Source organism: Cantharellus anzutake (assembly GCF_015039405.1).
Source record: "Cantharellus anzutake strain C23 chromosome Unknown EI90scaffold_10, whole genome shotgun sequence".
Lineage (NCBI taxonomy): Eukaryota > Fungi > Basidiomycota > Agaricomycetes > Cantharellales > Hydnaceae > Cantharellus > Cantharellus anzutake.
The window spans coordinates 1,378,931-1,449,576 of NW_024066960.1; the positions used below are offsets into that span (position 1 = coordinate 1,378,931).

General features: G+C 49.6%; 7 protein-coding genes across 7 annotated transcripts in view; 4 read left to right on the forward strand and 3 right to left on the reverse strand.

Moving 5' to 3' along the window:
• Positions 1–23,288: 23,288 nt before the first annotated feature.
• Positions 23,289–23,513, reverse strand: EI90DRAFT_2817447 (uncharacterized protein; the record flags this gene model as incomplete). Its single annotated transcript, XM_039053557.1, has 1 exon — positions 23,289–23,513. A coding segment is annotated over one exon (225 nt), but the record flags the coding sequence as incomplete, so codon positions are not given.
• A 328-nt stretch (positions 23,514–23,841) lies between these two features.
• On the reverse strand, positions 23,842–24,644 carry EI90DRAFT_3014034 (uncharacterized protein; the record flags this gene model as incomplete). The annotated part of the gene is made up of 3 exons (XM_039056731.1): positions 23,842–24,147; positions 24,194–24,492; positions 24,542–24,644. 3 exons carry the CDS (start codon positions 24,642–24,644, stop codon positions 23,842–23,844), a joined length of 708 nt encoding a protein of 235 aa, XP_038919760.1.
• A 2,723-nt stretch (positions 24,645–27,367) lies between these two features.
• EI90DRAFT_2821974 (uncharacterized protein) lies at positions 27,368–27,580 on the forward strand (the record flags this gene model as incomplete). Its single annotated transcript, XM_039053576.1, has 1 exon — positions 27,368–27,580. A coding segment is annotated over one exon (213 nt), but the record flags the coding sequence as incomplete, so codon positions are not given.
• Positions 27,581–28,022: 442 nt separating this feature from the next.
• Positions 28,023–28,970, forward strand: EI90DRAFT_3119457 (uncharacterized protein; the record flags this gene model as incomplete). The annotated part of the gene is made up of 2 exons (XM_039063213.1): positions 28,023–28,278; positions 28,342–28,970. 2 exons carry the CDS (start codon positions 28,023–28,025, stop codon positions 28,968–28,970), a joined length of 885 nt encoding a protein of 294 aa, XP_038919762.1.
• Positions 28,971–29,086: 116 nt separating this feature from the next.
• EI90DRAFT_3014036 (uncharacterized protein) lies at positions 29,087–32,438 on the reverse strand (the record flags this gene model as incomplete). Its single annotated transcript, XM_039056732.1, has 6 exons — positions 29,087–29,148; positions 29,252–29,378; positions 29,469–29,531; positions 29,582–30,122; positions 30,240–31,285; positions 31,335–32,438. The coding sequence occupies 6 exons, from the start codon at positions 32,436–32,438 to the stop codon at positions 29,087–29,089; spliced, it is 2,943 nt and encodes a 980-aa protein (XP_038919763.1).
• Positions 32,439–34,802: 2,364 nt separating this feature from the next.
• EI90DRAFT_3044876 (uncharacterized protein) lies at positions 34,803–36,665 on the forward strand. Its single transcript, XM_039059367.1, has 3 exons — positions 34,803–35,532; positions 35,592–36,163; positions 36,223–36,665. The coding sequence occupies exons 1-3, from the start codon at positions 34,956–34,958 to the stop codon at positions 36,613–36,615; spliced, it is 1,542 nt and encodes a 513-aa protein (XP_038919764.1). The 5' UTR covers positions 34,803–34,955; the 3' UTR covers positions 36,616–36,665.
• Positions 36,666–69,189: 32,524 nt separating this feature from the next.
• Positions 69,190–70,646, forward strand: part of EI90DRAFT_3044891 (heme peroxidase) — a 4,808-nt gene continuing 3,351 nt past the window's right edge. The window contains exons 1-6 of the mRNA XM_039059368.1: positions 69,190–69,451; positions 69,522–69,593; positions 69,660–70,004; positions 70,078–70,281; positions 70,346–70,375; positions 70,430–70,646. The exon at positions 70,430–70,646 is cut by the window's right edge and continues 126 nt beyond it. Coding sequence (XP_038919765.1) covers positions 69,209–69,451; positions 69,522–69,593; positions 69,660–70,004; positions 70,078–70,281; positions 70,346–70,375; positions 70,430–70,646 — 1,111 coding nt within the window. The 5' untranslated portion in view covers positions 69,190–69,208. The remainder of the gene's footprint in view (positions 69,452–69,521; positions 69,594–69,659; positions 70,005–70,077; positions 70,282–70,345; positions 70,376–70,429) is intronic.

Here is a 70,646-nt window from a genome sequence, read left to right on the forward strand (position 1 = left end):
GTCTGCTAGCGCACTCCCACCTCTGCTGGGCAATACGCTCGCTTTCCCTGCAAGCCCACCTTTGGGCCTATCCCTCCTTTCCGTTTCTGGGTTAACGCCTACCATTCCATTAAACCCGTAACCCGACTCGTTGGTAATATTCAATCGGCTAATGTCTAACCCCGTTAGCTCCACTCCACTCGGCTCTGCCATTTGCGGGCCCACCCTCGTTGTAACTATATATATACTCAACTTGTACATAGGTTACACCCCAGTTGTTATGGAAATGGGAAATTTCCCAATTTAGACTCTTATGGGCCCTGCACACACCCAAATCACATGATATGTAAATAATTAGAGTTTATCCAATTATTAACCACCAAAATCGCCACTTGTGAATTATTTGTTAAACCACATGTTACACCAACTGTGAGACCATTGTAACCTCTAATGAACCCTCTCCCTTCCTCTCCCTTCTCTCCTGCGCTCAGAACGGACGAAAATGGGTGCCTCCGGCCCCATTTTTGTAACACCAGTAATAAAATCGACTAGACTTTACCCCCTTCAGTTCTGGTTGCCAGTTTAGTAAGTTAGGGCATGGATGTGTTACTTGGCACAGCGCTCCTGGCATAAGTTGCTGAGGCCGAAGCCCTCTGCCACAGAGACATTCCCTCATCTCAACCTGGTCTCTGACAACTCCGGAGCATCAAGCTTCAAAGTAGAGGACCTATATGAGGGACCTCAATACTCACCCAATTCAGAGGGTGAGGAAGTTAATGTTGGGACCATAAGTGTCAGAGACCAGATTGAGACAAAGGAATGTCTCTGTGGTGGAGGGCTTCGGCCTCAGCAACTTATGCCAGGAGCGCTGTGCCAAGTTACATGTCTGTGCCCTAATACTGGCAACGAGAACTAAAGGGGGTCAACTCTAGTCGATTTTATTACTGGGGTGTAACCTATGTACAAGTTGAGTATATATAGTTACAATGAGGGCAGGCTTGTAAATGGTGGGGCTGAGCGGAGCGGAGCTAATGGAGTTAAACATTAGCCAATTGAATATTACTGACAAGTCGGGTTATGGGGTTAGCGGAATGGTAGGCGATAACCCAGAAATGGCAAGGAGGGACAGGCCCAAAGGTGGGCTTGCAGGGCAAGCGAGTGTATTGCCCAGCAGAGGTGGGAGTGCGCTAGCAAACGTTGGAGCTGTCCAGAAGCCTTCAGGGCTCCATACTTAGGGAGGCATAGGTAATATATTGAAAAGAGGGGGTGGTGACCATCAAGGGAAGTGGAGGTGATTGTGGAATACAGGAGCTCCGAGGTTGTGAACAAGGAGCGGAGATAGTCTGGAGGGATCGGAGGCAGTGGAAGTTGATGGCCATGGATGGATATGACAATAAGGATGGGCCCAATGTCAGTCGTTGACCATGATGACATAAATTACAAAATCAAACTGGCTGTGGCATGCCAGTTAGAAAACATGGCAGATGAGAAAGTTGCTGAAGCCTTGGTGGAAGCACCAAGAAAAGATGCCTTCAGGAAATACACCAAAGTGCCCAAGGAAAACAAGGAGAAGGGAAGAAGGACCAAAAGTCCATCGAAACCCAGACCCCAATGCCGATGGCTCACATAAAAATAGCAGGCATAAAATCCTATGTGCTATTTGACAGTGGAGCCAAAACGAATGCAATATCGCTGGACTTCGTTCATGCAGTCCACATCCCAATCCTCCAATTGGAGAACCCAGCCGTCCTCCAAATGGGGACAAAAGGAACAAGATCACAGATCCTGTTTGGAATGAATGTGGACATTGAGATCAACGGCCATGCAGAAAAACACTATTTCAATGTGATCAACATCGACAGATACAATGCCATATTTGGTGCCCCCTGGTTAAATAAAAACCAGGTAAGCTCAGACTTCTGATCTCATAAAGTGAGAACAGCAAACAAGGGTAACATGGACACCCTTGGAGTCAGTGAAGACTGTGCAATGAGATCACACAGGTGGAAAACTCGAGCAAGGGCTTGAGAACAGCCAAAAAAGAAGCCTCCCTGACAGGGAGGCGAGACCAAAACACACCTCAGGGTAATCGGAAGGAAGTACCCTGAAGGTTGGCCCAATCCTAGTCCAGAAGGACTAGAACTTCCAGATGTACCACACCTGGAAGGCCTCTCCATGAACAGCCCTGAGTTCGAAATACTCAGGGAGTGGTGGAGAGAGAAATTCGAAATCATAATGGTGCCAGCACCATGAGAAATACCTCCCTTGAGGGAGGTGAACCATCAAATCCCATTAAAGGATCCAAACAAGAAAATTTGGGAAAACACCCTGAGATATCCTGCAGCACTGCTGTCATATCCATCCCCGGCCATCGACTTCCGGTTCCTCCGATCCCTCCAGTCCAACTCCGCTCCTCCCTCACTAACCTCGGAGCCCCCGTATTCCGCAATCCTCTCGGTACCCCTCGATGGTCACCACCCCCTCATTCCAATTTATTACCTACGCCTCCCTAAGTACGGAGCCCCGAGGACTTCCGGACAGCTCCGACGTCCGCTAGCGCACCCCCGCCTCCGCTGGGCAATACACTCGCCTGCCCTGCAGAGCCCACCTTCGGGCCTATCCCTCCTTTCCGTTTCTGGGTTAATGCCTGCCTTTCCGCTAACCCCGTGAACCGACTCGTCGGTAATATTCAGTCGGCTAATGTTTAAACCCCGTTAGCTCCGCTCCGTTCGGCTCCGCCAATTGCGGACCCGTCCCCGCTGTAACCATATATATATATCTCCCCTGTACATAGGTTACGCCCCAGTAGTAAAATCAACTAGAGTTACCCCCCTAGGTTCTAATTGCCAGTCAGTAAGTTAGGGCACGGATGTGTCACTAGGCACAGCGCTCTTGGCAGAAGTCGCTGAGGCCGAAGCCCTCCGTTACGGAGACATTCCCTCGTCTCGAATCTGGTCTCTGACAACTGCAGGGAGCACTAGCAACCAAAATAGATCACTACATGAAAGCAGGATGGTGGTATCCCACAAGCAGCAAGCAAGCATGCCCACTACTGTGCATCCACAAAGCAGATGGATCTTTGTGCATGGTAATTGACGTGAGAAATCGTAACTCAAACATGATTCTTGACATCACACCAATGCCAGACATGCAACTGATCCAAGAATCAGTGTCAGGGATTGGCAACGACCCTGGACCCTATGCCAGCTGTGCATATGTGCATGGGAAGTATGCCAGTAATTCCTGTCTACTCCGCTTACCTAAGCCCCAATGGCCCGGATCATCTCCGGCATTGTTCTGGAACATTCTATGATCATGTGATTCTATCAGCAATCCATTTGGTTTCCTTATTGCCGGACTCTACATGTATATAGCTGACCCTAAGATGGGGACATCCCTTTCCCCTGGCTTTAATCACAACTTGGTTATCAGAGCAACCTGCACGAGCATGCACGTCCCCTGACAATCAGTCACCAGAGCAAGATACCGATCCACGATTGATATGTTGGATGCATATGAACAAATACATGTGGATCCAGACAACCTTCTCTATGCCCCATGGGACATACAACTCAAACATGGTGCAGCAAGGAGACTGCAATGCTCCTTGTACTTTCCAGCACATGTTGACCTGGGAACTATGAGGAGAAGCAGGCAGATGTCTACATGTCTGGTTCAATGACATCTTCACCAGCACAAGCTTGGTGGAGAACCACAATAAAGTATTATTGTGGTTGTTTGTTAGAACCGGGCAGATGCAGACGACTCCGGAGTGGAATCGGAGACTTAGCGTGGAGGGACCTTGGCCTCAGCGACTCAAGCGGAGCGCTGTGCCATTGCTGTTTGTCCATTTGGTCCTTAATTTCACAGTAGGTGAGCAGGAAGTCTCTAGGGGGCATTTCAGATCGATTTCGGACTGAACCAAAACGAGTATGTACAAGCGCCGATATATATAATGGAGGGGGCAAAAGCACAAGGAAACAAAGTGTCATATCCATACAACCCCGACCTCCGCTCCGGGCTCCCGGAACTCCGAACCTGACTTCCGGAGTCCTACTTCCCTTCCGTCACCTTCTCCTTGCCGACTCCCAAGAGGTTATCCCACCTCCGGCTCTGACACCACCTTCGGTCCGACTCCGGGACATTCCGGGTCCGACCCCAACCTCGACACCTTCCAGACGAGTACGCAAAACCTGTGCTCCCGACTCCGGACCTCCACTCTGGAATCCCGTTCGCATCTCCGTCTCCGGAACCTCCGGTCTTAGCTCCGACCTCGGACTTTGACCCCACCTCCGCTTATACCCATTGTATTGGTTAGCTCATTCCATTTAATTACATTTGCCAATATTCCGGAGTTTAACTTCCGAGTTCGGACTTTCCGGACTTACCTCGGACCTTGCAACTATTGCATTGTCCTATTCAATTCCGCTATTCTCCCTCATTCCTATTTGGGCTGCTGCTTCCTTTCTATTCAGTCAGCTAGCCATTCCCCACTCCCAACCTCCTTCCTTCCTCCTTGGGCCATGGCCCTTCATTCCCCCTTTGAGAAACACCATTGAGTCAAACCCTTGACCCTCGGTGTTGTTCCTCTTTCCATCTCCCTTTGTCTCCTTTTGTCCTACCCTTGTTCCTTTTGATTCCGGACCCCTCCTTATATACAATGTACCTAGTAACTTGTAACCTCAGTCCGCAATCGACATGAATTCCCCCCAAGAGACTTTCCCTCTGCTAGATCCAAAATTAGGGACCCCTAGGACAACCAGCAATGGCACAGCGCTCCGCCTGAGTCGCTGAGGCCGAGGTCCTTCCACGCTAAGTCTCCGATTCCACTCCGGAGTTGTCCGAATCCACCCGGTTCTAACACAAAGGGAAACTGAATCGGAACGAAGATGTCCGAACGGGAACAAAGGGTAGAAGAAGCGGAGCGGTACCGAAGGTCATAAGGCAGGACCTGTGATACGTCCGAAAGGGGGTAGGGAGGGCAAGGCCCAGAGGGGCAGGAGGATGAGGAGAAGTGGGGATGATGACTAACTGGCTAGAATGGGAAGAAGCAGTAGTCCAAATAGGGATGAGGGGTAAATGCGAGAGATACATTACAAGCGGCGAAAGTGCTGAAGGCGATCCGCAAAGCTCGGGGGTTGCGGAGGTTACGGAGGTTATGGAGGTGGGGTTGAAAGTCCGAGGGATATTGGCAATGGTGTTTACGTAGTATGAGGTCACCAATGCAATGGACTAAGACCGAGGTGGAGTCAAAGTCCGAGGTAGGGACTATGACGGAGGCTCGGAGCAAAGGTACGAGCGGTGTCTGAGTATGAAGTACAGGACAGCGGGGGAAGGTCGTAACTTGGCGGGAGGGCGGCGGAGGAGTACCAGAGGGAGGAGAGAGGGGAAAGGTAAGGAAGAAGGAGTGGCGGAAAGGAGAGTTATCAGGTCCGAAGGTAAGTATCGGAGTGGACGGGGGAAGCGTAGGAGGGTGATGGGAGGGTGGAGGTGTTGTGAAGGGGGAGCGGAGTAGGAGGAGGAGGAGGAGTAGGAGGGTGGTGAGAGGGGCGGTGTTCGGTCTGAGGTGAGTATCGGAGCGGACGGAGATAGGGTCGGAGAGGAAAGGAGGAGTAGAGGTGGTGTGGGGGGTAGAAGGAGGTGTGTTGCCAGGACCGAAGGTGAGTATCGGGACAGCAGCGGTAGGTTATAACTCCGGAGGTGAAGAGGGTGGAGGTCCGGAAGTCGGGTCGGGGTCGGGTATGCACAGATATGACATTGTTCACTGGCCTCAAGGAGGTGAAGTTCTATATAAGCTGGAAAAAATTCCAGCCATTTGCCCTCCGAGAGCTCTGGTAGTGAACCAAAGCTTCTCCAGGAAGCCTGGGTCTGCTGGGTGGTACAAGAGGCTCTAAGAAGGACGTGGCCTCAGCGACTTGGAGGGAGCGCTGTGCCTCCATTACATCTCAGTTAGTCCTTATATTTCATGTGTCTGAGGTATCTTGTAGGAAGGGGTCGGGATTCACTCATAGAGGGATTTGGGGTAACTTTTAGTCGAGATTAGAACTGGGGTACAACAGGTTCTAATCTACGAGTATTTATATATGGAGGAAGGGGAAGGACTTTAGTCAAAGTCCAAGTGATAATGGAAAACACCGAAAGGTCCCAAATGATATCCTTAATGGGGAACTGAGGTGTCGGGTCAAGAAGGGTGGAGTAAAAGGCCGGAGAATGAATGGGAACAAGAAATGGGTAAGAGGGAGTTTGTCATGACTGACAAATCCCAGGGCTCCATCAGTGGCAAATCAATGCCGATAGGTGAATCTGCTGACCCAAAACCCGATCCAACCAGCCCTCAATCCGATGTCTGGCCCCCTGCCCTACCAAGTGAGACTTTGCCAACAATCAGACCCTAGACCCTGGTTTAGTTTGACAAGTCCCTGCTCATTTCCGCTTATTTCCACACCAGACTGACCGGTCCCTCTTTTGATTTCTCTTACATACTTATACCTTGTAAATACTTTTGGGGACCTCAGTCTGAAATCAACTAGAGTACCCCCCCTGTCTGGTCTGAGTCTCTCCTTCTGCAAAGGGGGCTTCCCCCCCTCTGAGTCCATGCTCACGGAGTCTGCGCTCCTCCTACAGGTCCGCTCCACCCACAAGTCTTGTTTGAGGTCCACTGTGGGTGTCAATCTGTAAATATTGGATCTCCCCCAAATGTCAAGCCCAGGGCACAGCACTCCACCTGAGTCGCTGAGGCCATGATCCCACTCTGCTAACCTTGAACAGCGCTTCCGGACACACTTTCTGCCTGCATATCCGCATGCGCACTCCAACAGACCTCTGCATCACCTCTGACCTCAACTCAGACAGAAACCATCCGTCTTCAGTCTGTCTTCTGACAGTCTGCCTTACTTCTGACTCTGACAGTACTTCCGACTCCGACAATATTCCCGACTCTGACAGAGTTAGCCAACTGAATGGAAAGAAGATGACAGTCATACTATAAATGGAAGGTGACTAATTTGTCATGACGTGAGTGGGATCACCAGAGGATGTGGGTAGCTCCAAAGGCGGAGTTACATATCCAAAGGATGTTGGGTGACTCCAATAAATGAAATGGGAGGGGGAATGGGTTAGAGGTATATCACAGGATGTCAGAGATCCATCAGGAGGTCGGAGCAAACCCGGAGTCTCCGAATGTTCCGTCTTGGGACTGAGCTTCCGGGATGGGAGTGGCCAAGGTAAAGTGTGCTGCAAACCAGGCCGGAGCTGAGACAGTTGGGAAGAAAGATGACTTGGGGAGTGGGGAGTTATGGTGTAGGGGACAATGAAGTTGTTAGGAAGGTGTGATGAGGTGGGAGAGCGCGGGGTTGGGATTCTGGGATATGACAGCTCTTTTGTTCTGGCTGGCCACCCAAATAGGTACATAAGGGTCCATGACTTGGCCAGAGCACAATATCTAAATATCGACTTGATATCGTGCTCAGACACCTGCCAGCTGATAACACATTGTAGGGTGGGGTCTGAATGTGACCACTTCACTGGGTCTGCAAACGGTGAATCTTTCAGGCTAGTCAGCTGTCATATCCATCCCTGGCCATCGACTTCCGGTCCCTCCAATCTCTCCGGTCTACCTCCACTCCTTCTTCACTAACCTCAGAGCTCCCATATTCTGCAATCCCCTCAGTACCCCTTGATGGTCACCACCCCCTCCTTTCAATTTATTACCTACGCCTCCCTAAGTACGGAGCCCTGAAGACTTCCGGACAGCTCCGACGTCCGCTAGCGCACTCCCGCCTCCGTTGGGCAATACACTCGCCTGCCCTGCAGAGCCCACCTTCAGGCCTATCCCTCCTTTCTGTTTCTGGGCTATCGCCTGCCTTTCCGTTAACCCTGTAACCCGACTCGTCGGTAATATTCAGTTGGCTAATGTTTAACCCTGTTAGCTCCGCACGCTCGGCTCCGCCATTTGCAGACCTGTCTTCGCTGTAACTATATATACCCCACTTGTACATAGGTTACACTTCAGTAATAAAATCGACTAGAGTTTACCCCCTTCAGTTCTGGTTGCCAGTTAGTAAGTTAGGGCACGGGCGTGTGGCACAGCGCTCTTGGCATAAGTCGCTGAGGCCAAAGCCCTCTGCCATGGAGACTTTCCTTCGTCTCAACCTGGTCTCTGACATCAGCCAATTAACCTACCCTATCAAGGGGTGTTTTTTATGCTTCAAATAGGGCCTAAATGGCCTATTTCAATGTGGATGTCCTGGGATGTTGTCAGAACCGTGCGAAGGTTCGCCGAGGGTAGCCGTAGGCGACCGAGCGTTGCCCGCTAGTGATAAAGGCGTCCTACACCCGACCGAGCTTTAGCGAGGGATAAACCCCACCGATCTCGAGGCCGAGGCTACTTAGGCGAGTGAGCCGGGATTTCGGCTTCAATGACTCTAGGAGGAGCGTTGCGCCTCATTCTCGACGCGGTCCCGATACTTAGAAGGTCAGAGGTCTCGCGGGGACAGAGGTAAGCTCTAGGGGGTAATTCTAGTTGATTTCGAACTACAGTACAAGCATTAGTTACAAGCTGTATATAAGCGCTAGGAAACTGAATAGGGAACAAGTCGCCAGATCTCGCGGAGATTGCGGGCGGAGAAAAGAAGGAGGAAAACAAACAAAGAGCACGTGTTCAAGACAACGAAGGTCAAGCGTGACCTTCGCCGCGAGGTAACAAGGTGCGGCGAAACATGAGACAACAGGTCGCGGCGCTCTGCGCCGCTAGGTCGTTCAACGACAATCAAGAGAGGGGTTGGAGAGGTGGCGGGAAGTGGTTAGACGGCGACGGGCGGCGAGCGGAGTGTGCGGGGAGTGTTCGGGCGTGAGAGAGGGTCAGGGAGGAGGTCGTCTGGCCCCGGGGAACGCCGGGTCGTGACAGATGTCCTAGTGATGCAGCTTGCTGCCAAAATGGACTGTGGGAAAATATGAGGATGTCCTGATAACTATGTGCCTGTCAGGGATGCATCCGGGGTAGAAGGGGTCCAGATGTACCACCTGGCAGAAGGGCCCTCGCAGGGTGTGAACCGGGCATGCATGCTGGCAGGTCCGGGAAGGGACAGCAGTCCCTGGCCACTCAGACTGAAGTGGAGAATGTGAGAAGAAGGTTACTTCTTCGGTTCCCACTTCAGGTACATTTATGTACATGTGGCTTGAGTCACATGACAAGTGCCACATCATCCTCGGAGACAGTTGTGGCCATCCGGGTGTCCCCATGGGAGATCCTGAGAGCATCTGCTGCATGCGCATGTGCTGGGCACAGCGGGAAGCTGTCTGGGGTGTGTGGGCCGGACGGGTCAATGGTACATTGATACAAAGGAAGGTGGTCCATGTAGATAGAAGGAATAAACAGGAAGAGAAAGATGAGAAGAATGAAATAAAGAAAGGAGAAGAAAGAGAGAAAAGAGAGAGGGAGAGAGGGAGGAAGGAGGAGAGAGAGGGAGGAAGGAGGAGAGAGAGGGAGGAAGGAGGAGAGAGAGGGATGGACAGTGGGGAGCGGGTGTGGTGTGGCCAGGTGGGTCCAGGTGGACCCAGGTCAGGCGGTGTGCCCTGACAGTGCCCCACAATGTTGTACATATGGCTATTTACATAAATAGTAGACAGGAAAATGGAAAAGATAATTGAATATTAAGGGAATTAGGGCTGAGGTGGGGGAATGGCCAATGTTTCTCAATGATTTCGAGCATTATACTCTGCCATGGTGCTTTCAAGGGGATTTTTAATGCTTATAAAGATTTTGGAGATTTTACAAGCCATTGTAGATAACCATATCCGGTATGCACCTACTATGGGTAGCTTGAGAGGCTGACATCTCTGTCAAATCTCCACCGATTTGGAAAATCCATCACTTACAAGTACATACAAGCTCTGGCTAACATTCTGTAAGGAAATGCATAACCTTATAGCTAGGTATCAGAATGAAGAACACACATGTTATGTTGCATGTAAGCATATATATTACCACATTCAAGTTCTAACATGTGTTGTCATGAATATTCACCAAACATGGATTGTGTAGGAAAAGGGAAAAAGTCGACATTCAGAGTCTCTCAGGAGCCTTAAAAATATGAAAAAATATTTTGAGTGCCCGTGGAGAATATTCTTCCTATAGTACCAAGTTTGAGAGAAATCGATGGCATTGTTGTCAATATATTTTCAAGTTATGCTGATTGATGGCAACACAATGAATAAAGTTGACGATCTTCACAACGGCTGAACCAAATCTCTCCGCTACAGACTAGTTCGACTCACTTTGATAACAGCTTTCCAATGATACAAAATATGTGTAAATAGATGAAGGAATGGGGGAGAAATGGGGGAAATACTGCTGGAGCAGCCTGATATGAAAGAAGGTCAACACGAAACCAAACCGTCCCTTTCCATGCCTTTTTTTGAGCCACAATAACTTCTCCTCTCCTCCAGCTTTCCAACAAGCTTAATTTTATTCAAATTGGCCCTGTGGTTCTTGAGGTACCACCATTGACAGGTGCTGTCAAGTCCCCATGAGATTCAGCATGGTGTTGAATCAGAATCTCTACTAATATTTGTCCATTCAGCACGAAAATTGGCATGGTAGGAGAGATAATCGTGCTCTATCGATTGAGCATAAGAACGTTGGGTGTAAACGCATAGTTGTGGAGACTGTTGAGTAAGAAGTTGAAAGTTATGCTGTGCATGAGAATCCTGCTTAGGAACTGAAAATGATTTCAGAAAAATTGAAAAAAAATTAGAAAGAGCGAGTAATGTGGGTCTTAAATGGATGTGCAAATGGAGGCAAGACTGGGCCTGTGCACTGTGTGGCTACATGTCAGGGCACACCCACCTGACCCGGGCCCACCCAGGTCCACCCAGCCACACCTCACCCACTGCCCCACTGCCCATCCTTTCCCTCCCTCCTTCCCTCTTCTTTCTTTCTTTCTTCTCTCTCTTCTCCCTTTTCTTTATTTCATTCTTCCCATCATTCCCCTCCTGTTTATTCTTTCTATTTACATGGACCACTTTCCTTTGCATCAATGTACTATTGACCCACCTGACCCAGACTCCCCGGATGGCTCCCTGCTGTGCCCAGCACACGTGCCTGCACTGGATGCCCTTGGGATCCCCCATGGGGACACCTGGATGGCTGTGGTTGTCTCCGAGGATGATGTGGCATCCGTCATGTGACTCAAGCCACATTGTAGGGAATGGATGTGTGGTGATGCATGCTGTGCACGCTTTCTTTATTCATTGTTTATTACTCTTTATTTCTCAATGTAAACAATGTATATAAATTGCGGGGAAGGGTGAAACAGGTTTTCACTCTTCTCCTCCCCTGTCGAAATAAAGCTCTATACTGCCTAATTTCTGACAGCTTGAGGATAGCAGGAGTCACAACTAAGGTCAGAACTTCAACCGACCTTACACACATGTACATAAATGTACCTGAAGTGGGAACTGAAGAAGTAACCTTCTTCTCACCTTTTCCACTTCAGTCTGAGTGGCCAGGGACAGCTGTCCCATATCGGGCCTGCCAGTACACATGCCTGATCTACCCCCTGTGAGGTCCTCTGCACCAGGTGCTATACCCGGACCCCCTCAACCCCGGATGCGTCCCTGACACTACAGTGTAAAATCCATAAAATAGTTATTTTGTGGTGTATGAACCTTTCTGTAGGGAATGGATGTGTGGTGATGCGTGCTGTGCACGCTTTCTTTATTCATTGTTTATTACTCTTTATTTCTCGATGTAAACAATGTATATAAATTGTGGGGAAGGGTGAAACAGGTTTTCACTCTTCTCCTCCCCTGTCGAAATTACAGCTCTATACTCCCTAAGAGGATAGCAGGAGTCACAACTAAGGTTGGAACCTACCTTACACTTTCCCTGTAGAAACAAACAGAAATAATATGCTATGGTAGCTTCAAGAACATTCCGACTGGGTTTATGTCAGGGCCCAGGGGATCCTCCTAGTCGCTGGGGTATCTAGTCCCAGTCTGAGATCTTCAAACTCACTGAGGGGGCTAGCCCCAGCCTTCACAGGAAATGAGTTGAGAAGAAGGGTAACCTTCTCAACCTCCTGTGAAGCTGCTACAAATGGGAGCTGGGAACTATACAGTTTTCAGCTCTTTGCCGACTTTCCATAATTGGCACCCCCCTGTGGGAAGATTCTGGGTGAGCAGCCCCACGGTTGTGGCTGTGATGGTTTCTGGGCAAGTAACTCACCCAGAACGTTCCCACAGTCTGTATGCATGTGGGATTGTGGAACAGTGAAGGGAAAAATAGGAGAAAATGGGGGAAGGGTACCTGAGGGTGTGTGGGGTCAGGGGCTGTGCCCTGACATCACCCCCCCTCTATGCCACTTCGCCTTGAAGTGGCTGTGGTTCTTGGTTGGCAGGGTTCTTTTGTCCTTGCCGGTTTGGGGGCTTCCAGGTGGGTCTGGTGGAATTCCTTTATGAGGTCTGGGGAGTTCTCCAGGTTTTCCCTGGGGAGCCATTCATTTTCTGAGTAAGAAATTTCAATAAAGGAACAGCTCCACAGGGCTCGGTTTATCTGTAATTCAATTCCCAGAAAACTGTATTCGAGGTGATCGTGGGAAGTGGAGTGGAGTACAGCGGCATGAGTGGTCACTTAGCTAATGAGCTACTCCGTTGCAAGGCATCGTGGGGGTTGGGACTTCAGCTTCAATGACTTGGCTAGAGCGTTGTGCCACGCGTTCTAGGCTGTCCCGTATTTCACGTTAGCGGGAGAGACCTTGTGGCGACGTTGACTTAAGCGGGGATGAAGTTGAGAGGCGAACTTAGGATGAGAGTACTGGGGGGGGAATTCTAGTTGATATTCGAACTAAGGTACATCGACAGTAAACTACAAGTATAAATACAAAAGGAGAACAGAGAAGGGGCCGGTCGGTCCGGCGCAGGATGGGAGCGGGATGATAAGTACGACAGAACTAAAAGAGCGATGAGGACCAGGGAAATGGAACAGAAGAAATGAATGGAACAGAGGATGGCGAAGTTGGGAGGCAGAATGAATAGGCCGATAATCTAGATGCCAATATGGTGGCGGATCAGAATGTCAATATACAAATAAATCAAATGTCAATAAAGGAATAACCAATTGTCAATAAAGGAATAAACCAAATGTCAATAAGGAGCAGATCAGCGGTGACCATATCGCCTGCTAGTTAGTTACGAATGAGTAAGAATAGAACGGTATCGGCCGAATGGCTGAGGAACTCAAGTGGTGGCGGGGGAATGAAGGAGGCGCTGCTACGGGGCCATAGAACGGGAACCATTATCGGCGCCACTAAGTGATGGGCAATGGCGAGATTAACGGGCACGAGTAACGGGCACGAGAATGGGGGTGCAGAAAGTGGTAGAAGGGCAGAGACTTTGTGGGGCCGTGACAAAACTTTAGACTAACCCATAAAAATAGAATTAGCCAAAACACTCGGATTGGTACCATAATTACAACAAATAATACTAGTACACTTCCCCATCCTAACTAAAGAACCAGGGAACAGCTTGGTGGTGGTCTCGTTTGAACCTCCCAACTGACCTTCCTTTGTTATCTCCTTCAAAATTGGTGGTCCTTACAGGGGTAGTGTATAAAACCTAGCTAACTCTACAGGAATTCTTATAACAAATAAACAAACATTGCTGAGATAAACACAACTAACGGAACTGATTCTGAATTTGGATCGGTAGGAACAATACCCGAATCGGAAATCACTAATTCAGAAATGAATGGAACTCGGATGCCAAGAAAATGGTCCCGGGATGCACCCGCATTCTGGGGAAGTGATATAGAAGATTTCTTATCAGATTTTGAAGCTCTAGCTGAATTGGCACAATTAATGGAAGAAGAGAAATGTAGATGGATAATTAGATACTCAAGAGGACCAGCAGAAGAGGTTATAAGCTCATTACTGCAGATCAGGGACAATGACTGGGCAGGAGCTAAGGCGGTATTGTTAAACCTCTATAGAGCCATGGACAATAGGAAGAAATATACGATGAAGACATTAGTTGATTTCTCTCATCGAAAGCGCAACATTAATAATCGCTCAGAGTTTGATGCATATCATATATCTTTCATCATAATCGCCCAATCATGATTATTAAGACAAGATTTAATCACAGAAAAGATTATTAACCATATATTCTTCTGAGGACTTCTGCCAACCTTGTGGGGGTGTTAGAGATGTGTTGTGGATTCAGATGACTCCGGAGTGGAATCAGAGACTTAGCATGGAGGGACCTTGGCCTCAGCGACTCAAGCAGAGCGCTGTGCCATTGCTGTTTGTCCATTTGGTCCTTAATTTCACAGTAGGCGAGCAGGAAGTCTCTAGGGGGCATTTCAGGTCGATTTCGGACTGAGCCCAAAATGAGTATGTACAAGCGCCGATATATATAATGGAGGGGGCAAAAGCACAAGGAGACAAAGGGGATCTGAATCGGAACGAAGACGTCCGAACGGGAACAAAGGGTAGACAGAAGCGGAGCGGTACCGAAGGTCATAAGGCAGGACCTGTGATACGTCCAAAAGGAGGTAGGGAGGGTGAGGCCCAGAGGGGCAGGAGGATGAGGAGAAGTGGGGATGATGACTAACTGGCTATAATGGGAAGAAGCAGCAGTCCAAATAGGGATGAGGGGAAAACGTGAGAGATACATTACAAGCGGCGAAAGTGCCGAAGGTGATCCACAAAGCTCGGAGTTTGCGGAGCTTATGGAGGCAGGGTTGAAAGTCCGAGGAATATTGGCAACGGTGTTTACGTAGTATGAGGTCACCAATACAATGGACTAAGACCGAGGTGGAGTCAAAGTCCGAGGTAGGGACTATGACGGAGGCTCGGAGCAAAGGTATGAGCGGTGCCCAAGTACAAAGTACGGGACAGCGGTGGAAGGTCATAACTTGGCAGGAGGTCGACAGAAGAGTACCAGAGGGAGGAGAGAGGAGAAAGGGAAGAGGGAAGGAGTGGTGGGAAAGAGAGTTGTCAGGTCTGAAGGTGAGTATCAGAGCAGACGGGAGAAGCATAGGAGGATGACGGAAGGGTGGAGGTGTTGTGAGGGAGGAGTGGGGGAGTAGGAGGAGGAGTAGTAGGAGGGTGGCGAGAGGGGTGGTGTTCGGTCCGAGGTGAGTATCGGAGCAGACGGAGATAGGGGAGGAGAGGGAAGGAGGAGTGGAGGTGGCATTGGAGGTAAGAAGGAGGAGTGTTGCCAGGACCGAAGATGAGTATCGGAACGGACAGCGGTAGGTTAGGACTCCGGAGGTGGGGAAGGAGGAGGTCCGGAAGTCGGGTCGGGGTCAGGTATGCATGGATATGACAGGGGGCTCGTTAAAGAAGATCTAAAGGTTACACAGCACTGGGTATATACAGCACCCCCCAGTCTAGATAGAGTAGTATCTATAGTACGAACTCTATTAGAAGATGATGCTTACCAGGAAGAATATTCCGAGGATGAAGAGGAAGTTGGGTCAGATGATGGGTATGATTCGGACCAAAGTGACGCAGATTTATATCCTGAACTGGATCCCCCAGTATTGAGAGTACGAAAGAATAAATGTAAGAGTACAGAAAATGTATGTGAAAGCAGACCCAAAGAGAAAGAAGCTGCACCTAAGGTCCCAGACATAGAAAGGGGGAAATTTTCTAATAAAGAGTATTGAGGAATAATCCCGTCGACACCATCCTCTTCCATCCAAAGCAATGTAGACAGCCTCACCGAACAATTAAAGCAATTAGAAATTCAGCTGGCTACTTTCACAAATATTAACCAGAGACCGTCATTTGGACCGCCTAAGGCATGCTGGATGTGTGGTCAAACAAATACTCATAGATTCGTACTCAAGAATTGTCCGGAGACATCATTATTGCTACGGAACGGCAAGATATGTTACACCGAAGATGGACAGATAATTAGAATGAATGGGTTAGAAATGCCCAACAGGGATATAGAAGGAGGAATGGCAAATGTGATCTTGAAAGCCAATAAAGGAAAGGGAAAAGAGCCATCCGGCTCAGTAGCCCATTTAGAATTAATGACAGGAGGAGAACCCATATTCAAATTCAGCCAATCCAATTCATTAATGGAAGTGACAGATGAGGCTAATGCATACAAAGTGACTAAGACAAATAAAGCTGTCAAAAAGCAGAGATTTGATCCAATCAAGAGACCCATCAAAGCGCAGATGGACCTGCTGTGCCTAACTTCTCCAACACGGAACTCCGTCAAATCTCCACTGATTGGGACGTTCTTGGTATCGTCAGAACCGTACGAATTAGGACTATTTTTAGATACCAAATCTGTACCGAGTCGTCATGTGAATGAAAGTCATTTCCCAATTGTAGAATCGGGTATCCGAGCTGAGTCTGTGCATGGGTGATTATCCCACCTACAGCACCCACTTTGTCAAGCCCACAGCTCGACAATGTAGCCCAGGCTACATCATCGCATCTGACACAGCAATCGGATGTCCAGATGAACAACCTGGAAGAAAACCCTCCTCTGGGGCAATAACTCTACCCTTGAGGAAAGGGAAAGTGACACAGTGATACACCATTGAGGTGCCCATGAAAACACCTTCCCCCAACTTGAGGCCCAGCACACAATATTGTATGTGAGGAACCACAAGTAACAATTGCGGAAATCTCTACTTCATCAAAAAAAAAAACCCACATCCACCACCACTCGTGTGTAAACACCATTTACACATGAACCCTCACAGAACAAGTGAGGAACACCAAAGACATACAACCTTTGGGTTGAAATTCATTTTCAACAAACTCCATTACTTTCCTCTCTGCGATACCCATGTATCGCCATTCACTTCAAAGTGATGGCCCACACTCACTTATTCCCTAAACCTTTTTCTCTCTCCTTCACTGACATGTACAAATCACCCATGTTAGAACTGGGCAAGGGCAGACGATTCTGGAGGGGAACCGGAGACTTAGCAAGGAGGGACCTTGGCCTCAGCGACTCAAGCAGAGCGCTGTGCCATTGCTGTTTGTCCATTTGGTCCTTAATTTCATAGGAGGCAAGCAGGAAGTCTCTAGGGGGCATTTCAGGTCGATTTTAGACTAAGGCCTAAAACGAGTATGTACAAGCGCCGATATATATAATGGAGAGGGCGAAAGCACAGGGAAACAAAGGGGGTCCGAATCAGAATGAAGATGTGTGAACGGGAACAAAGGGATGACAGAAGCGGAGCAGTACCGATGGTCATAGGGCAGAACCTGTGGTACATCCGAAAGGAGGTAAGGAGGGTGAAGCCCAGAGGGGCAGGAGGATGAGGGGAAGTGGGGATGATGACTAACTGGCTAGAATGGGAAGAAGCAGCAGTCCAAATACGGATGAAGGGAAAACGTGAAAGATACATTACAAGCAGCGAAAGTGCTGAAGATGATCCGTGGAGCTCGGAGGTTGCAGAGGTTATGGAGGTGGGGTTGAAAGTCCGAGGAATATTGGCAATGGTGTTTATGTAGTATGAGGTCACCAATACAATGGACTAAAGCCAAGGTGGAGTCAAAGTCCGAGGTAGGAACTATGATGGAGTCTGGTGTTCGATCAACAAAGAGAGGAAGGGAGGAGTGAAGTCTGACAGGACTTCGTGAAGAACTAGGCGGAATGAGGAGACTCGGAAGAGCGGAGTCAGGTCCAGAAATGGCAAGGACTCAATCGGGAATAGGAACGGGGTACGATAGGAAGGGTTGGGTCACACAGATATAGGTAGTCTTCTGGTGAGTAAGAGCTGAAAGGTGAGTGAAGAGGTCATGTAGACGCTGTTGTGGGGACAACTCCGTGTACTGCAAAAAGTCGGATTCTGCAGAATTTGGCCACCAACATACACCACATACCCTCTGACGCTCCCGATGCTCATTCTATCACTATCCAACACTCCTTACACTCACTCCTTATTTTTCCATATTTTCCCCATCATTCCCAACAACCCCAAGCAAAATTCCCATGCCCAACCACGCCGTCAGTTTCACCCCCCCTCCAGACCTCCATACCCACACACACAACCCAGCCGTTTTTCCACCCGATAGTGATGCTCTACCATCCTTCTTAACCCCTGGAGCATTTCCCAGAATGGCAATCCCATACCCGGATGGTTCAGCATGGAGTAGAGTCTCACATGGTCTTGACAGCACCTGTCAATGGCCACATCTCAAGAAGTACTGCACCAATTGGGATGAATGAGGGTTCGTTGGAAAGCTGGAGACGAGGAGGTTGCTGACGGCAGGATAGGCGGGCGCCGTGGCGAAGTGTTGCGGAGTTAACCTTCACAATTCCCATTTCGGACCCGTTGTCACATTTTCCCCATTCATTCATATTTCTTTTATTGTTTCTTTGTTCCCAATTGGATATTCATCATTTACGGTTGCCTAACGGCCCGTTTACATTCCCCCAGTCCATTCATTCCATTTCCAACTCATATAAAATAGATAACAGCTTGTACATAACAAGTAAGTACTGAATAGACCCATGAAAGAGAAAGCAGAAGTTACATCCAAGTGGCAAAGACGCCATCCACGACCCTAACGCCCCCTCTGAACTAGTTGCTCACATCTAAGACCCCTCACATCATAATACTCAGCCTTGACATCCAAGAGAGACGTAGGTGAGTGTTTGTTTGAGGTTTTTGCAGACTCAGTAGTGCCCCAGGACCAAAACCCGGCCCCATGAACCACACCCACGCACACTACCACCCTCCCCCTTCTCTCTGTCTCGAGTCTAGGCAATAGACCCGTTACAACGTGGTCTTTAAGGGGAGTTTCAGTCATAACTTCCATGAAATTCCTAAGAGTCAAGGTCCGGGGGTTGTGGCAGAAAGTCCAGGGCAAGGTCTGTTCCAAGACCAGGCTTTGGTGGGTTGGGAGATCCTCAAGAGATGGAGGACTCCAAGGGGTAACACAAAGAGGCTGGATGGGCAGCTCGCTAGGTGTGAGGGAGGGACTGAAGGTCCATGTGATGATACGACAGAGGGCCGAGGCTGGCTCCATAGTATCTGAAGGAACAGAGTGAGGGAGTTCCTGTTTTGCATCAACAATCTCGAAGGTGAGGTCATGCTGCACACATCAGCAAAAGTCCGTTATGCTCCGGAGCATCAGGAGTGGCTGGAGCATGTGGGAGACAAAACAGCAGATTGGGCACTCCTGGAGCCAATAGTATTCTCCTGGGAGGGGGTTCAGGAGCGGCTGGGAGTGGTGAGGAGTATGTAATGTGCCAGGAGCAGTGGGAGGAAAATTTTGGTCTCTAAAAAGTTGAAAAAAAAATTAGGGAAAAAAATCAAAAAAATTCAGGAACTATAGTGCCTTTAAAGTGCTTTCAGGACATATAATTAATTCGCGAAATTGAGGAAGAAATGATGGAGAAAAATGGAAAATACTTTCGGAGACCCGAGAAGTAATGAGAACTGAATTGATGGGAAAGTCTGAAAATTGAATAGGAAAGTGAGGGGAAGCCTTGTAGCATTGTTATTTTCTGTTGTTGGGATTTTTCCTGATTGTTCTTGGTCTCACTCCCAGCTGCTCCTGGACCCTCCCAGGAGCTTCCAGGAGTATTGAGGAGCAGCTGGGAATGAGACCAAGAAGAATTGGGAAAAATCACAACAGCAGAAAATAACAATGCTACAAGGCTTCCCCTCACTTTCCTATTCAATTTTCAGACTTTCCCATCAATTCAGTTCTCATTATTTCTCAACCAATAGGAGGTGGTGGTGGTGGTGGTGGGTGTGGAGTTCTGGAGGAGGAGATGGAGGTCCAGAATCAGGAGCGGAGGTCCGGAGTTGTATGGATATGACAGTTGTAAGTCATAACAGCAAAAAATCATGCCAATGAGCATGAACTCTAGATTGGACATGTGTATAGGGTGCATAGGGGGGAATGATTACAATAAATTTATTCATGTGGACTTACAACTGCTTGTCGATTATTGACATGCAGAACAACCAATCGATTAAACAGAATCCAACTTGGTTTGGAAAACCCCATCACCCATCACCATCACCTCTCTCTCTCTCCCTCAAATCTTCATGGTTCTGGGTAGGATCAACAATGTTTGAATGCGCTCAAGGGGAAGGATCCAACAGACATTTTTCCGATTTTCTTAAGCTGTTTCTTGCAGCTGGGACAAAGAAGATGAGGGAATAAGGCAAGTGAGTCCAGAAAATCTCACAGCCCATATCTCTGTCACATCCCAACCATTCGATGCAAGACTGACAGTGTTCGAAAGCCCCCAGGTGGGCGAATCCAACACCACCTGTGTCGTTCCAAATGGTGGAGATCCGGTGGAGACATGATGGGAGTGCATTGGGCTGTTCCAGCTAGCCACAGAACAAAACACTGATGGCAGCAGCGGTACTGTATACTGCAAGCAATCCAGATGGATGCCGGGTGCCCATGGGGTGGGATGGACAGACGAGAACATGACCAGACCACAACATGATGATTGGGTGATGTGAATGAATGAATGAAATGATCAAAATATATATATATATACAAACCAACCAGGCTCACCAAAGTGCAAAGCACACCAAGATCCAAGTGCAAAACCGTGACCAACAACCCACCCACCACTCCAGGCCCAACCACACACATGTTCACAAACAATGGAAGGACATGGACGGATGCAAAAAGTGACACCCCTTTCCCGATCTGGACGACTGAATGGGTGCACCCTCAGGTTTGGATCCGGGGCACTAAATCCCAGGATATAAGTACAAGTTATCATGGTACATGTAGTAAAATACTTACTAGACTCATGATGGTAAATGGTCAATTACTAGAGCTAATCAGGGCTAACAACTGCTGGTAGTGGGCAACAGCCACAAAGGGCCCATGTGAAATTAGCTGCATGTGCGCGATGCGTGACCCGTGTTCTCATACATACAAAGGGAAAGCACAAAAATTACTAGAAGATGACAGCCACAATTGAGAGCGGTAACAACTAAAACAGCAAACAGAAGCTGATGTACAGAGATGAAATACAATGAAGAAAAAGAGTAACAGACGATGTAAAAAGTTTGAAAAGAAGAGACGGCAAAGGAGGAGTATCAGGGAGGAGGAGGGAGACAAGAAAATAAGCTAGGGGCTGGAGCAGATGGGAATGTGGTATTGGCAGCAGCAAATCCGGGATAGAGTAATATGCAGGTGGCAGCAGCAGCAGCGGGTCAAAAGCGTGAGCCTGGAAAAGCAAGCGGCAAATTGGATCTCACTCACCAGGGGAGCGTGAGATACCAGGGGAAAGGGGATCTGTCAGGGCCCCTTTATAGGCACGACCTAGGTAGTGTGAATGTTACAGGAATGGGTTCCAGGGAACCCAATCTGAGCTGTTCTGCTCATGGACAGAGGTGGTTGTGTAGCTGTTGAGGAGAGAACAAGAGGAGATCTGAGGCCAGGTGTGCTAACAGTGACTTGGCGCTCCAAGGAGCGTACCGGCAGCAGGTGTGGTGGTCTGCTAACGGCAACTTGGCACTCTGAGGAGCGTACCAGCAGCAGGTTTGGTGGTCTGCTAACGGTGACTTGGCACTCCAAGGAGTGTACCAGCAGTGGGTATAGTGGGGGCTCCTTGAGGGAGCCATCTAACAGTTGGCTAGCAGTGACTTGGCACTCATGTGAGCGTACCGGTAGCATGGGTAGTTGGCACTCCTTGAGGGAGTAGCCCAGTGGTTGTCTATCGGTTACTTGGCACTCAAGGGAGTGTACCGGTAGCGGGATTTGTTGGGACAGGCAGGTTGGTTGACCAGTGCACGGTAGTGAGTGGCCGTGGGAATTTGGGCCCGCAGGTACATGGCCAGGCATCCTGGGGCTGCCTGGGTCACTTCTCCCTCCCAAGAAGGGAGGAAGGGTTGTAGGACCCAGTAGGGTACTACAAGAAGGATAGGAATGGGAGCTCAACCACCCAGTGGGGGGTGGGAGCGGGAAGAGTGAGGTCCGGTGTCTGAGCACTCACCGGGCCGTTGAGGTTTTCTCACATATTGTAAGAATATCGATGTAGACATCGATATGGACCAAGTCAGATGTTACAGAGAAGGCTTACAGTGGTGGCACAATGGTGTGGCAGTTACAATTGCGGTACAAGGTTTTGTGGGTTATGTATTAGACAAGATCAGGCGAACCTATGACTGTGTTCAGTTGGAGCACCGTTTTCTGGACAATACAGTCTAAACTTTGAATTGCCGTACTGTGGGCACGTACAACGATAGGGCACGGTTTACCAATGGATCCCATTGACTTTAGTATATTACATGCAGGAGTGTACAACGTTCGGAAGAACAGCCACGGTTTACCAATGGATGGGGAGTGTGTTTAGACTCGCAGTAGCAGTGCAGAGTGAACAACATTAGCCACACTGGGCTTGTCATCATCAATGAGGATGGTCGCATCCTTACGCTGATGCACTCTAGACAGTGCAGTGTACAGTTGGCCATGTGCGAATATGTCGTTTCTTCCATCAATGATTACTTGATCAAAAGTTAACCCTTGGCATGAATTGAATGTAGTAGCGTAGGCGAGTCGCAGGGGAAATTGTTTTCGGCGAATGGTGAATTTGAGGAAAGGAGGTCGAAAGTCAAAGATGATATGTGGTATGCAATGAGTGGAGTCGGGTCGCATACCTGGATTGAGGAGTTTAATCTCAATGTATCTTGGTCGCAGTTTGGTGATTACCACTCGCTGGTTTTTGACCAAACCTTTTTGTACACCCAGATTGCACATGATGGAACAAATGGCTCCTTCTTTCAGTGGGAGGTCGTGATTGGGTGCACTGTGGGATTCCATTAGTGCGAGGAAGTCTTCAGAAGATTGGATGTTGTCTAAAGGAGAGCCTCCATTGTTGGTCTCAACCACAGAGTCGAAAGCGTGAAACACATCTGAAGAACAGTGAGGGAGTGGTTTTAAGCCTGGGAAGTACGCTTACTTACATAAATCCGAAGGCAGGTTGTTGAGTACTATGGAATTAATGTTATCAACATCGAAGTTGAGTGGAGTGAGGAAAGTGCGTTTGACTGTGCATGGAGGATCCAGTAGTACATTCGGGGTGAAGAGGGTTTCGTGTATGATGTTGATGTCTGAGGAACATGAGAGATGGTGGTCCAGTATGACGCGGTTGCCTGAGCAATCTTTGCCAATGTGGTCAATGAACTCTGCAAACACCGGATCTTCCGCATTTCTTATAGGCATCATGAGTTCGAGAATGCGGAACTGAGGCCATATAGTGGAGGATAGAATTGAAGCCAGGAAAGTGTCAGACGCACCACCTCCTTTGATGATGGGAGCCACTTGGCGAAAGTCTCCAATTCCAATGACTATTTTTCCACCGAAAGGAATGTTGGCTCCCATAATTTGACGCAATAAGGAGTCGACAGCTTCGATGAGAGCAACATGGGCCATTGGGAGTTCATCCCAAATGATGGCACTTGCATGCCGGAGGTATTCAGTGTGGGAGGAATGGGGAGAAATACAGGATTCAATGTGGATGGCTGTCTCATCATCGATAATTGGTAGACCAAATAGGGAGTGAGCTGTTCAGGCATGGTCTATGTTTGAAATCGATAGAGCTGTTGTGCCCGCTATGGCAGCAATTTGACTTTGAGAACGGAGATGAGCTATTAGACAATGGATTATGAAAGATTTTCCTCTCCCTGCTTTTCCCGTTATGAAGAAGAGGTTCGGAAGTGTGGAGCGTGAGGAGAGATTGTCAATGGCATGCAACAAAGTGTCCCAAATGATGTTTCATTTTTGACATTGGATAAGAATTACAATCATGGTGAGACAAAAGCCGTAAATAGCTAACTATTTCTTCACTCGTTTTTGGGGCCTATTGAAATCCGGATGGACATCTGAGTCAGCAACCTCAGTGTCCCAGCGAAGCAGCGAGAGTAGAAGAAGAACTTGGTTCAGATTGCTCCATGACAGTCTGATCAGGATTCATCTGTCGATTAAACAGGCTGCGTTTTTTAGTGTTGCCGGGCGAGGACAGAGGTCCGGCTGAGCGGAGATAACCTAAGTCCTCAAGATCAAATTGAAGCACATTGGTGTGAGTGTCTCGATATCGAGCTGATACTTGTAATGGTGCACCAATGTTGGGAATGTGGATGTTCTGCCAACGTGGTGCGGAGGGAATGAGAATTGAAACAGGAAATTGAATGACTCCACGGGCCTTGAGATTGGTCAGGTAAAAGTATCAGATTGTTAATAAGACTAACTGCAGAGTCAAAGGATCCAGTAGTCAATGTGAACGTGCGATCTTCGATGGCAGCAATGATTCCGGTGATGTCGAAAATGACATTGGTCTCCAAATCAGGATGCATGTTTTCCTCCAGATGACCTGTGAGAAGGACAGTGCATGTGGATAGAGAGGAGGATGCTACCAATTCATCGTTGATGATGCGGGAGATCAGATTGCCTCGAACAAATAGCAAGTCACCGAAGTGAGGACTACTGATGATGGCATTGCTGACATATACTTCAAAGGTGATGGCAAGAACATCAGTCAGATCCGTACCTGAGAAAAGTCAACCATGAGGAAACATAATTAGTAAGGTGAGATGGACCTATGAGTAGCTCGCTATGCAATCGGCCATTCTTTACATCTGGAGTGGTATTCACAAAGGCATAGCCAGTAAAATTGGCACGTAAGGTCAGAGCTTGAGCCATCTTGGAGGGGGAATGGGTAGACGAAAATGTACCGAAGAAGGAACATTTAAAGCGTACAGAGCTTGCAGGTTATCATAGACATCATGGAAACCTGTGTTATAGGAATGGAGTCTCTTGCGACCGTGTCAACTGAACGTCCACCACAGTGGGCCCTCCTTCTCCATATCCTCCCTTCTCTTTGTTACCTTCTCCCCGCTTCCCCCCTTTCTTACACATTCACTCCGCGCTAAGCTTTCCCTTATCGGGTTTTGGTGCTGGCCGGATTATTTATTCTATTTCGCAAGATTTCTCGCAATCATTTCTTATTCAATAGTTAGCGTCATGTTCATGTACAGCAACAGCCGAAAAGATGAAACCCAACGAATAACACACCATCCTCTTCTGTGCAACAACTGTAAACCTCCTTGTGCCAACACTGTATCGTCTGTGTAAGATTGTGTATGTCTTGGTCATCGTCTATATGGGTCATCCCTGCCAAGGTTGACGACTCTAGCCATGGATCATCGAGTTCGCGTGCGACTCAGGTATGTGCGAACACCTTTTGTTACGACTCACATGGCTTGCCCAGGTACTGGGCTCACATCTGTCTCACCTTCCGGTGAGCATCTGGTTAATTCTACGGACGGATTGGTATTCAATACAAGCCCGTTCCCCTCATCGCCGGTACGCTCTCGTGAGCGCCAAGTAGCTGTCGAACCCACCACGTGTCGTTCGACCTACGATCAACTAACCCCTCCATCACTGGTACGCTCTTACAAGCGCCAAGTACCCGTTGACACATATACAGACCGTTCGCCGGATGAACGGTCTCATACCTCGTTGCCGGCATGCCCATCTGGGCGCCAAGTATCCATCAACCCAACCTCTAGCAGCTCCCTCAAGGAGCTAGAACATCACTCGTTGCCGGTACACCCAATTGGGTGCCAAGTACCTGTCAACCAATTCTCAGGAAGCTCCCTCAAGGAGTCATTATCTCACTCGCTACCGGTACGCTCCCTTGAGCGCCAAGTACCCGCTAGCCCTATGTCCTTGACTAGTCCTGGACATTCTCTCAACCTGTGATCCTATACACCCATGCACGGTACGCTCACATAACGAGTGCCAAGTATCCATCATAACAGACTCCCATTCACCGCGAGGACTCAGCTTTCTGTCAAAAGCTCCAAGGTTATCGGACAATTCTAATTACATGACTAGGCTGCCCTACATACATGAGGTGGACGATTCCAAGTCGTTTATAAGGACGGAAAGAAATGGATTGCCCTTAACCCATTTCTTTAACAACCTGAGTGGCCTGAGAACTGAAAACAGTACTGAAAGCGGATAGTAATTGCACATGGAAGTGAGGATGAATGGTGTGATGGAAGAGGATGAGATCTGGTGATGAACCCAGCAGCCTGGAGGAAGTTACACGGCAGAGAAGCAGAACAGAGTGCACCGATGAGACACGTTGGAACCGGTGAACAACCAGCAATGAAGCCAGGAAGACTGAAAAGAGTGCATAGGTGTGTTGCGTATCTCTGTCATGGCAGGGAGTCACACAAACTCTCTGCTTTCCAGAAACATGAAAGAAATGAAGGATGAGGAGGACGGTGCATGTGATGAAAACCTCAGCTGATTAGGAAACTCAAATGCAACCGGAGATGAGATAAGCTAGCTGGCTCCACACTGAGTCCTCAACAGGCGTTTACTTAAGCGACTGGATCCCAAAACGGTGATGATCTAAGCAAGCCAAACCAAAATGGGAGAGGAAGTGCCCTAAAGGGGCAATGAGCTAAGCGAGTGTATCCCAAACAGGAGCTGAAGTAAGCATCTTCATCCAATGAGAGTGTGTGAGACCGCGCTCCAACCAATCAGTGTTCACGATTCGTGGAGCGTGTCCACGCTCTTTATATATAGTAGATGATGCCAGACCTCTTTCGGCATTTGCCTTTACATGTCATATGGCTAGTTTATATCTAATATAAAAGTTGTAATGGTCAAGGGAAGTCCCTTGAAATTCAACAATTCCCCCAGCCAGCACCAAAACCCATTGGGAAAGCTTGGCATGGGGTTTGGGTAGAGAAATAGGGGAAAACAATAAGGAGGCATACCTGGTTCTACCTGCTTGTATCCTAGTCAAGGACCTGACTCGACCAACTGAATAGAGGTCAAATTTCAATTTGCGTTAAGGTACAGAAATGTATTTAAATGTCCCAAAATGGTAGCATTGATGTGATGGACTCAACGCCGGAACAACTGTACACTCTCATTGTTATCGATCAACATCGCATGCTAGCAGAATGACACTGATCGGGAAGATGGAAGCCCCATATGAAGAAAGAATTCTGTCTCTCCAGCAGAGCGTGGCACTTTTCCATCCAGGAAGTGAGGCTTGGATGGACGCAATCATCCGAAACTGGTTTGGATTTGCTTCTCCAAGGCCGTGGCAGGTGGAAAACACACTCCACTTGTATAATGGGACAGATGTGTTCCTAACCTCTTCAACCAGAAGCGGGAAAACTATTCTCATGCTGGCCTCAGTTATGGCACGGACGATAATGAACAGGCCCCACATTACCTTAGTGATATACCCAACCCGTGCACTGATGGATGATCAAGTGGGACCACCTTTGCTAACAATGATTCATCAGGAGCTGAATGCACGCGCTAAAGGAATGCGCTTTCTAGCACTGCATGAGGAGTCATGCATGGAGGCGCTGCAGTGTGAACCTCCCTGCGACCTCTGGAAGGAAGCAATGTCAGGGATGTATGACATTATAGGATGTGCCCCAGAAAGAATAAACACACTTGCCTTCAAGGGGTTGCTTGGGTCTAGGATCTTCAAAAATAAATTGGGATTCTGTGTGATCGACGAAGCTCACCTAGTCATACCTTGGTCACGAAGTTTCCGAGAAGCATACAAATCTGTTGGTACCCTCCGGGCACTGGTTCCCAACCTTCCTAGCAATGTCAGGCTCAATGGATCCCACAATTGCATGACCTAAAACGCAAAATGTGTTAGGTTTTCAACGAGGACAATTTCAAGATATATCACTCCCAATTGACCACCAAGACCTGGTCTATGGGGCGCATATCCTGAAACATTCAATACATGGGACTGAGTTCCCAGATCTCGCATGGCTTGTTCCCAATGATCTTGCAAGCCCCGATGTTATACAACCTACTCTGATTGCAGTTGGCACCATTGCAATCGCCGATGCACTAGTAAAATGGCTACGTACCCAGCTGAAGGCTTTTATAACTGAAGAACGCGGCTTGGTCTTCCCATTCCATTCGATTATACCACAAGAGGATCGCATCCAAACTCTTCTGGAGCTCGAACAGGGGCTTGTTCAGATAGTCGTCACGACAACAGCGGGTAACGTCGGGCTTGACATGTCAGTCAAGGACGTAATCATCCTTGACCTTCCTGCAGACTTTGAGTCAATGACTCAGTGGAATGGCCAGGCAAGCCATGATGGGAGTGGAGGCCGTGTTATAATATACGCACCTGACGAAATACGAATCGAAAATAACTTTGACCTCTATGGTGACCAAGCCAACAAGAAGAAGATGTCAAAGAACACCCTTGCAGCACAAGTGGCTTACCGAGATAAATGTGCACCGGGATTTGTGGAGTATTTCAACCCAGGTCATCCAAAGTGCTATCGGCGTGTGTCATGTGGATATTATGATGAGCCCTACTATTGACCAGAGCAATGTTGTGAGGCTCCTGGATGCACACCTGGGCCACCAAATGATTATCAATCAGCAACGGATCACTATATGGAAAAACTTACACGACCGAGGAACGCTAATCTTGTTTCACTGCCCCATGATGACCAGAACCTGGAGAAGTATAGTCCAGGGATGATAAAGGTTTCCCTGAAGCTCCTATGGAACTGGCGAGAGAATATCTGGTCAATGCGTAAAGAAATGGGGGTTCGGGAAATGACAAACCTTGATGGCCCCTCAGTTGTTACACCGGATCAATCCCTGGAACAATTGGCATCGGGAATGCACCAAGGATATTGCAGGGAAAGATGCGAGGCGCTTGTCGAGGCTTGGGGCTGGGAATTTGGATTGGACGCTCCGGAGACAGAATTGCTGATTGAGGTGATCGAGGATTCCAATAAGAGATGGGAGAGAGAACTGGAAATAAGGGAGAAGGGGAAGGGATCTCGTAAGCGTAAAGCACTGAACAGGATGGTAGATGACGATAATGGTGCACTGGGCGAAGGAGAGACATCATCAGCGACTATACTTGTGAGGCCCCGACAAGTGGGGAAAAGGTCAATCAAACTCACCATAAAGGCTGCAAATGCCGATCAGGATGTTGAATAGAACTTGTAAGATGTAACGATGTGTCGTAATAAAGAATGATAGTCATCATATCATGTATTTCTGAAGGAACGTTGGAAGTACTTTCCTGATTTTTTCCTCTCCACGTGCAAAACCGCCTAGGGAAATCGTTGTTTGGTTGCGGCCAGGAGAATATTGGTGCAGTGAATATTGAAGATAGCTAAGGCCGAGATGATTGATATCAGCCTCTATGTCTGCTTGGGTTCGACCCGGGTGCACTTGAGCAATCCCAAGCATGCCCAAGAAGCTTTGTAGGAGCTCACGGAGATCGAGGATGTTTAGAGATACAGCTTCCCATAGAAAACTTGAGTCAAACGCGTTCTTCTGCCCATTGAAAACACGCTTCAGCCAAAAGTTGAGGTGCTCTTGAAGAAGATCGCGCTCGTGGAACTGCCCTGGCAATCCAGAAGGGTTGACCAAATAACAAGTGAGTATTGTCAAGCAGGTCTCTGGTGACAAATGCCACCAAAAGTCACACACTTGGTGAAGAAGTTCATTACCATAGTTTGGGGAACCAACCCCAAAAAAATAAAAGCGGAGCCACTGTAATCAAATGTAAGCGCTTCTATGTGGGGACAGCGTGGAATGAACACCTTGATGATTTCATATGTCCGGCCAATGTCGCCATCATGTACGCTTGTATTGAACTCATAAAGATGCAAGAGATCGCGATAAAGGAGAATGTTGTTATAAAGAAGTGTGTCGCCTTCGGGATTGTCAGCTGAAGGGGCAGGCTGCACATCCTCACTTGCATTGTTGAGGTCTGTCCGGCGCTGAGGCAGAACAGAGGCTGGGCTAGGAAGTGGCGCACCAGCGCCGTTGCCCAACCTATCTGTGTTGTGATCGTTGTCATCGTCATTGGCGCTTGTAATGGAAAGCCCATGGTCAAGATCAGGGTCCGAAGGTGACGATTGGGGGAAGGAACTGGGGTTGGGGGTGGGGACATTGGGCACACGCACACTAAAAAACCCTTTGGCAGTGCTGGTATTATGATGTTGAGCGTATGTCGCGGCCTCAGTAGTTCCGTAGGTTGTATATATGGTACGCGCAAGCTGAAGGAGAAACGAGAAACCACACTTGTGCAAGGGGAATCCAGGCTTACAGTAAGTCCTCAGTTCTTCCAAGAGGTGGAGCCTATCAGCGCGACCTGAAGACACCAATAATTGGGGTGCTGAGTGTCCACGTAATATGGTTCTTCCAATGTTCCCATCAGTCAAAATACACGAATTGAAAGTGGGAATGAATGTTTACCTGGAAAAATGGAGAGTCATGGTGATTAGAACAACCTCAGCAAGCCGTAAACCTGGATAGAAGTCGACTTTATCAGGGTTAATCTTGCGCCCCAGTCGATCAGCTGCAAAGCGAAGACCGATATCGCCTTTGCCGACTTTAGATGCCCAGTGCGCTTTGTAAATACCCTTCAGAAATGTCCATTTCATGTGCCAAAGTTCGATGACTGGAAGGACCCATTTATGAGAGGTAAACCAGGTGCGGCATGTCGATGTTTGTGCAAGCAACGTGCGAATGCATGCAATGGTAGATTGATCGCCGGACACCGGAAACTGCCTCCCTTCCAATTCCTTGCGGCTGACTCCTAACTGACGGACAAATGCTTCAAGAATGACATCGCGGTTTCCCTGAGTGTAGGCCTCATTAAAGCCCAAGCACTCTAGTGGATGATACTCTGTCTTCTCCAGCTTGATGCGGTGCTTTGCATGCTTCTTGTATTGGAAATCGTCGACATCCCGCTTGAATCGTGCCAACTCAGGGATGTATTTGGTGAGAATCCTTAGGATATTTGCGATTGCAGTGCCTTCCAATTGGTTGGCATCAAGGTCCAACTTGAGCTTCTCGAATGTGAGTTCTCCCTTTCCTGTAGCCTCAGCTTTCCGTTGGTAATACCCTGGGCCATCGAACGCTTTTGGATCCACATCCGGATTTACAATGACCATTGCTGCCATCCCGCTTTCCAGCGCACTCTGAGTCGTCAAGTTGGCTCTCCATGCCCGGTGGTACTGATTGATGTTGTCATAAAGGAGGTGAATCTGAACTTTTCCTGCAACAACCGCGCACCCTATTGCTTTCAATGTTGCTTTCTTATCTAATCCGAGACTGTGGAGTCGTCCAATGGTACTGCTGTATGCCGTTGCGATACCCATGCGACCCAGCATGGCATGGACTGACCGGTGAGCACTAGTTGTGAATAGTTTGAATAGGGTGTTGCCAATTACTGTCTGCATCATGTTCGCTTTCACAGAACGGAAGTACACCAGGATTAAAGCTGTCACAGTACATCCCTATAGAGCAGCATCAGCACACCAGGTAAGCAGAGCTTCTTTCACTCACCAGCCACGGGTCTCTCATGTTATTTGTGCCGCGCCCTCTCGCACCCTCCTGGGCTTCTTTTTGCACAGACAACAAGCAGCCGATGTTCCCATTGCCAACTGCTGCCATTGTGAGGATTGACCACATCGCCGGAGCTCTCTTCTGTATCAGCTCCTGGGTGTGTGTGAATGAGAATGTCGTCATTTTGGCCCAGGTGAGTGCTATAGAACCATCTGCACGGAGGGTGCTTTCTTTAACGAGGGATTTCATCTCACTGTTAATCTCATCCAGAACTTCACGAAGGAAATACTGCTTCAAACTATTGTGAGCCCTCACTCCATCCCAAACATTTATGTTGTCGAATCCTGGGACTAGCATCACACCTGCCGTCGCGCATGTTGCAGGAATATCCGGGTGGAATGATGGGACGGCAGGTGGTCGTGCATATATGGGAAGGGGATGGTAAGTGGTGCTAGTTTCATGCAGTCTGTCCTGACTCAACCGATGGTGAAACATTAGTTGCACGGCATCGATGGGCTGGGTTCCCGTCTTGGTCCGTCCTTGGAGAAAAGCGGCGAGTGCAGATTGTGAGTTTTGGGTTAGTTTATCTTCATTCTCTGGGTCTAAAATGATTGCGAAGAATTGACCAATCGTCAGATTTTGCTGGCGGAGGGTGGCGAGAATAATTTCAGCTTGTTGAACCTCCGTCAGAACGCCCTTGTGAGTTTCCGGGTTCACTGCAGCATGAGACTCCGTTGACCCACATGATGTGCATGCATACACCCGGTGATGGTCATGTTGCTTTTGGGTAGGAACGTATGTATTGACGCCACAATCTCTGAGGTTAATTGGTGGTAGGAACCTCTGAGACATCCGACATCCGGTCTTCAGGGAATTTGGGATTGGTGGCAGAGGATCTGGGTAGTAGGATGAAGGGGGGATTATCCTCACTCTCTTAGGAGAAGGGTTATCACGATCATTGAGTGGCGACGTGGACTTGTGAACCTCCTCTTGTTGCCTTTTGGGACGTCCAAGAGGTGTGTTGGGGTTGGGTCGAGGTTGAGGTTGATGCCGAGGTGATGGTATTTCTCCCGGTGCTGTGAAGCTTAGCATTTGGTTGTACATGATGTCAACGGGCCCTAGGGTTCTTGGGTTGGAGGTTCAGGGTAAAAAAAGTCGGGAAGTTGAGTCATGAATGCTAGTCATAATCAAGATTACTCATTTGAATTGAAAGAACTGAATCATATGTTCAACTATATTGATTATGTAACACTGATGGTACCTTTACAAATTTGAAATCAAGACCCCTATACAGTCCTCGGAGTCCGGTCCCAGCCTCTATACTAATAGAGGCTGGTAACCTGCCTACTTGTATCCATGGACCATAAGATTCTGGTCCATTCCTATAACAGCGAAACCTAAGGTAGAATGAAACCTCTCCTCAACAGCGAAAGTTCAGTACATACGTACCTTGGTCCGCTTCGCGCATCTGCGCTGAAAACATTCAGCGTACGACTGAGGCAGCGTGATTTGACCCGTTCAGGCTAAGTTGCGCGATACATCATGAGAAAACCGCGACCGGTGGGGGAAGGCATGTGAATGCCAAAGCGGTCGCGACTGGGCGCAGCCAGGTTTCCAAGCCAGTGGCGCAGACTGCTAACCCGTGATTAGTCTCGTGAAATGGAGACATTAAACAACACTTGTGTGCACGCAGGAGACGCAAGCGATTAGTGGGGCAACAGTCCCGGCAAATGCCAGAACCTCACAACAATAAATTGTGGTCATTTATTGTGGGGGTCAGCAAATGAAGGGAGACGTCTGAGGTAATATTGTAACCACGTGATACAAAAAAAATGGCCGTCATCCTCATGCAAAAACAATTCCTCTTGACAGTACAACCATGTTTCAAGTATTACCATAATTATTACTTAATAATGATATTGAGATACCGCACAGGATGTGAGCCCATTTTGAAGCGGTTTTATGGATGATTACGGAATATCACAAAATGTGCGGGATCTTCTTGAGCTTTTCTCATGCACCAGGAAGAATTTCGGAAATCCACTAGGCCTAAACCTGCATTCGTACCTATAGAGCAATCTCGCAAAGTTTGAGCCCAATCGGAAAAGAGGAAAGGTACATTCTGTGACTTGGAAGCCACAATGGATGTAGTAGGCCCAAGCTCCATATAATAAATAGTTGTACCAAGGTAATAACTGAGCAAAGAGTCAGTCCAATGCTATTTTAGCATTCCATCGAAGTTTGATGGGTTCATATGTAGTTATCATTGAGTTATAAAGCAATATGTTAAAATGCGATTTTATGTATGGTGAATAACTTTTGATTGAGGAAGAATTTCCAAAATCCGGTAGGCCAAAATATAAACAGACGATACATCTACAATCATGCCAAAAATCAAGCAAAAAGAAGAGGATTGAAGGTACATTTGGGGTGCATCTTTCCAAAATGTCGGGATAGGCGCAAAAAGGAATCACGTGCCAGGGTTTACCGACGTCGCCTGGCCCAACCTGGGATCTCTTGGCATCTAACCTTCAATCTTATTGGCTTATTAATTTGGGGGCAGACACCCACACCCACTTCCTAGTCTCCCAAATGCCAAGGGATAGAACTTCTTGGACGTATTCCAGGAAAAAGATCACCTCCCCCCAAACCCGACAATTTACTAGAGCTCGAGCTCATATGACTGGCCATGCTGAACAACAGTCAGCAAGGGGGACCCATAGATACAAGGAGAATTTATGGCGACGCGGAATGACAGTGTTTAGCCCAACCACGGTTTCATAAATAAAAAATCCATCTAATTACTCACCTCCACATGTAGATAACTTCCGACCTTCACATCATTGTCATTTACACAAATTCTAGATAGTTTGCAACCTAAAGATGATGTGTTTTGAGTGGGAGGATGGCACGGCCAGAATCGAGACGCATTTTGCTTATGTAAGTGTCACAAGGTCGCAACGTTGGTTGCCGACCCCCATTTATTGCGCAACCGTTCGCTTATGTAAGCGTCACAAGGTCACAACCTTGTTTTTGCCGACCCCGCTGTTTTTCCACTAAGCGCTAATTCGGTTTGCCATCTCCCCACGAAATCATATACCGTCTACCACTTCTAGTGAGACTTATGCCGGGTTCGATAGCTTTCCAAGCGCAAAGCGCAAGCCACCAAGCTACCACGGCCTTCCACAACATCCACAACATTGACCTTCGGATCCGTGTCCTTACCACGATCCTGTCAATTCTTGATCCTCAAGCTGCCTCTCCTACCAAAGGCCCCTCGTCAATCGAGTTCAAAGTTGCGATGCATATTGCCACGCTCCTCACCCGTGGTGCGGACGAGAGGAAAGGCAAAATGGGGCCGAACATCCGACCGATTGCAGTCGCCACGCGAACGACGGTGGATTCCGTGAATATCCTTGCGACGATTGATAGAGACGATAGCGATCCAGATGCCCCTGAGAGTGGGTTCTCAAACGATTTTGTTGTCACCCAGAATCCCACATCAGATGACCGTGTTGCATTTGGTGTCACTGAGATTGAATCTAAAGATCTAGACGACGTCCAACGGGACGAACTCTTGAGCAGGTGATCGGCTCCCCTTTCTACGCGTCGCCCTGATTCATGATTACCATTGCATTTAGCGACCATTCCCCAGAGGATATCACTCTGAGTCAGCATGCAGCAGACGTCTTGTCTTTATTTAATAATATCCGCACCGCACGGCGAGGTGGATCCGAACAAGCCCTTGCCGTTCGTGAATTTATCGTTCGGCGATGCGCACCGATCATCTCCCATCGACTCCGATCCGACAAGTTCATCTTTCAAGACACGACATTAGATCAGATTCTCCAAGGATGGAGACCTAGCGATGGGGACCATTTTGTAAAGACTGAGTGTGAAATACCAAAACGCCTTATCCGCCTATTCCAGACGGTGGGCATCCAATGTCGACAGTCCAACGGGAAATGTTTTGCACCATGGGCGAAGGACATAGCTCCAGCTTGGATGGAAGCATTTCTATCGTGCCTATCGTTGTGCAAGGATTATTTCAAACTAGAAGGCAAGAAAGTGGCAAGCAACACCACCAGGGGCGCGATTGCTCTAAAATTGCTCCAAACATTGGTTGAATCAGAGGGGTTCAAATATCTGCTTGGGCTGAGGTCTGTCAACGCTATCCTGGTGTTAAACCGTCGGCAAGGTATAATATTTTCATGTCTTCGTTGTCCCCACGATCTAAAAGCACAACCTCTTCATCAGCTCGCTCCAATACTGAAAACACAGAAGACCCCTCAGCTCGCTCCGATACTGAAAGCGCCGAAGACCCAGCTAGCTCTGATGCTGGAAACACAGAAGGCTCGGCTCGTTCCAATACTGAAAATCCAGAAGACTCCGATGACACACATGGCGACAATTTAGAGCTCACCGCTGAGACAGAAGAGGATGCGGTCGCTCTTACCACGCGATACCTGGGTGATGCTGTCGCGTGGATCACTGCAACAGATTTCCTATCCGGTCCACGTATTCGACGTACCCCGAGGCTTCGTCTCCATCTCGCGATCACCGCTCCTCCTGTCGAGCCGAAAGCAATGGGAGATGCAGTGCCAATCTTCACGGATATATTCAACAAAACCCTTAAAGACTGGGAAGATCAATCCAGAGGCCGCAACTCGAGGGTGCGTACATGGTACTGGCAATCTGTTGGGAAGCTTCGAAAGTGCAAGGAGTTTCATGGGACAATCCACTGCGAGGCATCGCTGATGGGTGCCATTGTACAGTACAGTGGCCAAGCTAATAACACGCAAAATACCCAACTTCCGGAGATATTTCATGTAGGTTGTCGGTGTCCCACACCTTAGGTGGTGGTATGCCGCTAATCTTCCTTTTGAAGAGCACTTCCAATAAGCCAAGGACAATTGGAGTGGCTAAAAAATGTTGCTGGTGCTGCAGCATGCTGGCAACTCTCCTGAACTCAACAGATATCCAGTTCAGCCTCCCAGGCTCGCATGGTCGAATATTCCCGTGGGCCCTTCCCAGTATGGGAATATCTTATGAGGTTGCTTGCTCGCTTGAAGAGAAGCTCAAAAACCAACTGTCACTGGCAATTTGGAAGATGCTGGATGAACTCAAACATATGTCCGAAAGCCAGACAAGCAGCCCGGTATCAGATGGCAGTAGTGATGAGCTTGAGCTTGAGCTTGGGAGTGATCGTTGGAATGGAGGGATGGATGGTCTGGAACATGACCTTCGCTTAAGAAACAGGATTCTTTTTCCTGTTTCTTGAGTGGTCTCTTTAGCATTTGAAGCAACTAGTTTATTCCTGTGTCAGTTGAGAATATATTCTTTTATTATCCCCATGGCCCCTGTGCAAGTACAGTTGTCACATCCCGGAATCCTGACCCTGGATTACCCCACTCCCCCACACCACTACCACAGACACCCTATCCAAGTCCATCCCACCCCCATCTGCTCCGATACTCTCCTTTGAACTGGACCTCACTCCTCTCCTCGCTCCTCTCGCTCCGACCCTCTTCCACCAAGTTACAACCTTCCGCCACAGTCCCATACCCCATACTCGGACACTGCTCATACCTTCTCTCCAAGATCCCATCATGGTTCTGTCAGGGATGGCTCGAGGAAGGCAGAGGTAGCGGCATAGCGCTCGGCACTAGCGGCCCGGACGGCAGTGGGGCGGTAAGACCGTATAGTGGGCAGCCCTCACTCGGGCTTACGTCCCTGTGTGGCTTCTTAGGCTGAAGCGGGAAATGTATTGTTATTAGGGTGGGAAGCTAGACTAAACTAGGGTACTTGCCTGAAGTGGGAAATGAGAAGAAGGTTACTTCTTCGGTCCTGCTTCGGCTTAGTTTATATACATGTGTGAATGGGTCACGTGGAGGTGCCACGTCACCCTCGGACGAAGCCGGGTTACCACGGGTGGCTCCGCGGTCGATCCCGAGTGTTGGAGGGGGAATACAAGTAGGAGTGTGCAGCACGTCCGGCGTTGCGGTGCCCCTACAGGGTGCTCAGCATCGGGCATGTCCGTGCTACAAGTGTAGGAAAGAAAGAGAGGTTGTCTGTATAAAGATAGAAAAAGAGAAGAAGGAAAGAAGAGAGAATGAGAGGATGAGACAAAAGGAAAGGAGGTAGCGGCGGCGGCGGCAGCAGCGTGCCCTGACAGGTTCCAACCTTGGACATTGACTCCACCTTGGCTTAAGTCCACTGCATTGGTGACCTCATTTCACGTTGAAGGAGAGAACGAAGGAAGGTCAGTTGGGAGGTTCAAATGAGACCACCACCAAGCTGTTCCCTGGTTCCTTAGTTAGGATGGGGAAGTGTACTAGTATTATTTATTATAAATATAGTGTCAGAGACCAGATTCGAGACGAGGGAGAGTCTCCGTGGTGGAGGGCTTTGGCCTCAGCGACTTATGCCAAGAGCGCTGTGCCTAGTGACACGTCCGTGCCCTAACTTACTGACTGGCAATCAGAACTGAAGGGGGGTAACTCTAGTTGATTTTATTACTGGAGTGTAACCTATGTACAAGTTGGATATATGTATATATGGTTACAGTGAAGACGGGTCCGCAATTGGCGGAGCCGAATGGAGCGGAGCTAACGGGTTTAAACATTAGCCGACTGAATATTACCGACGAGTTGGGTCACGGGGTTAGCGGAAAGGCAGGTGATAACCCAGAAACGGAAAGGAGGGATAGGCCCGAAGGTGGGCTCTGCAGGGCAGGCGAGTGTATTGCCCAGTGGAGGTGGGAGTGTGCTAGCGGATGTCAGAGCTGTCCGGAAGTCTTCGGGGCTCCGTACTTAGGGAGGCGTTGGTAATAAATTGAAAGGAGGGGGTGGTGACCATCGAGGGGTACCAAGAGGATTGCGGAATATGGGAGCTCTGAGGTTAGTGAGGAAGGAGTGGAGGTAGACCGGAGGGATCGGAGGGAATGGAAGTCGATGGCCGGGGATGGATATGACATATAGTACCAATCCGAGTGTTTTGGCTAATTCTATTTTTATGGGTTAGTTTTAAAGTTCCTGGGAATTGACTTACAGATAAACCGAGCCCTGTGGAGCTGTTTCTTTATTGAAATTTCTTAATTTGTCTAGGTGTAATTCTGTGTAGCGTTGTTTAATTTGGAATTTAACTTGAATTTAATCTTCTACTTGGTGAAGTTTCAAAGATTCTATTCAGTTAATGGATTTGGATTGTGTCTGGAGTGTCCCTTGGGTTTGTTTTATTTTTGTCTTATTTTATTGCTTGTTTTAACAGTGGTACAAGTTTTTGACCATGATCTCGTTGAGCTTCCGGTAATCCTGGACCAGGCACAACGTTCCATCCTTCTTCTTGACAAAGAAGACTGGGGCTCCCATCAGGGACTTGGACGCCCGTATATGTCCGTTCCACAGGTTCTCGTGCAGGAACTCGTCTAGTTCCCTCTGCTCTGGTCATGACAGGGGGAAGGTCCTCCCTCTCGGGAGTTTGGCATCTGGCACCAGGTCTATTGCGTGGTCCCAGGGCTTCCGTGGGGGCAGCTGGTCGAAGGCCTCTTTTGAGAATACATCCCGGAAGTCCTGGTACTGCTCTGGGACCAGCGCTTCGAACGGCGCAGGCTCTGCTTCTGGTTCGCAGGCTTCCTGGGCCATCCACTGAGACGGAGTTGTGGTTGCTCTCAGTTCGTGTCCCCACCTCGGAGGGATGATAGCGGCGTAAATCCCGTCCCCTGGTTCCACTACAGGGTCCTGGTCGGCGTGTCCTCGCATCGACTGACAGGAGGATGGGCAGCGAGACATACTGACCTTTTGCTGCATCCAGTCTACCTCTGGGTTGTGGTGCAGCAACCACGAATGGCCTATGATGAGGGACTGCCGCCCTAGGTTTGCGACGGCGAAGTGGGCCCGCTCCATGTGCTGTCCGAATGTCAGAAGGGCCTCTAGTTCCTCAGTTATGGCCCCATTCTCGTTTGGGGTCCCATCGACGTTGCGGACAGGGATGGGTTGGGGGGCGGGGTTGTCTCGAGCCCATGCTTTCTGACGAACTCGGGGCTCACGAAGTTCCCAGTGGCTCCTGAGTCTAAGAGGGCTGATACAGAGACAGTAGCGAGGGAGGTCAAGGTGGTTAGCTTTACGGCTAGGTTAAGGGATCTGGGGGGTTGCTTCGACAGCATGTAGATGGCGGGTGGTGGGACCGCTACCTCCGGCACTGTGCTTGGTATCTCTCTGTTTGAGGATGTGGTTTTCCTCTTTTTCTTGGCGATGACTCAGTGGAATTTAGATGTCAGCGCCGACTTAGGCACCTCATGGTATCTACACAAGTTGGTACTATTGCCTGCAGGCGGCCAGGACGCGTCCCTCACCGGTCACCTTCCTGAAAATCCTCTTGGGCCTCCGCTTCCTGCCCTTCTCCCTCTGCCTCTGGTCCATCTACCAGCTGTCTCCTCAGCCCCTCCATGAGCGCTCTGAGGTCTTCAGGGTGCATCCGTCTGGCTCGGTGGGTTTTTGGTTGCGGGCAATCCTGCGTGATGTGCCCTGGTGCATTGCAATTGTAACACAGCCCGTTTCGCCTCTGGTTGATCCTTGAGTGGTTGAGGTCCATGGGTTGTGGCCCTGCTCCTGCTGCGGGGCAGGGCGCGGGGGGCTGGGGTGTGGCTGCAGTGGGTAAGGGGTGTGGCTGTGGGAGAGTGGCAGGGAGTGGGTGTCAGGGCACACCTGCCTGACCCCACTCCACCCGGGCCTGGTGGGGGCTAAGTGGGGTTGCATTGCCTGGAAACGCTGCCACTGGTTGTCAAGGAGGGTGGCCTCGTGTTTCCACTCGGCCCAGGTCATTGGCATGGGGTGGAGGCAGTAAATGCTTTTGCGGAGCCGGGGGTTGATCGCCTGTTCAAAGCGATCCACTAGCCCCACGTCCCCTAGCCATGAGGCAGGTCCGAGGATCTCAAACTCCTGGATGATCTTATCCATGGAGTCGCTGCCCTGCTGCAGAGTGGCCAGCTTCTGTCTGGCTGTGGCCTTGCGGTTCAGTGTCAGGGCACACCTGCCTGACCCGGTTCCACCCGGGCCCACCTCACCCGCTCCCTGCTACCCATCCTCCCTCCATCCTCCATCCTCCCTCTTCCCCTTCTTCCCTTTCCTCCCTTTTCCCTCTTTCCTCTTCCTCCTTTATTTCATTCTCCCTTTCTGTTTATTCTTTCTATTTACACGGACCACCTTTCCTTGTATCATTGTACTATTGACCCATCCGGGTCCCCTCCACCCCGGACACGTCCCTGACAGCAGAAGAAGGTTTCAACCTCATCTCCCCCGCCTCCCCCATCTCCCCTGCCTCCCCAGCCATGGTGTCAGAAGAGCAGTATGAGGAGCTGCTAGCTCGCTTCCAAGAGCTCCAAGCCATTGTGGAGAACCAGGCCTGCAACCACCCCCCACCCCCACCTGCACCAGCACCCGCTCCCGCGCCAGCCCCTGCACCTGCACCCACACCCACACCCAAACCACCTAAGGTCGCCCCCCCCCCACTCCCTTCTCAGGAGCCAGCGAGGACCTCAACCGCTTCAAGGCCGAGTGTGGGATTTACTTCCACGTTCGCATGGCTGAATTCCCCACCGCCCTCTCCCAAATTCTTTTCGTGCTGTCCTACATGAAAGGAGGACCCGCAGGGGCATGGGCAACACAATGCACGATCACGTTGCTGATGGCTGGATCCCCCTCCCTCACCATGGACGAGTTCAACACTGAACTCAATGCCATGTTCCAGGACCTGAACTGGGAAGCCACGGCCAGACAGAAACTGGCAGCCATCTGGCAGGGAAGCGACTCTGTGGACAAGGTTATCCAAGAGTTTGAGATACTGGGACCCGCCTTGAGGCTGGGCTCTGGGAGAGCATATACCGGCTCCGCCCCATGCCCACTACCTGGGCAGAGTGGAAACGCGAGGCCACCCTCCTAGACAACCAGTGGCGGTGCTTCCAAGCCACCCAACCACGTGTGTTTCCACCCAAACCCCTGCTCCCGTCAACCCGACCCCTGCCGACCGTGACCCCACCTCACACACGACCCACACCCATGCCCCCTCAACCCGCGCCCGCTCCTCCACCTCCTACCCCAGCAGCCCGCCCCACAACGGGAGCGGGCCCACAGCCAATGGATCTCAACCACTCGAGAACTGACCAGAGACGGTGTTACAACTGTAACACCCCAGGGCACATCCTACGAGACTGCCCACACCCCAGGGTCCACCGGGCGCGACGCCTCCACCCTGAAGACCTTCGGGCGCTGATGGAAGGGCTAAAAAGGCAGTTGACTGAAGGACCAGAGGCAGAGGAAGCAGAGCTGGAAACAGAGACTCAGGGGGATTTTCAGGAAGGCAACCGGTGAGGGATGCATCCCGGCCGCCCGTAGAGGATAGCTCGTGTAAGTCAGCGCCAATGCCAAAACTCCACCGAGTGATTGCAAAGAAAAAGAGGAAAACCGCATCCTCAACCCGTGAGAGTAGTAGGACCACAGAGGGAATGCCTGAAGTGGCAGTATCCCTGCCCGCTATCTACATCCTTTCCAAGCAATCCCCCAGATCCCTCAACCTCACGGTCAAACTGACCACCCTAACCTCACTCGCATCAGTGTCTGTATCAGCCCTCTTAGATTCAGGGGCCACCGGGAACTTCGTGAGCCCCGAATTTGTCTGGAAGCACAAGCTTGAGACAACCCCACTCCCGCAACCTATCCCCGTCCACAACGTCGATGGGACCCTGAACGAGAATGGAGCCATAACTGAGGAGCTGGAAGCCCTCTTGACGTTCGGGCGACACACAGAGCGAGCCCGCTTTGCGGTTACAAACCTCGGGCAGCAATCCCTCATCATTGGTCACTCATGGCTGCTACACCACAACCCAGAGGTAGACTGGGCACAGCAGAAGGTCATTATGTCTCGCTGCCCGTCCTGCAGACAGCCACGAGCACGAGAGGACCAAGACCCTGCCCTAGAGCCTGGAGATGGGATCTACGCTGCAATCATCCCCCCAGGCTGGGGACACGACCTAAGAGCCACCACGACCCCCTCTCAGCGGATGGCCCAGGAGGCCCACGACCTGGATGCAGAACCCGCATCGTTCAAGATGCTAGTGCCGGAGCATTACCAGGACTTCCGGGACGTATTCTCAAAGGAAGCTTTCGACCAGCTTCCCCCCCGGAAGCCCTGGGACCACGCTATAGACCTGGTACCAGATGCCAAGCTGCCCAGGGGAAAGACCTTCCCCCTCTTGCGGCCGAAACAGAGAGAGCTGGACGAGTTCCTACATGAGAACTTACAGAACAGGTGCATACGACCGTCTAAGTCCCCAATGGGGGCACCAGTCTTCTTTGTCAAAAAGAAAGATGGGTCACTACATCTAGTACAGGACTACCGGAAGCTGAACGAGATTACTGTGAAAAACTTGTACCCACTCCCGCTGATCTCAGACGTCCTCGCCCGCCTCCGGAGCGCCAAGTACTTCTCTGCCCTGGACCTATGCTGGGGGTTCAACAATGTCCGGATCAAGGATGGGGACGAGTGGAAGGCAGCGTTCGCAACCAACCGAGGGCTGTTTGAGCCCATGGTAATGTTCTTTGGGCTGTGTAACTCCCCTGCGACCTTCCAAACGATGATGAACGATATCCTCAGGAACTTCATCGACCAGGAGGTCGTTATTTGCTACATGGACGATATCCTCATCTTCACGGCTACCCTAGAGGAGCACCAGAAGGTCGTCCACGAGGTCCTGGAAATGCTGTGGAGGAGGAGGCTCTTCCTGAAGCCGGTGTAGGAGAAATAATATTCAAAGAATAAAACAATGATCTATCAGAATAGTCAACAAACAGGTGACAAGTTCAGACGTTTAACAGATCTCATGATCTTTATGAGACTGGATAGACATTAGAAGATCATTATAAAATATCTACACCCATGTAGTATGAGATTTAATCTACTACAATCATGCCTAGAACTTGACATAGGTGTAATATTCAAAGAATATATCCCTACAACAAGAAAATAGCACATAGACGGCAGAATAAGAAGGAACATTGGGAAAGAAATGTAAATATCTCGGGAACCAGTAAACTTTTGACTGTAATCTTTTTACCATCTGGAAGGACTGTTTCTTAACTTTATTTACGGTTTTGTTTCATTCTAAAAGCTTCAAAACTGACGGAGATATCGCTCAAACGGCAAAACACCTTATAATTCATATATATTTATTTGCTAATTCTTACAAAAAGTAATGTGACTCAAGGGAAATATATTGGCGCCCGGAAGTCTGGCGGACCGAATACCATATGATAGAGTATTCCCCGGCGCGGGCGGACAGTTTTTGATCGCATCAGAAGAGGAGAAAATGCTAAAAAACCGGATCTTGTATATTTTCCCATGATTCATCAAAACTTTTTGATTTTAAGCCCAAATAAATCGGAACAAAGGAATGATTGATGATCTGGATCTCGGATCATAAGCATGAAGTGATTCAGAAGTCCGCGGATCAGTTAATTAATTGGGAAGGCTCTAGAACATTAGTAATGATGTGGCTTCACAAAAAGGGGTCAATTAGAGAACAGTCTAGAAAGTTCCTTTATAGCCGAGTCATTTCTAAAGATAACCGTTCGTAATTAAGGCGGTGTAGAGCATAGCTTCAGCGCTACAAGATCCCGCTGAGATCGGCCCAAAAGACAAAGAAATGAATTACTTATTGCTGAGTCATGTCCTAAGTCCATTATTAAGCTTACACAGCCCAACCCCCTATATCATTCTAGAACTATCTATAATACAAATGTAGCACATGTAACTAGTGCGAGGCGTGGGAGTAGAGAGGCCTCTGAAAAGCATAAAAGGCCACCGCTTCTGCCCCCTCTCAAACCTCAGGTAGAAATAAAAGTTTAATTCTCCTCACCAGTGGTTGGTTCGTTTGCTCCAAAAGATAAAAGCAAATATTAGTTGTTAGCTAATATAAAACTAACACGTCACTCTAAGCGTGAGTTAGGGTCAGTTAGACACAGCTGAACAAAAGTGTCATAGTGAGAATTAGTGAGAATTTGGTGGAGGGACTTCTTAATTGAATAATCTCTCAGCAATACTTGGTTATCACACCACAGGAGAAAAGTGAGCGATCCTGAACCTGCTAGATAACTAGCACGCACTCTAAGCGATAGAAAGAGCAGTTTGGTCACTCCTGTATTGAGTAACATTTATTGCGGAATTATTTTATTAGCAGTTTTCCTTCAGTAAATTATCAGGAAAATCACATCCTACTGAAAAGTGGTAAATATAGGTGTAATATTGACTAGAAATCATAGTAAAGTCAATATAGAATTTTATCCGTAGACGATCTATACATCAGGTGAGATCGTTGGGGGGTGTTTATTGTTGTTTAGACAGTGAACAATCATATATTTGGCAACCAAAACACGGTCAGTACGCAAATCAGCACAAACTCTAATATCGTTATTGGACGTAGGAAACTGGTTACATAAGGTGATCCAGCTCCGCTCCTTCACCGGAGAAGTGCAAATTTGAGCGAACCCGGATCGAGTACCTAGGCCTCGTCATCTTGGAGGGTAGCATTGCAATGGACCCCATAAAGATCCGTGGAGTCCTTGACTGGCCCACCCCAACCAAGGTGAAGGAAGTGCAGTCCTTCCTGGGGTTTGTAAATTTCTACCACCGGTTCATCAAGGACTTCTCTGAAAAAGCACGCCCGCTCCACAAGCTGACCCGGAAGACCCAGGCCTGGAACTGGGGCATGGACGAAGACAGTGCCTTCCGCACCCTTAAAGAAGCTGTCACCACCACCCCGGTCCTCTCCTTCCCCACTGACTCAGGCCGCTTCAAGCTCGAGTGTGACACCTCCAATTTCGCAACCGGTGCAGTCCTCTCCCAGCTCCAACCTGATGGGGAGTTCCACCCGGTGGCATTCATGTCCAAGAGTTTCACGGATGTGGAGCGTAACTACAAGGTGTATGACAAGGAGATGCTCGCGATTGTCCAAGCTCTCGAAGAGTGGCGACACTTCCTAGAAGGTGCTGAAGAGAAAGTCGAGGTCTATACTGACCACCGTAACCTAGGGCACTTCCGGACAGCCCAGAGGCTGAATTAACGCCAGGCTAGGTGGTCCCTGTTCCTCTCTCGTTTCCACTTTACCCTTGTCCACCATCCCAGGAAGCTCATGGGAAAACTGGATGCACTCTCCCATCGTGCTGACCACCCGAAGGGGAAGGACGACAATGAAGGGCTAACCCTCCTCCAACCAGCCTGGTTTGAGGCTCGTGCGACAGAGGGAATCTCAGTGGAAGGAGAAGAGGTAGGAATTCTAGAGCAGATACGCAAAGCAAAAGACCACGATGAGAAAGTGGTAAAGGCAATGCGAGAGCTGGGAGAAGGGACGTTAAGGTCGGACAAATGGGAGAAGCAGGGTGAACTAGTTCTGTACTGGGGAAGGGTGTACGTCCCCAAAGACCCCCAACTCCGCCATGATCTTGTGCGGCTACACCACGACACACGGGCAACAGGACACCCGGGGCGGTGGAAAACCCTGGAACTTGTCTCCTGCGACTACTGGTGGCCCTGGATGGCAGAGTATGTCGGGCGGTACATACACGGGCGCGACACCTGCAACCGCGTCAAATCTTTCCCCTCATGAAAAGTCGGGAAGCTCACCCCAAACAAGGTCCCCACCCGTCGCTGGCAAGTGATCTCAGTAGACATGGTGGGGGAGCTCCCAGAGTCCAAAGGCTATAATGCCATCCTGGTGGTAGTAGACCGCCTGTCCAAGCGTATCCATGCAGCCCCACCGTGACGACTGTAGACTCGGAGGGTATCGCACGGCTCTTTCTAGAGCATGTCTGGAGGCACCATGGGCTCCCAGAGGAGATCCTCAGCGACAGAGGGAGCGCCTTCATCTCCCACTTCTTGAAAGAGCTCGCAGACCTTCTAGGCGTCAAGCTGACCCCTTCAACGCCCTACCACCCCCAGATGGACAGACAGACTGAGCGGGTCAACCAAGAGATCGAAGCTTATCTCCGGGTGTTCGTCAACCATTGACAGGACGACTGGGCGGACTGGCTCCCGCTGGCGGAATTCTCCTACAACAACTGCATCCACTCATCCACCCACTGAACTCCTTTCGAGCTCGACACCGGCCAACACCCCAGGATGGGGACAGAGCCTACATGCACATCCGAGGTGGAAGCCGCTGACGCGTTCTCATCGAGGATGATGAAAATGCAGGAGGAGGCGAAGGCCGCACTGGAACACGCAGCGGATGAGATGGCCTGTTACTATGACCGAGACCGCGAAACAGCCCCAAAGTACCAAGAAGGTGACCGAGTCTGGCTCAGCGCGCAAAACTACACGACTGACCACCCGACCAAAGAATTAGACCACAAATAGCTCGGCCCCTTCAAAATCGTCAAAGTCGTTTCCCCTGCTGCCGTCAAACTCCAACTTACCGCATGCCAGAAGGGAATCCACCCGGTTGTATCCGTAACAAACGTCAGACCACACCGCCCGGATGATATCCCAGAATGACCCACTGACCCCCGCCCGGGTCCGGAACTTGTAGACGGAGAGGAAGAGTACAAGGTTGAGAAGGTATTGGACTCTAAGTGGCTACGCCGGAAACTCTGGTATCTGGTAAAGTTCATTGGTTGGCCAAGCTCAGAAAACCAATGGCTCCAATGGGACCACTTAGCCCATGCCCCCGACCGGATCGAGGAATTCCACAGGATGCACCCCCAAGCCCCAGGGAGAGAGAGAGAACCATCTAGCTGCTTCGAGGCGAAGCGGCTTAAGGAGGGGGTGATGTCAGGGCACACCCGCCTGACCCGGTTCCACCCGGTTCCACCCAGTTCCACCCGGTTCCACCCAGGCCCACCTCACCCGCTCCCCGCTACCCATCCTCCCTCCATCCTCCATCCTCCCTCTTCCCCTTCTTCCCTTTCCTCCCTTTTCCCTCTTTCCTCTTCCTCCTTTATTTCATTCTCCCTTTCTGTTTATTCTTTCTATTTACATGGACCACCTTTCCTTGTATCATTGTACTATTGACCCATCGGGCTCGGACACCCTGGACGACCTCCCACTACGCATAGCATGTGCACCTGCAGCGGATGCCCTTGGGATCCCCCACGGGGATGCCTGGATGGCTACGGCTCTCCCCGCGGATGACGTGGCACTCGTCATGTGACCCAAGCTGCATGTACATAAATGTACCTGAAGTGGGAACTGAAGAAGTAACCTTCTTCTCATGTTTTCCACTTCAGGTAAGTAGTGTAGTTCTTCCTTTTAATGACAATTCATGTTTTCCACTTCAGTCTAAGTGGCCAGGGACTACAGTCCCAGATCGGGCCTGTCAGTACGCGTGCCCACTTCACCCCCCGAGAGGGTCCCTCTGCCGGGTGCTACATCCGGGCCCCCTCCACCCTGGATGCATCCCTGACATTCGGGTCTTGGAACATATGGCATCGAGTTCCATGTTGAACTCATCCATGGTGAGCCGGGGGGAGCCCATCGTCAGTAGCGTGATGGTGCGCTGCGTCGCCCACACCCCTGCAGTCCCTCCCTTCATATAGGACAGGACACAGAGGATCTGGGAGAGGGGGTTGGGGACTTCCGCTGCTCGGACAAGGAAATATATGCCGCATTCGGCCTTGAAGCGGTCAAGGTCTTCGGCTGCTCCGGAGAAGGCAGTGGGGGGGGCTGTTAGAGATGAGGTGTGGATTCAGATGACTCCGGAGTGGAATTGGAGACTTAGCATGGAAGGACCTTGGCCTCAGCGACTCAAGCAGAGCGCTGTGCCATTGCTGTTTGTCCATTTGGTCCTTAATTTCACAGTAGGCGAGCAGGAAGTCTCTAGGGGGCATTCAGGTTGATTTCAGACTGAGCCCAAAACGAGTATGTACAAGCGCCGATATATATAATGGAGGGGGCAAAAGCACAAGGGAACAAAGGGGATCCGAATCGGAACAAAGACGTCCAAACGGGAACAAAGGGTAGACAGAAGCGGAGCGGTACCGAAGGTCATAAGGCAGAACCTGTGATACGTCCAAAAGGCAGTAGGGAGGGCGAGGCCCAGAGGGGCAGGAGGATGAGGAGAAGTGGGGATGATGACTAACTGGCTAGAATGGGAAGAAGCAGCAGTCCAAATAGGGATGAGGGGAAAACATGAAAGATACATTACAAGCGGCGAAAGTGCTGAAGGTGATCCGCGAAGCTCGGAGGTTGCGGAGCTTACAGAGGCAGGGTTGAAAGTCCGAGGAATATTGGCAATGGTGTTTATGTAGTATGAGGTCACCAATGCAATGGACTAAGACCGAGGTGGAGTCAAAGTCCGAGGTAGGGACTATGACGGAGGCTCGGAGCAAGGTACGAGTGGTGCCCGAGTACGAAGTGTGGGACAGCGGTGGAAGGTCGTAACTTGGCAGGAGGTCGGCGGAAGAGTACCAGAGGGGAGAGAGAGGAGAAAGGGAAGAGGGAAGGAGTGGCAGAAAGGAGAGTTGTCAGGTCCGAAGGTGAGTATCGGAGCGGATGGGAGAAGTGCAGGAGGATGATGGAAGGGTGGAGGTGTTGTGAGGGAGGAGCGGAGGAGTAGGAGGAGGAGTAGTAGGAGGGTGGCGAGAGGGGTGGTGTTTGGTCCGAGGTGAGTATCGGAGTGGATGGAGATAGGGGAGGAGAGGGAAGGAGGAGTGGAGGTGGCATCAGGGGTAAGAGGAGGTGTGTTGCCAGGACTGAAGGTGAGTATCGGAACAGACAGCGGTAGGGTAGGACTCCGGAGGTGGGGAAGGAGGAGGTCCGGAAGTCGGGTCGTGATCGGGTATGCACGGATATGACAGGGGTGACTTTAGGCAGTTTGGGTCTAGGGGCAGGTGCAGGTGTTGGTGTGGGAACCGGCGCCGGTGCGGGCATGGCTGGGGGTTGGTTCTGAGCTTGGCTTTCTACAATGGCCTGGAGCTCATGAAATCGGGACAGCAGTTTGTCGTACTGCTCTTCGGTCACCATAGCAGGGGAGGCAGGGGAGATGAGGTTGAAGCCTTCTTCTGCTGTCAGGGACAGCTCCGAAAGCGGCAAGGTCCCTGCATGCGGGACTTGGTGGGATGAATAGCGGCTGTGCATAGCGGCAATCCCATTGCGGGGTGAGCATCCCCGACCACTTAGTCTGAAGTGGGAAGTTGAGAAGAAGGCTGCCTCTTCTGTTCCCACCCCAGGCACTATTATATACATGCGGCTAGGGTCACATGGAGGAAGCCACGTCATCTCCGCACACAGCCGCACCTCCCTGGGTGTCTCTGCAGGAGATCCCGGAGGTGGCCGCTCAGTAGGCCAGGAGTGTGTGCGGCGCGTTGTAGGAGAAATAACGGCCACACTATGGAAACCCATTATGGAAATATGCCAGATAAATCACAAAACCTCATACGACAAGTAGATATGAGAAAATAGAAGGACCTGAATTTTAACAAATTTTACGAATTATTATGACTATGCACGATAAATCGAAAGAAAGAAAAATAGCAAAAATACTTCAAGCTTACCACCAATGAGACGGAATTCTCGGGGGAATTTATAGCAAATATTAAACCAAGAATTAGGACAATCGACCAAGATTTGACTATAAAAATAACCAGAGAACCTCCACGAAAACTACTTTCCCACATCCGCACATGTAGCCAAGGACGGAAGTACCACAGAACAAAGATTCCTCAGGAACTAATGCAAAAGTCAAAGTCGTGTTTATAATAGGCAATGTAGATGTCCCCCAAACGGACCCAATGAGAGTAATTACAGGGGAAACTACCCATAAACGACGGAGATATGACTAAAACTCCTGCAAAACGAGGACAATGTCTAAAAGGCAAGCGTGAAGATTAACTAGTAACGACCGAGACAAGCTTGATAGCCCATTAGAAAGGAAGGGATCTAAACTTAATCCTCCCAAAGTTTCATAATAAAAGGATCATGTGTTAATGAGATATCCAATAACGGGAATAGCGACATCAAAAGTCCGAGCTCAGGGAAAAGACGATGTTTGCATAGGATCCATAATTAAAACATACAACGAAATTTACACAGAAATTATTAAAAATGGGGAACTATAGATATGCAAATTTTCAGCCCAAACGGTCCAGCCGTTGTGAAGCTATACCCATGACGGGAATATAGAAATCCGCATCATGTGTAATGACACGTGAGGGTGGCGATGCGCAGGGAACCGGCTGTCGGAACCGAGATCCGCACTTCAGCAGATCGCGAAGACCAATTTCCGTCCAAATAAGGAAGAGCCTGGTCAAAACAAAGCACGGAAAGTGCAAAACAACCTTAGATCATGAGGGAAAAATCTGAAATAAATCACAGAAGCCCATATGAAAGAAATAAACACCCACGCATATCATAAATCCCAAACAATTAAACGAAAACGGCTCCCGCATACGAACGACTATGGGAACAACGCACGTGATTACCGAATGTGCGCGCGAATCTTTGCTAACTCAACGAATACCAGGAAATAGGACACAATCTTAGTACCATTGGAAAGGTGGGAATAAATAAAAATTTATGATACCAAGAACGTGAGAAAACATCCAGAAATGAATGAGATACAAGGACATGAAGTTAGAAACCTGAAAACGCGTGGGAAGACCGCTTCAAGAGGTCCAGAGTCCTAAATAAAATAGATAAAAATATGATATCTTCAAGGACAACCTACTATAACAACCAACAATACATATGGAGGATTAGAATGTGATAATACAAAAGGGAATCAGGGAATATGAACGAAATTCATGAAAACCACTAAACTACGACGGACCATGGCGGGAATTTTAGGGAACGATGTTCTAATGAAGTGGAGAGCTATAACACATTCGTTTGAGTAATTCTTGACTACTAGCAACTTTTTCTTTCAGTTTTAAACCTGAATAATTCACTCATTTATCATTTCAGTCTCATTTTAAGTAAATGTCACTAAATAAAATTGGAATAAATCAGCTGAAGGTCTCAGCACAGCCGTATGCATAATAATGCGAAGTTTGAATTCAGAATCATCGAGTCATAGCAAATTTAATGGTATATATAGGGAATTTGAAATAGGTAACTGCGACAAATACAGCGCAGTCAAGTTCCAATTAACCATTAAAATAGCTTAGGTGAGGGAGGACAATAAGAATTCTAGGCGCAGTCTGACTGCAGTAGAACTGCAGTTCAGCGCAGCATAAGCGCAGTAGAACTATAGCATAAAAATTTCATTTTTTATTCAGTTTGAGAAAAATACACTGTAAATAAATCCTGTAAATAGAAGGTAGAGCGTGAAAAAGGAAGGTGACCCAAGGAGTATAAAAGGGAGACCCTTTCTGCGACTTTTCGCCCCCCTTAGAGAAGTAAGAAAATAGAGTATTATTTTTCTCAAGCATTTCTGGTTGTCACTCCAGTGCAAAAAAGTGATATACAGTTAAGATTGCCACTGTAGTAAAAGGCAGCAATAAAGGAGAGAAATATTAAGTAGATATTTCAAGAGGAGAGCTGGTTAACACTCCAGATTTCAAAGTGTAAACACAAAACAGTTATTTTGCTACTGTTAAAACAAGCAATAAAATAAGACAAAAATAAAACAAACTCAAGGGACACTCCAGACAGAATCCAAATTCATTAACTGAATAGAATCTTTGAAACTTCACCAAGTAGAAGATTAAATTCAAGTTTAAATCCAAATTAAACAACGCTACACAGAATTACACCTAGACAAATTAATAAATTTCAATAAAGAAACAGCTCCACAGGGCTCGGTTTATCTGTAAGTCAATTCTCAGGAACTTTAAAACTAACCCATAAAAATAGAATTAGCCAAAACACTCGGATTGGTACTATATTTACAATAAATAACACTAGTACACTTCCCCATCCTAACTAAAGAACCAGGGAACAGCTTGGTGGTGGTCTCGTTTGAACCTCCCCACTGACCTTCCTTTGTTCTCTCCTTCAGCGTGCAGCGATCAGGGGGCGGGGTTAGGTATGTGGTGGTACATGGAGAAAGGGAAGTCGACCGTAGAATAGAAATAGAAATAGAAATAGAAATAGAGAGAAGGGGGAGAGTGGGGGAGGAGAGATGGGGAGTGATAGCGGGGTAGTGCAGTACGGTGTGGGGTGTGGCTCGGGGTCAGGCAGGTGTGCCCTGACAATGTGCCTGTTTCACAGGTTCTCACATAAGAACTCATCCAGCTCTTTCTGTTCCGGTCAGGATAGGGGGAAGGTTTTGCCTCTAGGGAGTTTGGCATTGTTGTGGGGACAACTCCATGTACCGCAAAAAGTCGGATTCTGCGGAATTTGGTCACCAACATGCAGTATATATCCACTGATGCTCCCGATACTCATTCTATCACTATCCAACACTCCATACACTCATTCCATATTTTTCCATATTTTCCCCATCATTCCCGACAGCCCCAAGCCAAATTCCCATGCCCAACCATGCCGCCAATTTCACCCCCTCTCCAGATCTCCATAACCACACATACAACCCAGCCATTTTTCTACCCGTTGGTGATGCTATACCTTCCTCCTTTACCCCCAGAGCACTTCCCAGAATGGCAACCCCATATTTGGATGGCTCAGCACAGTGTATAGCCTCATGTGGTCTTGACAGCACCTGTCAATGGCCACATCTCAAGAAGTACTGCACCAATTGGGATGAATGAGGGCTCATTGGAAAGCTGGAGACGAGGAGGTTGCTGACGGGAGGATAGGCGGGCGCTGCGGCGAAGTGTTGCGGAGTTAACCTTCACAATTCCCATTTCGGACCCGTTGTCACATTTTCCCCATTCATTCATATTTCTTTTATTGTTTCTTTGTTCCCAATTGGATATTTATCATTTACGGTTGCCTAACGGCCCGTTTACATTCCCCCACTCCATTCATTTCATTTCCAACTCATATAAACTAGATAATAGCTTGTACATAACAAGTTAGTATTGAATAGACCCGTGAAGGGACAAGCAGAAGTTACATCCAAGTGGCAAAGACACCATCCACGACCCTAACGCCCCCTCTGAGCTAGTTGCTCACGTCTAAGACCCCTCACATCATAATACTCAGCCTTGACATCCAAGAGAGATGTAGGTGAGTGTTTGTTTGAGGTTTTTGCAGACTCGGTAGCACCCCAGGACCAAAACCTGGCCCTGTTAGAACCAGGCAGATTCGGACGACTCCGGAGTGGAATCGGAGACTTATCATGGAAGGACCTCGGCCTCAGCGACTCAGGCAGAGCGCTGTGCCATTGCTGGTTGTCCTGGGGGTCCCTAATTTCGGATCTAGCAGAGGGAAAGTCTCTTGGGGGGAATTCAGGTCGATTTCGGACTGAGGCTACAAGTTACTATGTACATTGTATATAAGGAGGGGTCCAGAATCAAAAGGAGCAAGGGTACTCCAAAAGGAGACAAAGGGAGCTGAAAGAGGGGACAACACCGAGGGTCAAGGGTTTGACTCAATGGTGTTTCCCAAAGGAGGAGTGAAGGGCCAAGGCCCAAGGAGGAAGGAAGGAGGTTGGGAGTGGGGAATGGCTAGCTGACTGAATAGAAAGGAAGCAGTAGCCCAAATAGGAATGAGGGAGAATAGCGGAACTGAATGGAGCAATGCAATAGTTGCAAGGTCTGACGTAAGTCCGGAAAGTCCGAACTCGGAAGGTAAACTCCGGAATATTGGCAAACGTAATTAAATGGAATGAGCTAACCAATACAATGGGTATAAGCGGAGGTGGGGTCAAAGTCCAATGTCGGAGCTAAGACTGGAGGTTCCGGAGACGGAGATGCGAACAGGATTCCAGAGTGGAGGTCCGGAGTCAGGAGCATAGGTTTTGCGTACTCGTCTGGAAGGTGTTGAGGTTGGGGTCGGACCCGGAATGTTCCGGAGTCGGACCGAAGGTGGTGTCCGAGCCAGAGGTGGGATAACCTCTTGGGAGTCGGCAAGGAGGAGGTGACGGAAGGGAAGTAGGACTCCAGAAGTCAGGTTCAGAGTTCCAGGAGCCCGGAGCGGAGGTTGGGATTGTATGGATATGACAGGCCCCACGAACCACACCCGCACACACTACCACCCTCCCCCTTCTCTCTGTCTCGAGTCTAGGCAATAGACCCATTACAGCGTCCGGGGTTAGATCAATAGCATGGTCCCAGGGCTTCCAAGGGGGCAGCATGTCAAAGGCCTCCTTTGAGAATACATCCTGGAAGTCCCTGTAGTGCTTGGGCCCCCACTCTGGTGGGATTATGGCAGTGTAGATCCCATCCCCAGGCTCCACTTTGGGGGTCTGCTCAGCGGTTGTTTGCAGTGACCAGCAGGAGGAGGGGCAACAGGACATGATGACCTTCTGCCATGCCCAGTGTTAGAACCGGGTGGAAACAGACGACTCCGGAGTGGAATCGGAGACTTAGCGTGGAGGGACCTTGGCCTCAGCGACTCAAGCGGAGCGCTGTGCCATTGCTGTTTGTCCATTTGGTCCTTAATTTCACAGTAGGTGAGCAGGAAGTCTCTAGGGGGCATTTCAGGTCGATTTCGGACTAAACCAAAACGAGTATGTACAAGTGCCGATATATATAATGGAAGGGGCAAAAGCACAAGGAGAACAAAGGGTAACCGAATCGGAACGAAGACGTCCGAACGGGAACAAAGGGTAGAAGGAGCGGAGCGGTACCGAAGGTCATAAGGCAGGACCTGTGATACGTCCGAAAGGAGGTAGGGAGGGCGAGGCCCAGAGGGGCAGGAGGATGAGGGGAAGTGGGGATGATGACTAACTGGCTAGAATAGGAAGAAGCAGTAGTCCAAATAGGGATGAGGGGAAAATGCGAGAAATACATTACAAGCGGCGAGAGTGCCGAAGGCGATCCGCGAAGCTCGGGGGTTGCGGAGCTTACGGAGGTTACGGAGGCGGGGTTGAAAGTCCGAGGGATATTGGCAATGGTGTTTACGTAGTATGAGGTCACCAATGCAATGGACTAAGACCGAGGCTCGGAGCAAGGTACGAGTGGTGTCCGAGTGCGAAGTATGGAACAGCGGTGGAAGGTCGTAACTTGGCGGAAGGGTGGCAGAGGAGTAACAGAGGGAGGAGAGAGGGGAAAGGTAAGGGAGAAGGAGTGGCGGAAAGGAGAGTAGTCAGGTCCGAAGGTGAGTATCAGAGTGGATGGGGGAAGCGTAGGAGGGTGACGGGAGGGTGGAGGTGTTGTGAAGGGGGAGCGGAGTAGTAGGAGGGTGGCGAGAGGGGCGGTGTTCGGTCCGAGATGAGTATCGGAGCGGACGGAGATAGGGTCGGAGAGGTAAGGAGGAGGTGTGTTGCCAGGACCGAAGGTGAGTATTGGAACGGCAGCAGTAGGTTATGACTCCAGAGGTGAAGAGGGTGGAGGTCCGGAAGTCGGGTCGGGGTCGGGTATGCACGGATATGACAACGGCCGTCCTTCTCCCACACTCTTTGTTTGTTTTCATTCCTTCTTAACCCCACCCGCAATCTCCGTGAGATCTGGCGACTTAATTCTATTCATCCCGTTATACTTAAATACCGGTTGTACACTACCTCGTACTTTAGTTCGAAAATCAACTAGGGTTACCCCCTGCACTCTCTGTCTGACCCAGTCGCACCTTCTGCCATCTGAAATATCGGGGCCGCATCAAGTACGAGGCGCAACGCTCATGAACGAGTCGTTGAAGCCGAAACCCCTTTCCACCGCGATTGTCATCCCCGCCCTTGACGGGCTGTTACGCCGAAGCAGCGGACCTTAACAGTCGCCGACGGCGAGTCACGGTAACGTTTTCCCACACCCTGACAGGGCCTCACAATATCCAACAACTTTACCCAAGTGAGCTGCTAGGAGCAGTCTAAGCCACCCAAAACACTCCCCTCCCTAAGAAACAATGAAAACAAACATGCACATTTAAACAAAAAAACTAAAATTAAATCTAACATCTAACTAATTAATAATGAGGTGGTCATGGATCACATCTGATTGGTTCATTCCCAGCCTCTCATTGGTTCCTTGTACCCTATCATGTGTCTGTTAACCAGCAGAACCGTTTTCTGAATTCAATTGCCTATTCAATGTGAGATGATTATGTTTACACTACCCATGCTACTACATCCATCACTTTGGTGTGAGGGACATGTCCAGGGTGGAGGGGGCCCAGATGTAGTGCCCAGCAGAGGGGCCCTCTCAGGGTGTGAAGTGGGCATGCATGCTGGTGGGCCCAGTGTGGGACAGCAGTCCCTGGCCACTTAGATTGAAGTGGAAAAGGTGAGAAGAAGGTTACTTCTTCAGTTCTGTCAGGGCATGCCACTCTGCTCTGTGCCACACCCTCCCATTGCTCCTCTTTCCCTTTCTCCTTTGTCTTCCCTCTTTCCTGTCAGGGATCGACCCCTGACCCCACTGTCAGGGCACCCAACCACACCCCAGAACCACCTTCCCAGACTTCCCCCACTTCCCTGACCTCCCCATCCCTACATATCTCTCACAACTTCAGCCCGCATGCGAGCCTGCGGGAAAAATCATGTGGGTCAAGGCGAGCAACTTGCCTTAACCCATGTGACACCTTTTCCGAGTCGCGGGAACATGCTCGGCTTCTACCTGGAGTCACGTTATGAACTGTACAGTACACTTCCCTTTTATAGTAGCCAAGCGGGGAATAGGGAAACTTACCCTTCTTCTCAACTCAATCCCTGCTTAGGCAAGTTGTAGTTACCCTCTGTAATACATGACAACTCAATCCCCACTTAGTCCCTTCAGTGAGTTTGAGGAGCTGAGGACAGGGTCTAGCACCCAACCACCTGGAACACCACACACACCCAGGCCTGAGGTCGGGCTGTCCCTGATTGAGGACCGAGTCCTTGTCAGAGACCAGATTCGAGACGAGGGAGAGTCTCCGTAGCGGAGGGCTTTGGCCTCAGCGACTTCTGCCAAGAGCGCTGTGCCTAGTGACACGTCCGTGCCCTAACTTACTGACTGGCAATCAGAACCGAAGGGGGGTAACTCTAGTTGATTTTATTACTGGAGTGTAACCTATGTACAAGTGGGATATATATATGGTTACAGCGAAGACGGGTCCGCAATTGGCAGAGCTGAACGGAGCGGAGCTAACGGGGTTAAACATTAGCCGACTGAATATTACCGACGAGTCGGGTCACGGGGTTAGTGGAAAGGCAGGCGATAACCCAGAAACGGAAAGGAGGGATAGGCCCGAAGGTGGGCTCTGCAGGGCAGGCGAGTGTGTTGCCCAGCGGAGACGGGAGTGCGCTAGCGGATGTCGGAGCTGTCCGGAAGTCTTCAGGGCTCCGTACTTAGGGAGGCGTAGGTAATAAATTGAAATGAGGGGGTGGTGACCATCGAGGGGTACCGAGAGGATTGCGGAATATGGGAGCTCCGAGGTTAGTGAGGGAGGAGCAGAGTTAGACCGGAGGGATCGGAGGGACCAGAAGTCGGTGGCCAGGGATGGATATGACAGTCCTGACATTTCCCTCTCTTCCTTCCTTTCATTCTTTATACAGACAACCGCTCCTCTTACCCATGTAGCATGGACACATCCGATGCCGAGTACTCCATGTGGGTACTGTGCTGCCGGATATGCCATGCATCCTCATTTGTACTTCTCTCCTCTGACACTTGGGATCGCCTGTGGAGCCATCCACAATAGCCTGGCTCCACCTGGGCTGATGTGGCACCCCCCACATGACCCATTCCCACCTGTATATAAACCGAGCCAAAGCAGAAAAGTAGCCTTCTTCTCATTACTGCTTCAGGCAAGTACCTTACTCTAGCTTAGTTTAGCCTTTCATCCTAATAACAATCATTACTGCTTCAGCTTCAGCCTAAGAAGCCAGACAGGGACATGAGCCCGAGTGAAGGCCTCTTGCCATACATTGCCATCACTCTGCCACCACCTGGGCCGCTAGCACTGGGGACTACACCGCTACCCCTGCCTCCTCCAGCATGGTGACCGAGGAGCAGTACCAGGACCTGCTGACCAGGTTCCAGGAACTGCAAGTGATCCTTGAGAGCAGAATCCAAAACCCACCACCTGCACCTGCACCCGCACCTGCACCCACAGCTGCACCCAAACCCAAAGCACCCAAGGTTGCCACACCCACTGCCTTCACTGGCGCGAGCGAGGACCTCAACTGCTTCAAAGCAGAATGCAGGATCTATTTCCATGTCTGCACAGCAGAGTTCCCCGACACTCTGTCCCAGATCCTCTTCGTCTTGTCATACATGAAAGGAGGAGCTGCAGGAGCATGGGCAACACAGTGCACGATTGCACTGCTGATGGCAGGATCTCCCGCAACCACTATGGATGACTTCATGGTGGAGCTCGATGCCATGTTCCAAGATCCAAACCATGAAGCCACCACCCAACAGAAGCTCGCCACCCTGCGGCAAGGTACTGACTCCATGGATAAGATTATCCAGGAGTTCAAGATCCATGGCCCCACCTCGCAGCTGGGTGATGTGGGGCTGGTAGACCACTTTGAACAAGCAATCAACGTGCAGCTCCACAAGAGCATCTATCGCCTGCATCCCATGCCAAGGACTTGGGCAGAATGGAAACGAGAAGCCACCCTCCTCGACAACCAGTGGCAGTGCTTCCAGGCGACACACACCTCCCTGTCAGGGATGGCTCGAGGAAGGCAGAGGTAGCGGCATAGCGCTTGGCACTAGCGGCCCGGACAGTGGCAGGGTGGTGAGACCATATAGTGGGCAGTCCTCACTCAGGCTTATGTCCCTGTGTGGCTTCTTAGGCTGAAGCGGGAAATGTATTGTTATTAGAGTGGGAAGCTAGACTAAACTAGGGTACTTGCCTGAAGCGGGAAATGAGAAGAAGGTTACTTCTTCGGTCCTGCTTCGGCTTAGTTGATATACATGTGTGAATGGGTCACGTGGAGGTGCCATGTCACCCCTGGACGAAGCCGGGTTACCATGGGTGGCTCCATGGTCGATCCCGAGTGTTAGAGGGGAAATACAAGTAGGAGTGTGCGGCGCATCCATGCTACAAGTGTAGGAAAGAAAGAGAGGTCGTCTGTATAAAGATAGAAAAGAGAAGAAGGAAAGAAGAGAGAATGAGACGATGAGACAAAAAGGAGAAGGAGGTGGCGGCGGCAGCATGCCCTGACACTCCCCCTGTTTAAACTGCCCCCTCCCCCTGCAAGACCGCCACCACCAACCCCTCAGCCCTTTGCACGCCTGCCACCCGGACCCCCCCAGCTCCACTCCCTCAGCCAATGGACCTTGACCGTTTGAGGGCAGACCAGCAACGAGGGCTATGCCACAACTGCAATGCCCCAGGGCACTTTGCATGAGACTGCCCCCTCCCAAAAGTTCACCAAATACACCGCATGCACCCAGAGGACCTTTGAGCACTTGCAGAAGGGCTGAGAAGCCAGTTGATGGGGACACCCAAAAGAGATGAAGAGGGAGAGGAAACAGACCCCCTGGAGGATTTTCAGGAAGGTGACTGGTGAGGGATGCATCCCAGCCTCCTATGAGCAATAGTACCCAGTGTAAATACCAAGATATGCACAAGTCCACGCTGTCATCCAAATTCAACTGGGGAATCACTAAGAAACAGAGGAAAACCACATCCTCAGCCAAGAAAGGCACAAAAGCTGCTGGCCCACCACTGGAGGTGGCCATCTCACCACCTGCCATCTATGTGCTCGCCAAACAGTCCCCCTGCTCCCTCAACATGAAAGTAAAGGTGACCATGCTACCGTCCCTCACTGCGGTCACCATTTCAGCACTGTTGGACTCCAGTGCAACTGGGAACTTCGTAAGCCCAGACTTCATCCAGAAGCACAGGCTCGAGACAACCCCACTCCCCCAGCCCATCCCAGTGCGCAATGTAGATGAAATGCCAAATGAGAATGGGGCCATCACTGAAGAGCTGGAAGCCCTGTTGACGTTTGGCCAACACATGGAGTGGGCCCGTTTTGCCATGGCAAACCTAGGGCAGCAGTCCCTTATCATCAGGCACTTGTGGCTGCTACACCATAACCCAGAGGTCGACTGGGTGTCATATCCGTGCATACCCGACCCCAACCCGACTTCCGGACCTCCACCCTCTTCACCTCTGGAGTCATAACCTACCGCTGCCGTTCCAATACTCACCTTCAGTCCTGGCAACACACCTCCTCCTTACCTCTCCGACCCTATCTCCGTCCGCTCCGATACTCATCTCGGACCGAACACCGCCCCTCTCGCCACCCTCCTACTACTCCGCTCCCCCTTCACAACACCTCCACCCTCCCGTTACCCTCCTACGCTTCCCCCATCCACTCCGATACTCACCTTCGGACCTGACTACTCTCCTTTCCGCCACTCCTTCTCCCTTACCTTTCCCCTCTCTCCTCCCTCTGTTACTCCTCTGCCACCCTTCCGCCAAGTTACAACCTTCCACCGCTGTTCCATACTTCGCACTTGGACACCGCTCGTACCTTGCTCCGAGCCTCCGTCATAGTCCCTACCTCGGACTTTGACTCCACCTCGGTCTTAGTCCATTGCATTGGTGACCTCATACTACGTAAACACCATTGCCAATATCCCTCGGACTTTCAACCCCGCCTCCATAACCTCCGTAAGCTCCGCAACCCCCAAGCTTCGCGGATCGCCTTCGGCACTCTCGCCGCTTGTAATGTATTTCTCGCATTTTCCCCTCATCCCTATTTGGACTACTGCTTCTTCCTATTCTAGCCAGTTAGTCATCATCCCCACTTCCCCTCATCCTCCTGCCCCTCTGGGCCTCGCCCTCCCTACCTCCTTTCGGACGTATCACAGGTCCTGCCTTATGACCTTCAGTACCGCTCCGCTCCTTCTACCCTTTGTTCCCGTTCGGACGTCTTTGTTCCGATTCGGTTACCCTTTGTTCTCCTTGTGCTTTTGCCCCTTCCATTATATATATCGGCGCTTGTACATACTCGTTTTGGTTTAGTCCGAAATCGACCTGAAATGCCCCCTAGAGACTTCCTGCTCACCTACTGTGAAATTAAGGACCAAATGGACAAACAGCAATGGCACAGCGCTCCGCTTGAGTCGCTGAGGCCAAGGTCCCTCCACGCTAAGTCTCCGATTCCACTCTGGAGTCGTCTGTTTCCGCCCCATTCTAACAGCCGTGTATGGCTGTCAAGAAAAACAAGCGTGATAAGGAAAGACTTGTAGGCCCGTGACGGGCCATGGAAACAGGTAGTGGTGATGGGGAAGGGTGGCGGGCTTGTTCGGGCAGCATCAGGTGGGCAGCAGAGTTGACAGGGTCGAAGCAGGGGAGGGAGAAGGTGTGGGGAGTGATCACCTGACCGTGGGAATTGCCGGGTCATGACAGGCCCCAGCCCATGTTTATGTTCCACTCACAACATCAATTGATGTTGTGTTGTCTAACATAGACATGGGCCAGGGCCTCACAGAGACCAACCTCAAAACATGTATTTACATATATTTGTGCTGACAATTCTATTAAGTGGTCTACTGTCATCTAGTCTGACCCCAGCCCAACCCAACCAACTGTTGTGCCCTCATTCCCATTAAGAGTGAGAGTGGCCCTTCTGGTGCAGGGTCAGCAGGTAGGGTACTTGTTTGCCTGGCTAGCCTCTCTCCCCAGTACTGGCAGTCTCCCCTTGTTAGGTTCAGGTTTTGTGTGTTTCTTAGGTTCTGTTAGAACGCACGGATTTGGACGACTCCGGAGTGGAATCGGAGACTTAGCGTGGAAGGACCTCGGCCTCAGCGACTCAGGTGGAGCGCTGTGCCATTGCTGGTTGTCCTAGGGGTCCCTAATTTTGGATCTAGCAGAGGGAAAGTCTCTTGGGGGGAATTCATGTTGATTTCGGACTGAGGTTACAAGTTACTAGGTACATTGTATATAAGGAGGGGTCCAGAATCAAAAGGAACAAGGGTAGGACGAAAGGAGACAAAGGGAGGTGGAAAGAGGAACAACACCGAGGGTCAAGGGTTTGACTCAATGATGTTTCCCAAAGGAGGAATGAAGGGCCAAGGCCCAAGGAGGAAGGAAGGAGGTTGGGAGTGGGGAATGGCTAGCTGACTGAATAGAAAGGAAGCAGCAGCCCAAATAGGAATGAGGGAGAGTAGCGGAATTGAATCGGACAATGCAATAGTTGCAAGGTCCGAGGTAAGTCCGGAAAGTCCGAACTCGGAAGTTAAACTCCGGAATATTGGCAAACGTAATTAAATGGAATGAGCTAACCAATACAATGGGTATAAGCGGAGGTGGGGTCAAAGTCCGAGGTCGGAGCTAAGACCGGAGGTTCCGGAGACGGGGACGCGAACGGGATTCCGGAGCAGAGGCCCGGAGTCGGGAGCATAGGTGTTGCGTACTCATCTGGAAGGTGTTGAGGTTGGGGTCGGACCTGGAATGTTCCAGAGTCGGACCGAAGGTGGTGTCGGAGCCGGAGGTGGGATAACCTCTTGGGAGTTGGCAAGGAGAAGGTGACAGAAGGGAAGTAGGACTCCGGAAGTCGGAGTTCGGAGTTCCAGGAGCCCGGAGCGGAGGTCGGGATTGTATGGATATGACAGGTTCCTAGTTCAATGACTTTGCAGTCATATGCTGCTTTTCTTCTTTGTCTACCCTCCACCTTCCCCAACTCCTAGGGCTCCTAGTGTCATATCCATACAATCCCAACCTCCACTCTGGGCTCCCAGAACTCCGAACCTGACTTCCGGAGTCTTACTACCCTTCCGTCACCTTCTCCTTGCCGACTCCCAAGAGGTTATCCCACCTCCAGCTCTGACACACCCTTTGGTCCGACTCCAGATCATTCTGGGTCCGACCCCAACCTCGACACCTTCCAGATGAGTACGCAACACCTATGCTCCCGACTCCGGGCCTCTGCTCCGGAATCCCATTTGCGTCTCCATCTCCGGAACCTCCAGTCTTAGCTCCGACCTTGGACTTTGACCCCACCTCCGCTTATTGTCACGACCCGGCGTTCCCTGGGGCCAGACGACCTCCTCCCTGACCTTCTCCCACGCCCGAACACTCCCCGCACACTCCGCTCGCCGCCCGTCGCCGTCTAACCACTTCCCGCCACCTCTCCACAACACCTTCCCTCTTTGTCGTTGAACGACCTAGCGGCGCAGAGCACCGCGACCCGTTGTTCCATGTTTCGCCGCACCTTGTTATCTCGCGGCGAAGGTCACGCTTGACCTTCATTGTCTTGAGCACGTGCTCTTTGTTTGTTTTCCTGCTTCTTTTCTCCGCCCGCAATCTCCACGAGATCTGGCGACTTATTCCTCATTCAGTTCCCTAGCGCTTATATACGGCTTGTAACTAATGCCTGTACTGTAGTTCGAAATCAACTAGAATTCACCCCCTAGGCTTACCTCTGTCCCCCGTGAGACCTCTGACTTTCTGAAGTATCGGGACCACGTCGAGAACGAGGCGCAACGCTCCTCCTCGAGTCGTTGAAGCCGAAATCCCGGCTCTCTCGCCTAAGTAGCCTCGGCCTCGAGATCGGTGGGGTTTATTCCTCGCTAAAGCTCGGTCGTGTGTAGGACGCCTATTCCACTAGCGGGCAACGCTCGGTCGCCTACGGCTACCCTCAGCGAAGATTCGCACGGTTCTGACACTTATACCCATTGTATTGGTTAGCTCATTCCATTTAATTATGTTTGCCAATATTCTGGAGTTTAACTTCCGAGTTCGGACTTTCCAGACTTATGTCAGACCTTGCAACTATTGCATTGCTCCATTCAATTCCGCTATACTCCCTCATTCCTATTTGGGCTGCTGCTTCCTTTCTATTCAGTCAGCTGGCCATTCCCCACTCCCATCCTCCTTCCTTCCTCCTTGGGTCTTGGCCCTTCATTCCTCCTTTGAGAAACACCATTGAGTCAAACCCTTGACCCTCGGTGTCGTTCCTCTTTCCATCTCCCTTTGTCTCCTTTCATCCTACCCTTGTTCCTTTTGATTCTGGACCCCTCCTTATATACAATGTACTGTACTTACATGACCAACTACCGGTAACGCGTCACAGCAGCCTTCCGGTCCGGCTGTAAGTCCGTGTTTGTTACATGTCACATCGAGATTCCGGTTTGGTGTCCCGTGTGACACTTTTTTGGGGATCACGAGTGGTTGTGTAAATTCTATTCAAACTTTCTATTATGTCACCTAATTACTCAAAACCAAAACCTTGCCTCATTCTCAAGATTTCGCATCCGTTTTGTACGCTTTCCCCGCCCAAGTTGTACTTCTTCTACCTCCCCGATATGATTCTCATCAGCATCTTCAGCAGCTGTCGGTGCTGACTGAAGCCCTCCTTCAACTGTGACTAAACCTTGAGCCACAGTACTCCCATGCAAGTGACTGAACAAATCTTCGAGCGCAACATCAACATCGTCCTCTGGGGTGTCCAAAAACTCCGGCTCAGCATTGGGTCGGTTGGTTTTGTTATTAGGAGGCTTCCGTGGGGCGATAATTGTCTTGTAAAGTTCAGGATCCTCGTCATTAAGCGCATTGAGAACTAGGTAAATGGCACGACTTGTTAAGCTGGATTGTGATAGATTGAATTCCCCTGATCGGCAAAGTTCGAAAGCCTAGGCAGCATTAGTCTTGAAAGAATATTTAAATGTGGCTCTCAACTAACTTTCTGGATCCCATCGGCCTTATTAATTGCCTCAAATGCAGCCACCAACATAGCGGGGACCCGATCTCTCAGTGTCCCAATCTTGGTGTCAAGTTTGATATCACATGAATCTACTCCCCTTTCAAGCTGAGAATATACTTCCCTAACCACGGCAGTCTGTTGTGACTGCTTTATCGCAAGCTTGAGTGCACGTTGTATTCCAACATCGCATGGTTGCCAAATACCAGTACAACCCCCAGGAACATAGTCGAGGATGATCCATTGGTAGTTGTCAAACATCCACTTTCGGAAGTTGAATGAGGCATGAACTGACCAGACGTCAAGTTGCCAGATGCACTCTTGAAGCAGGTCAAGTGAGAGGCGTTCCTTTTCGGCATCAAAATATGGAACCAAGATCTTTGTGACGAACGACTTCATTGTGTCTTCGTTAGCCCAGTATGTATCGGTGCGTGAGACCTCATAAATAAATCGTAATTGCTGTGCCTTGTCATAGCATTCAGAACTGGTAGAGGGGAGACTTGCTAACGTTCGACCCTTAAAAATTGCCTGAAATGGGAGAAGGGTGCCGCTGGCTGAGATAGCCACATTCAATGTGAATGCCCGTTTCTCATCGTGGCCAATAGTAGAAACCTGTTGAGACCCTCTTCTTTCATATGTGGAAGTCGCACTCTGCTGATAGACGACCTGAGTCTGATCGGAATTAACACGAAGGGTGCTGGGTATGGCATACTGGCGGATGGAATGAGATTGACGGAGGAGTGATGCGTGCAGCTGTTTTCCCGCATCAGCTGGGATCTTTTGAGATGCACGTGTGGCACGTCGCAGACTCCAATTCATTTCCTCCTTGAGAAAGTTCCGGACCCAGTTTGCACTCGCCACAAACATACTCCCATCTTTTCTGACAGCCGTTCTGAAGAGGCTGGGCTTGCTGTGTTGGATTGTCGCAATAACAATCCCACGGATCTGGTGTAAATCGATGGCTGCACCAGCTTCCCGAGTATTTTGCAAGGTCTGCTTGATCATCGCAATGATCTCTGGGTGTAACGCCTAACAATTTGAGTGTCAGTCAATGCAAAGCTAGAATCCTTGCCAGACAAACTAGTAATCCCTTCCTAGTGGTTTCACCTCCTGGGGAATTCTCTTTCGCAACCTTGGCTAGTGTCACATCAGACCAGCGGGGTCGTGGCCCAGTGCGATCGATCCACTTCCCAACCACATCTGCTCATAATGAACGGAATAGCAATTGACTCCTTTTCTGGCAACTATTGACGATTTCCATAGGACTCATCCTCCAACCCACAGTTGCCGTGACCTCCAGGATAATCGTCCAAAATGCAGGCTGGAACCAATTAACCGTCTTTGCATACTTGCGTACCCGGAGCCTCAAACTTGGAGCCTGGATCGCATTGTCCTGATGGTGAGTAGTCTTTTGTCGTTTTTGCACCTTCAGCTGTTCCTGAATGTCTCGTTTAGGTCTGGAAATTTCCGCCACTTGAGCGGCATCCTTTGTGCCCTCGATAACTTGCATACGATATTTGTCTAACAGGACATCGTTGACCTGTGGCTTCATACGCAACAGACCATTTCCCATCAGCCATTGCATCTGAACCATTTTGCTCTGACTCTCACCGGATCAGTGGCCAATCGTGCACGGTAACGTCGCTGCCGCTCAGCAGCATACATCTGTGTTTCTTCTTGCTTCACCTGGGCCTTGATCTCTGATGCAATTCTCGCATCTTCACGCCTATTTGTGATCTCCTCGAAGCTGGCTTGGACTTGTTTGCGATACTCTTCTGGGGTAGCGTGGGTAAAGTAGCACAACAATCCTGCTTGCTTGTGCCCCGCTTCTGAGGTGAGATCGATGCATTTTTTCTTCCTTACTAATCGAGTTTCAGGGGTCCAATCATTGCATGCACCTCCAGCCATGCACTCCAGTGTCCCACTCTATAATATAAAGCGTAAGAAAGGTCAACATATAAACAATTATCTACATGCTCACTGCCTCCCGATGATGTTTGAGCACCGTTGTTAGAAGACTCACTCGAAGACTCGTGGCATCGCTGTTTGGGTGAAGAGGGTATTTATTTGGAAGTAGCTGATGTGCAAGCGCATTTATGGCAAAGAAACCACATGATACCCCATCATTCTGGTGAGCAACTGGAAATACTTTGACTATGAACGATTGTGTTGATTTTTTCGCGTGCAAGTAAGAAATATCTAGCCAACACTGTACAACCTTGGCAGCTTCCTCATTGTATCCAGCCCTGGAGAGTGCACCATTAGCATGGCCTTCTGAACCAGGTAAGGAGTCGGCAATAAAGATAGTTGAGTCTTCGGAATTGATCACAAAGGCAACCCAATGATTCCCGTTGACATTTAGTACACCCCCAAAGCGTGTCGTTGAACCTGACACAAGCTCACTACCAAATTGACGCAGTTCTTCACATGGACGGAGATGCTTATAGCGCGCTACACCACCTGGCTGCTGTGCACATCTTGACAAATACTCGAGGCTGAAAGGGCACATCAATCTTGTGCTCGGGCTCTTTCCTTCCATCTCCTTGCACAGGATCTCAATATGGTGAGCAATGTCCGTGGTGACAAGACAGGATACAGAAAGGTATCGTGTTAGACAACCAATAGAGGTAACTCTATCCTTCGGAAATCCCATTAATATACTGTTCCAGGTGCAGGATGACAGTGCAGCCTGTGCGGCTTGAATTATGGGTTGGAGTGGAGGGTGCTGCATGATGAGGTGTGACGCATGCCTGACCGAATCTTGCCATAAAACCTGAACATCGTGAATCTGAATCATAGCTTTCCAAACAGCAAAAATAGTGGTGGAAACATAGTGAGAGCCAAACCTGGCCGTAGTGGTTCCGTTGCCTTCAGAAATCAACTTGTCCAATTCAGAACGTGAAGGACATCTCAGTGAGCGAAGATCCCATTCCGTGAGTTCATCATTTGAAGCCGGGTGGTTGCCTATTAATATATGACTAGCACTCTTGAACTCAAATTGAAGTGGAGGGAGTTTGATTCTAAGGAAGTCAGCAAGAGTTAGGGTCGGGGAAGGGAAGTAGGGTCCAATGAGGTGTTGTGGAATGTGCGTGTATGAGATTGTCTTGTTGGTGCAGGATATTATGCGACGAGCTAGTGAGAAACCATCCATGCCGTACTGAGGAAGCAGGAGAACGAGTAAATTTTGGATGAAAAAGAAACAGTTGGACAAAGGTATAATACAATTTGAAATTGCTCCCGTCGCTCTCACGCACATAACTGTATACCTATTGCAATGTTCTGTCACGGCCGGTTGTCTTGTCACATCTCATCAGGTGCAGCCGGTTTGCTCTCCCGGTGTCACACTCCGACCCCTGCCGGTAGTTGGTCATGTAAGTACAGTACCTAGTAACTTGTAACCTCAGTCCGAAATCAACCTGAATTCCCCCCAAGAGACTTTCCCTCTGCTAGATCCGAAATTAGGGACCCCCAGGACAACCAGCAATGGCACAGCGCTCCACCTGAGTCGCTGAGGCCGAGGTCCTTCCACGCTAAGTCTCCAATTCCACTCTGGAGTCGTCCAAATCTGCCCGTTCTAACACCTAGCAGATTGACTGACACTCAGATATCCACAGATTTATCCGAAAATTTGCAGATCTGGATTTGGCTTTTGAGAGGATCATATCTGCAGTCTCTAATCGACAGATAGGTGGATTGTCTGTGGATTAAATATATCCCACTTTTCTAGATACCCCTCCTGTGTTTCCATATTTTTTCCCAATTTTTCCAAGTCCTATCTAACCACCCAGGCCTGTTATTTCCAAATTTGGCATCTGACACCCATCTTTTGTGCCATTTTCCCCATATCTCTGTCAGTTCTCACCAATATGGACATATCTGGTATTGTTAGAAAGCTCTCATCAGGGCCGTTCTAACAGAATACAATTTTAGAACATATTATTTATAATCCGCGGATTCTGATCCGGATCCGGACCGAGTCGATCCGCTAGGAGCCCTACCAACTCCCCTTTGGCTATTAAATTTTACCTGCTTTCTTAAACTGTACTCTGTGTATTGCGGCTCACCCTTGGCCGTTATGTCCTGCAAATCAGCATTTTGCGCCGGCCCATGTTGGGCTGGACGGAACCGATTAGAGGTGAACGTTTATTGGTCAGTAGCGTGAGGACCCGCGAGGATGTGGATAAGGGACCCTGGGTTTTGGGCCTGTGCATAGGACAATTGAGGGGGAATTCCTACTGTACCAGCAATGTCTCACGGACAACCCAAGCCCTCTACCGCCCTCCATGCTGCCCTAAGGACTATCGATAACCTTTTGGAGGATGCATCTCTTACAGTCCAGGCTATCAATCGTTCCTGGGGGCCTTTGCCAAAGACGACGGAGGACTTCAAACAGGCCGAAGCTACATCAATGATAGCCAGTGATATTGAGGCTGTTCGTGCCCAGATCAAACGAGGACTACCCATCGAAGGCGATCCTGGAGAAATCGCCGTACGTTTCCAAATTCTCTGCGCAATTCTCGCAACAGTTTCAGTCGATGATATGTTTTGTGTCCACGTAGGCATCTGTGTTGGATGTTGCCAAGGCAGGTTCCCCATTTGCGACTGAGGGGATCCATGATCGCAAGTTCGCGGTATGTACTATGGTCTCAACTCTTTGCTTTGAAAGATTCTCGTAGTAAACTTGTCCCACTTCTTAGCTCGAATACATTCTCACTTTTCTCTCTCGTGCGGACCCACGAGTCGCAGGGAAAGTTGAACATCTGGCCATTCGAACTCTCTACTATGACCTTTCTCATCCACCTGCCACGAACATGGGCCAAAAGTATCAGTTCCGTTCTGCCGATGGATCAGGTAATAGTGCCTACGACCCAGATATGGGCAAAGCCTTCTCGCCGTATTCTAGGAGTTGCAGTGGCTCGCGGCCGTTACCAGACTCGGAGTTACCTGATCCTGGTTTGGTATATGATGCAATTATCAAAAGGGATCCTACCAAGTTTACTCCACATCCTGCTGGGTATAGTGGGCTATTTTTCAATTTTGCGGTGCGTTCCCTCCCCTCTTTCGAAACAATGTTTCCAAAAAGGAAGATTATGCCTCATGCGCCTCTTCTTTCAGACGTTTGTCGTTCACAGCGTATTCCGGACGAGTCGAACGGATTTTAATATCAACGAGACGTCGTCTTACGTTGACCTGGGCATTTTGTATGGGAACACGCAGGCCCATCAGGATAAGATTCGTTACGTAGACGGTCGTGGAAGGATCCTTCCTGATGTTTATGCTGAATTCCGCCTCATCAACTTGCCTCCTGCTGTGAACGCGGTTCGTGTTTTTGCGACAATTTCGATCTCTGCGTTGAGACTTACTCGCATTCCATTTGCTCCAGCTTATCATCTTGTTTAGCCGCAACCACAACGTACGTGCTCTTCAGTAGCCGGGGTTTGATCTTTGTTCTGATTATATACCGCAGTACATTGCCGATATGTTGCTTCGTATCAACGAGCGCGAAACGTGGACCCAGGATATTCAGAACCTGAACAAGGAATCGCTTGTCAAACAAGACTACGAAATTTTCAATACTGCACGCCTCATCAACTCTGCGACTTTCGCGTTTGTCATCCTTGGAGATTACCTCGCTGCTATTCTGGGCACTGTACGAGATGGATCCAGCTGGACGTTGGATATCA

What these genes read in the sequence shown, in the direction of transcription:
- EI90DRAFT_3044876 (XM_039059367.1), top strand. Translation starts at nt 34,956, where the DNA reads ATGATTACCATTGCATTTAGCGACCATTCCCCAGAGGATATCACTCTG. An exon ending in GGTGTTAAACCGTCGGCAAG is followed by an intron (nt 35,533 to 35,591) that starts GTATAATATTTT and finishes CCTCTTCATCAG; the next exon opens with CTCGCTCCAATACTGAAAAC. An exon ending in AACTTCCGGAGATATTTCAT is followed by an intron (nt 36,164 to 36,222) that starts GTAGGTTGTCGG and finishes TTCCTTTTGAAG; the next exon opens with AGCACTTCCAATAAGCCAAG.